This window comes from Amblyomma americanum, chromosome 2 (genome assembly GCF_052857255.1).
Source record: "Amblyomma americanum isolate KBUSLIRL-KWMA chromosome 2, ASM5285725v1, whole genome shotgun sequence".
Classification (NCBI taxonomy): Eukaryota; Metazoa; Arthropoda; class Arachnida; order Ixodida; family Ixodidae; genus Amblyomma; species Amblyomma americanum.
In genome coordinates, this window is record NC_135498.1 from 198,540,223 (window position 1) to 198,612,311 (window position 72,089).

General features: G+C 47.9%; 1 pseudogene; it reads left to right on the forward strand.

Moving 5' to 3' along the window:
- Window positions 1-17,435: 17,435 nt before the first annotated feature.
- LOC144120321 (uncharacterized) lies at window positions 17,436-18,835 on the forward strand (annotated as a pseudogene).
- The last annotated feature ends 53,254 nt before the right edge of the window (window positions 18,836-72,089 follow it).

The following is a 72,089-nucleotide window of genomic DNA, read 5'->3' on the forward strand; positions in this document are numbered from 1 at the left end:
TGTTCTGTTGGTGCTGGAGTCCACATGAAATGCTTTTTTGAGACGCCCACTAAAGTTTTTTTTATTCCTGGATGGGTGAAAGAGGTGTGCTTAGTTTGGATACCAGGCCACTGTGGTATTTTACAAAATGAAGCAGCAGACGTTTTGACAAAATAAGCTCTAAATGCACCTGTTGCCTGTAGCGTCCCTAATCTTGTTCTTTTCGGTATGACTCCATTTCAGCGCTTTCAGTTTATAACCGCCACGTGCAACGATCCCTTACTCTCTACCGTTGGCTGCCAACATCTCATGTACCCATGGAAGGCTCATGCGTGTAAAACCCGGCAGTGTGAGGTAGCGATGACACCCATGCGGTGCAGGGTTCCCCGTTTAAATCTTTACTTATGTAGATGCGGGTTCAGTCCCAGAAACCTTTGTGCGGCTTGTGGTGAAGTCGAGACATTGGAGCATTTCCTACTCTCTTGCTGGAGGTTTGCGCACCAGACGAGAGCACACCTAGAAATTCCCATTACAAAGTTGGGTCTCACTTTGTCGGTTCCCCTTCTCAACTCTTTCGGCGTGAGCGCAAGGTGTTTTGCATTGCATCAAGTTTGCGAATACCTCCACAATTATGTAACTACCGGCAGATTCCCTTGCTGATTGTTTCAAAAACTTCCGCATTCAAAAGAGCGTTTGGGTATTTTCGTATGTTTAATTATTTAATTCTCAGATATTCTCTCCCGGTATTTTGTTTCTTCCTTCTCTTTTAAATTACTCTGAAATTTCACCCAAGGCACAATCATTAGCTTGACGCCAGTTTACTTTATTCTATGGGGTCTCCCCACTGAACCCTGGCCAGTCCCCTGTCGTGGGTATGTGCCATGCCTCATGGCAACAACAACGCGAGCCGTGGTCGTCTGCGGCAGCAGCATAGTGTTCTCGTGCACAGGCCAGCGAAATTGATCTGCTTGTGCTGCCGTGGGTTTGAATCCCAGTCACGGCAATATTTTATTATTTGTTAGCCAAGGTCATCCTCAAGGTCAAGGTTCACACTAACTCTGTGAGCCTGTTAGACCTCATGTAGTACTACTTTCACACTAAAATATTAGCCCTCCTGAGCCAAAATGACAGTGACGTTTACAATTGCTGTACAGTTGATGCCTTCATAACAGTATAAAGACACTCCATAAGCACGTTTCTGACCAGCCCTGCTCGATTCAGCACCTTAAATGAGCGGCAACCAGTTCAGTTTGACATAACTCGTGTTAACAGAGGTCATCAACATGGTTTAGCAAAGCATCCGTATTTGATAGCCTCTTCTCTCTCTGTATTTTTTTACTGTAAGTGTTTTTCACCACCACTGCCTGCTCATAATGACAAATGCTTCAACTGGTTAACATGTCTTGTATGAGTAATGAGTATGAGCAAACAAACTCGAAGCATGTTATGAGTAGTTAAAGAATGGGTAATAGTGTTTGAGTTCATTGTAAATACTCACTTTTTAAAGTATTTGCAAGATACCAAGTTATCATGATAAGTACTGAATATAGAATATTCAGTCTGTGATAGAAGAAGCACCAAAAGATATTGACACAAGAACTAGGGGCTGTGCTGTTCCTGTGCCATTGTCTTGTGGTGCTGCTGTCGCCATGGAATACAAACAACTCACCAATGTGCGACCCGCGGCGGTGGCTCAGTAATGGCGCTCGGCAGCTGACCCGAAAGACGCGGGTTCGATCCCGGCCGCAGCTGCGGAATTTCTATGAAGGCGAAATTCTAGATGCCCATGTACTGTGCGATGTCAGTGCACGTTAAAGAACCCCAGGTGGTCGAAGTTCCCTTCACTACGGCGTCCCTCATAGCCTGAGTTGCTTAGGTACGTTGAACCCTAATGAACCATACCAGTGTACAATTCTTCTCTGTTGTATGTTAGTTATGTGCATGTTTATACAGAGTTTTCCATGGCCACTTTTGTTAAATCCTATCATCCAGAAATCTTGAGTCACAGTCATGACCTTGTGCTGCACTGCTATCTTCTGTTTTGTCAGCCTTAAAGGTTTGCAGAATGTGGCTCTGTAGAAAAAACTTCATTGGTGTGCTGCTGCCTTGTGCACCAGTTGCCTGGCATTACGCCAGTGAATGGAGCGTGCATGTTCCCTCAAGATTACCTTGGAAATGTTATGGGTTATGGCGCATGCATATGGGTTTTTCTGCGCACCCAATTTTCGTTCAGTTTTTCAGGATCATGCATGTCAGAAGGGCTGGTAGTTGTTATATCAGGGCAGTGTGAATGTGAAAAAACGTACTGCAGTGGGTAAATGAAAACTAAAAATACTGGTACGGTGCAAACCTGCTGAAACCGCTCACCAGTTCTTGAAACAAAGTGAACATATCACCACTAAATTAAAGCTTCTGTTTGGGCAAGTTGGTAATGATTCATTTGCTTCAGTGGTTGTGTAGCTTGTCTTCCTTTCATGTGTCCCGTCTTCTCACACTGTTTAACAATGACATCCCTACTATGCTTCACAATTTTTTACCTAATGTGTTTGTCTTGGGTGGCTTGAAAAAATGGCTCAAGCTTGCACATCTACGTCATATCAAGGCCGGCATATCAAGGTCCACGGAACGTTAAATTATGGAACAACTTGGACGGTTCTCTGCATGCATTGCTAAATAATTTCAAAAAGAACTGCCTAACCATGTTATTGGCATTGTTGTAATCAAATGCTGTGTAGCCCACCCCTGTTAAGCCTTTAACAGAAGACACAGCAGTATGTGTAAATAATAAAAGCACTCGAATGCTTCTTCCCCAAAAAATTTATGCCATGTAATGACACCATTTTTTAGACATCAACTGCTAATCCTTATCCTATGCTTTGTAGCATTTCCAGCCTTTGTAGCGTTTCCAGCCGTCAGCCTGTCTGTAAAAGACTTTTTTGTCACTGTTTAGGCGATGTAGGTGCCGATTAAACCAAAGCGCAGGATTAGTGCATGAATCTCTCAATAAGAGCAGCATGTTTTTTACTGAACAGGTTCCAGTTGACCTGCACTGAACGTGTTGAAGAAATTTAGAAGAAAGTGCTCAGCAAAAGCAGTCAACTCAGCATTTATTTCGGCAAAGTTTGCTCAGTTGTAGTAGCTGATTTGGTTTTTGCAAGTTGCTTTCTTGTGGTGCTTGAAATTAAGCTTTCCCGTGATTATAGTATGATCAGAAAGGCCTTCTAAGAGGGTAATATTGGAGCAAACGTTTACTGGTTAGGATAAGATCACGAACATTGGCAGAACAATGCGTGGGTTCAGAAATATGTTGTTGGAATAAAAAAAAACACGCAAGCCTGAGCTTCAGGATCATTAGCTGTAGCTGTTAATGAAGACCAACCAATTGCTGCAAAGTTAAGATCACCAAGTAATAGTAAGCCTGAATTAGGAAATCGAACAGTAACTTCGCTTAACATTCCACAGAATTCAATTGAAAAAAAAGTGCTCATGTCAGGAGGGCTGTAAACACCAGTAATGACATCCGTAGGACCACATTTCATACGAACCCACACTGACTCAAGGTACGATACGACCTCAATAAGCACAGCAGTAACCTCTTTTTTTAATGGCAAGAAGTACACCACCACCCCTACGGCCGACGTGGTCACAATGAAATATGTTAAATTCGGAGTCGCAGAGGAAAATGTAATTGTCAGAAATCATGTCATTTAACCAGGTCTCAGTAAGCGTGATGATAGACAAACTGCTTGAATCGATTAGTGAAGAAAGAGCCATGTATTCAGACAGAAAACCTCTTATGTTAGTGTACAGAAAACTAACATCCATATCAGTGTGACGCTGCATGTGACCGAGGGTGTGGTTTGACTACCAATTTATGAGGACTGGAAGGAATACATCACTCGTCTGACATCCGCACTGTGCAGAAAGTTGTGTGGACTCTGTTGTGCAGCTCCTTAACTTATGTTTCAGACATAAAATTCGCAGTGCCTTGGTGCGAAGCACATTGTAGGAAATGGCTTGTTTGATGAGATCGGGCCTGGTCTCGCAGCGTAAGTAATCGTAATTTTTATTTTTGGTAAAGTACACAGACAATGAATACAGAGGAAAGGATGATGCACTGCTGCTGCTTGCCATTTACTGTTCGCACTCTTACACAGACTTAAGCAGTAAAGAGTGCTAGAACTGTGAATGCATAAGAATCATCATCATGACTGCAGGTTTCTGCAGTAAAATGTCGGCAGTAGTAGACGTGCATTTTTCTCTTTTCAGACTATGAATTATTTCTGCTCAGACAATTTCTCGGGTTATCAGAAATGCTTCTTCCTGTTACAATGTGTCAAAGATAAGTTGACACCTGCATACTCTGAAATGAAGGTTGGGGAAACCACCATTCTCTGACTTTTACATTTTTGCTATGCTCGTGAAAACAATAATTTAAATGTACGCCAGTCTGTCGTTAAAGAAACCGTACCTAATACAGCGGGATCCAATGTACAAGGAATCCTGTGCACTGAACAAATGTGATGTTATATTGTTTTTTTTTCCGCATTCTATTCGTGCAAAAAATGGTTGGCCTAGTTACCTGGCATAACGATTGCGGCTCGTTTGGCTCAGAAAGCAATCACTTTTACATTGAATCGCTGTCCGATTTTCTCTTGGCTATATATATATGGCAGTTTGGTTGCTCTGAAGAGCAATGAGGAGACAGTGCCTATATTAAAGGACTGCTTCCATACAATTCAGTCCACCGTAAACTTGTGAAGACATCTTTTGAATGTCATTTTCACACCATGTTGGCATCGGGGCCTCAAAGAATTCACACTTAGCAGAAGCACAGTACCTTAACTATGTTTTGGCCAATGTTGGTGAAGGCTTCATTCATATAGTCTGCAGAGCACCTCAGCTGTTGCATAGCTTGAACAAAATCAGGCAGCGAACCAATATGTCAGTGGCTTTCTTCTGCAAAGCACTAGCCTCATCACTTTGTTGGATGGCGAGGGCAACAACTTCTGGAAAAAAAGTGTACAAAGAAATGTGTAAGGAAAAAATTCCACTGCACAATATACAGTGTATTAGATCCTGCTATCACTGGACAGGTGTTTAGAAGGTCACACTGGGGTACGTATTTTTTCACCTCCTCATGCCACAGCTTCACCTGAGGCTGCAGGATGTGAAAATGAATAAATGTTCAGATGACCACCTCCATAAGCATTTCAGCATTTTAAAGAAAAGAACGGAAGCTTCCTCAACCTTTGTTGCACCAACCTGCACCTGCAAGAAAACAAAGCCACTAAAAAAATAATGGAAACAAAGCTGTTCACTTGCAGTGTGATGACCACTCGGGAAAAAAAAGCGCACAAGAAAAAAGTTCCGATGAAAATTAAGCGGTATTTGGTCTTTTGTTCTTGAGATATGACTGCGGTTAAGCGCAGAACTGAGCTTAACAGCAGTTCAAAGCTCGAAATTTACGAGTATAAGCAGCAAGAACAATTTATTGGGTCCAACCAGTGAGTAATGAAATCGAAATTAAACTTTGGGAGTTGAACAGGTCCAATGCTTGACCTCAGCTTTGACGCACAGACTCTAGCATCGATACTGCCAGATTCGGGAACGGCTCAACTCAGCAGTGCAGTGTCTGTCAATGTGCATACATCCTGCACAAGAATTGGAATTTAGTTAGGGAACGTGCTAATGGTGCTATCATGAGTACAGAACCATATGCAAACAGATAGGTGAACCGGGGAACCTATAACTCCAGTACAAAACGTGCAAACGCACACAGACACCTGGAAAGATTCTGCATATCCAACAAAGCCCACATATACATTGGCTCACCATCGTTGTCACGGAGCAGACAAGAAATCACATTCCTCACAGGGAGGTCACAGGAAAATGAATGTGCGCATCAATGACATCCTCCTCTTGAGTCTGCAGGAATGCCTGCAGCTGATGCAGTAGACCCAGGAAGTGGTGAATAAGTGGTGAACAAGCAAGTTGTCTACAGGGCCACTGTGGATACAACAGCAAACACAGAATCGGACACCCAGTGCGAATCCTGGCATCATGTCTTTCACGGCCTATGAGGCACTTCGCACCGCCGTGCAATTTTTGCAACCGGGGAAATGTTAAGTTTCTAAGATTACAACTTAGAAAAGCATAATGTAATCCCTGTGTATATATCTGAATAAATCCGTCTTTGTTTTATTTTTCTTCCCAACTTTTATGGACAGTTTTGATGCGGGATCAAAGTACCATATTAACGAGGCATGCCTGCATAACCATGCAGTATCCAAAAAACACCACCTGGTTTTGCATGATATGCATGGCCTTCCTGAGGAACGTCCCTCATCCCTGCTATGAGAAGAAAAAAAATGCAGGAAAGGCAGAGCAGTAAGTTGAGCGCACAGAAAAGGTATTATGCAAAACTTTCTGAAGTAAACAGCAGCCAGCCAAACAAGCTTCAGTGTTCATTTTCAGAGTCCTTTCAATATTCCTGTTATGAGGAAGCCCACTAACTTTGCATGCATTTTCTAATGTTGTGGCTGCATCAAAGGACGAACAGCACGATAAACACTGCCACTATAGTGGGAGCGATGTATAGGGAGACTGTTTGAATATCAATGATGACAGGGGGGGTTACCTTTATCTCGGCCATGGAAGAAGAGATGTGGTAACTTGCAGATAGTGGCTACATACAGAGTGCTACAAGGTGGCATTTCTGGAGCGCACCCATGGCAATAAACAGTCTCGCAGTAAAGGTACTCCTGCATCATGGTCGGCTGCTGAACTGTCAAGCAAGAGTGATTTCTGCATATTTCCAAACAGTCTGCTGGCGCTTAGTGATTGCAAAGAAAATGACCACTGCTTCAAACTACATTTCTGGCCATGTGCCACTCTGTGTCAAAAAGAGGTGGCACCTTGCCCATTTTCAAATTTCACTGACACTTGACAAGGAAATGTGAGAACCAGTCAAAAAGAAAGACAATGAGCAAGCAATACGGCACTTGATGCAGAAGAATGCTCCGTTAGGCAAGTATCTAGGCAGAACACCTTAACAAAGAAAATTGCCTGTTTCTTGAATGTTTCGTCACAATTCACAGGCACCTAGGTTCACGAAACAATTTTTTTACAGTACTTTCCAGTCAATTTGAAGAATTAAATTTGGGGACAGCACAGTCATTCCATGCGAAAGGAGATGAACCAAATTCTTGGCATTTTAGATTTCGCTGAGAAAATTCATGGAAGACCAGTCCCAACAGAAGTGTAGAGACCTTCTTTCGTATAAAAAAATTTTTCTTCATATATCATGCTCTAATGTGTAAGAAATAACATTAATATGGGCATTTTGCAAAAATTATTGTTAGAAACCGGTCGTTGTCAGCAAAGTTTATCTCCGCATGTACTCTGGTATTGAAATGCCCTGTCATGTCTAAAAAAATAAACTGTGTATGATGCCATTTTGGTTTAAAATGGGAGTGCTTAACAGGAGAAAAATTTGAAGTTTTCCACATTTTTTAAACTAAACTGGGAGTCTAAATATAAACAAACTTTTTTGGGGTTTCGCTTGAAACCTTGATCTAGCACTGTTTGCATTAAACTCGAACCTTGCGTTGTTCTGTAATTTAATATAAAAGTATATAGATTTCTACAAAAATGGCCACACTGAGGACTAGAAAACGCTATGTGAGCAACAGTGCTAGACAAAAAAAAATAGCCAAATGGTCAACCCATTTAGTTTCGTATATTAAAAAAAACGAAAAATATTTTTTTGTTGGCGAGAAAAAAATTTTTATAAAGCAGTTCCAGCGATGTGGTGCCAGCACCTGTTACGGTCCGGCCTCGCTAAGCCCTAAGCAACGGCCATTAGCAGATGGCAGAAAGCAGAAGATGGCAGAATGGAGCCATTTCAGTGTTTTCAGTTATTCTTAAACAATATGTTTGGGCGGAATACTCATGGTATACAGGGGGTGCCATGTTATTCCCTGTAGTTATGACCTAAACGCAGGATTTTAAAAAGCCAGTCTGAACAGTGTGTTAAGTTTTATGGCACATAGGCAGCTAAGGCTATCATGCGCCAGGCTCACGGTATAGAATATAAGTGTCGTGCAGAATGTTTACAATCGGGATATTATTATCTATGGCGTAATGCCCTAAAATATTGTACTGCCTAGTGATAACATAGGGGAAGAAATTTGGAAAAGGCTAACTGTAGAAGCCTTAAAGTAGGTCAGGTAGCCTCAGTGGCTATCCTTGGCTGGGCAAGGATCCTGAGGCTCCCAAACAATCAAAGAAAGACCTCAGCCTTCTTTTCGGGGATGAGAAAATGGCTGAAGGTGTATCACGCATTAAAGTGAGGCAGTGGTTCAAAATTTAGTTTTTCAAGTATGCCTGCTTCTTTTAAAAGCTAAAAATAGAAGGTATGTTAACAATGACATTATCATCTAAGAGCAGTGATGGATGAAAAGGAATGCATTCATTATAAAATTGAGTGAAATCCTTTTTTCTTAGTTTTCCAGTTTCACACATGAGAATAAAATGTGGTTACCGATGAGTTCATATGCGCATTCTTGGCAAACAGGTTTGTCTTGTTTTGTTAGTAGGAAGTTGTGCGTAAGATGCGTGTGGCCTATTTCGGAGACGGCATAAGATCACTTCCCTGAAACGTTCTTGGTGCACACACGACTTCAATTCACCTAAAACTGGTTTTACCAAGTGTAGTTTATTATTTACTGCATTGTTCCAAACCAACTGCCATTTTTTCCTTAGTTTCCTTGCTACTAATTTCGTGCAATCATTATACGGTATATTTACTTTTTCCTTGCCATGAGCTTTAGCAGCACACACATCTGCTCTCTCATTGCCTTTTATTCTGACATGACTCGAGACCCAGCGCAGTTTTATATTTTGTTCTTGAGCTGCGGCAGGTACTATGTTGTCTGTGATGTAACCAAGCAGAGGGGTGCGTGCATTTTTAGAATGGAGAGCTGTAAGTACAATTAAGGAGTCTGTGTAAATAATAGCATTTTTGAGGTTCTCACTTATTTTTTCTGTTGCCACACATACTGCGTAGCACTACGCGTTGAAGATGGAAGAACACTGTGGTAGTCTATTTCCTCGGAATTCCCTCGCACCACTGCGCTTCCTACACAACTATCTGTTTTTGATCCATCAGTATAACATTCTGTAAAACTACTGTATTTTTCTTCAAAGGCACAGAATTCTTGTAATATATGTTGCTGTGGAGTTTGTTTTTTACTGAAATGTGTAAGAGTGAGGTCACGGGTTGCTAGGAAATTGTACCATGGAGGCAGTGGACCTTGTTTTCGAGCAATGCTAGGTAATGCATCCATTACACCGAGGTTTTGGCACATCTCTTCAAAATGCAGGAGAAGTGGCCTTATAGCTAATGGTTTGCTGTTGAATAGTGTTCTAGATGGGCACTTTGTGACTATTTGGTGCCAGATATGTTTATGTAGTCAACAGATTTTGCCATAGTCTGAACGTGTTAGATGGATAAGCATTTATTATTTACATTGCACTTGATTGAGTCATCAGCCTCACCGATTATTCAACTTCCAAAGCTGTGGTGTATAGCAAATTCAATGTTTAATGAACCATTTGTATTGAATTAAATGGGACACCTTGTATACGTACAAAATATGAAGGGGAATCTGCATAGTTTAGCAAAAAAAAATGGGTTATAACATCATGTGGCCTGAATTGGGAACAGCTGGGGATAAGAGATAATGGAGAACACCTGAAGAATCTGATTTGCTGATGACATTGCCTAGCTGAGTCACTCACGAGATGAATTGCAAGGCATGATCGATGATTTAGACAGGCAGAGCAAAACGGTGGGTCTAAAAATTAACATGCAGAAAACCAAAGTAATGTTCAATAGCCTAGCAAGGGAACAGCAGTTCACAATTGGAAGCGAGGTGCTGGAAGGTAAAGGGCGTCTACTTAGGGCAGGTAGTGACAGCTGATCCACATTTTGAGAGGGAAATAACTAGAAGGATAAGAATGGGGTGGAGCGCATATGGCAGGTTCTCTCAGATCATGAATGGCAGTTTACCATTATCCCTCAAAAAAAAAACAAAAGTATGCAACAGCTGTACCTTACCGGTACTAACCTACGAGGCAGAAACATGGAAGCTAACGAAAAGGGTTCAGTTTAAGTTAAGGATAGCACAGTGAGCCATGGAAAGAAAAATGATAGGTGTAGCATTAAGAGACTGGAAGCTGGCAGAGTGGATGAGGGAACAAATGCGGGTTAATGACATCCTAGGCGAATTCAAGTGGAAGAAATGAACTTTGGTAGTGCATGTAATGTGAAGGCAAGTCAACCGCTGGTCCTTAAGGGTAACGGAGTGGTTCGAAGAGAAGGCAACAGCCGCAGCGGGCGGCAGAAAGTTAGGTGGGCGAATGAGATTAGGAAGTTTACGGGGATACAGTAGCTGCAGTTTTCAAAGGACAGGGTTAATGGGAGAGACATGGGAGAGGTCTTTGCCCTGCAGTGGGCGCAGTCAGGTTGATGTTGATAATGATGAAGATAGAGGGTCTGCTCATATACTTTTGTCGGCATTCTTGGAGATATGCAAGCCTCAGTTACCTTCCTTTCAGTTTTACCTCTTGCCTTTGCAAAGAACACTGTGTTTTAAAGGGCAGGGCAGCAGCCATGCTTATTGCATTTACTACAGTTTATTGCCAAATGGGCATACTCCCACACGGTAGGCAAATCTTGGCCTGTAGTCCAATTTGTGTTCCTTTTGAAAACGTCGCTTTCAGCAACACCTGATTGGCCAAAATGCCAGAAGCAGATGTGCATCCACTTCTGCCATTTGGAGCAGTCAGGTGCCACCGAATAGAATTTTGAAAAGAGACGATGTGCAAACAAACAACACAGAAGAAATACAAATGAAACAAGTGCAACTCTGCAACTGTTTATTCACTTGGAGAGCGAGTGAATAGATCAGCAAAAGGGCAAGACCAGACTTAACAAGCTGGCTATCGTACTCTGCTCAGTTGCCAAAGCATTACTGAAAAAGGTTAAAAAAGAAAAATGTAATAACAGTGCAAAAAATGATGTTGCCAAACAGAAACCTAAACCTGTGATAATTCCTTATATTCATAAGATGGCACACAATCTGAAACATGTTGAGGCAAACTGTCTTTTTAGACATGTGCTGAGACACATTTTTTCTATAGCCATTTGTTACCTTCTTGTTTCTACTTATGCGCATGTGTGGGTCCCTATCTGCTCTTGCCATTTTGTCTATATATTCACACGCTTCCTAGGTGAATAAACAGTTGCACTAGTTTCGTCTGTCTTCCCTTTGCGTGGTCTGTTTTCCGTGTCTGTTTTCAAAACCATTACCGAATGGGATGTTTTTGAATGTGCTGCAAGTTGGAATAAAGGGCCTTGTTGATGGCAGTGAGGTACATTGTGTTTACTTATGCCTTTTTTTTAACTGTTTCATCTCCTAATCTTGGTCAACCTTGAGTACACCTCGGCAAGATTACGAGAGGAGGTCTAAAATTTCTGGCGGCTAGTTAATAGAACGAAATACAACGGTTGTATCAAAAGAGTTTATTCATTGAAACATCTCATCATATCTGCCACTGATGTCAGTGCATTTCTTGTTGTGACAGATTTATTTTTCCTAATGAGCTTTGAAATCATTCCTTTGTAGCCATTTTGAAACAGCGCAACAAAGACGGGACGTGGAGACTGAGGTGTAAAGACAAACATGCGCTGACTAACAACTGGGTTTATTGAAAAAAACACACAAAATATATACAGAGTTAGGAAAGATTAATCGCCACCATAGTCAACTCATGCCACATGTGACGCCAGATATCCAATCTCCCCTTCGGAAAGGGAGACCGATGGGCAACTAATGCACGTTGCGCCTTTCTCACGTATAAGAAAAGCTTCAAAAACTTCTCGCGTCATCTTATCACAATGGCGAAACACGATATTGGTGTTCTTATAGTCGGGGGTACATTTGCATTTCTTGCAACGGAATGCACCTTTAGTGAGAGGGTCTCCTTCTGTTTTTCTTTTTTCGTACTCTTTTTCGTGTTTGCATTTGCACCTTCTGCAGTGGACCGCCACGTGTGACAGGGGGTCTTTTTTTCTGGTGTTCTCATGTTCCATGAGTCGCTTGTTGATGCATCTTCCTGTTTGGCCAATATATGTGGCGCCACACGAGAAGGGAATTTGGTATACTACCCCTACCTCGCAAGGTACATAAGGGGAAACATGGCGCACCTGACAAGCCCTTTTGTTTCCCTCCTGCCTCTGCCTTACCTGTCTACACATTCTGCCTAATTTCTTCGGGGCAGAAAATACGACGTCAACGCCATATCTGCCTGCCACTTTTTTGAGCCCATGGGACATGCTGTGCGCATATGGAACCACTGCCGGCCTTTTATTTTTATTTTTATTTTCATTTCTTGCACTCGGCCGAGCCCCATTCTTCACGTGCCTAAGCAATTTCTCCGCTGCCCTGGAAATGAGGTGAGCCGGATAGCCATTCGCGCATAATCTGTTTGATTGGGCTGCAATGCTCTCCCCAATCATTTCATGGCAGGACTTCTTGAGTGAAGATTGGAGGCACGACAAGATAATGCCTTCTTTTATAAGCTTGGAATGACCTGACCTGAAGTTTAACAAGGGCTTAGCCGATCTTGGCCGATAACACCAGCACACGTGCTTGTCTCGGGAAAACAAAACCAAATCTAGAAACTGCAGTTCCTTGTTCGTGGGTACCTCTGTTGTAAATTTTAGCCCACGCCCGTACTCATTAAACACCTTAAGAACATCGACTAACATTCTAGGCAGGCTATCTGGCGGGGTAAACACCAAATAGTCGTCGACATAACGAAAAATACGCACCCCTAACTCCTTCGAAGCTTGCTCAATCGCCCTGTCCACAAAACTCAAAAAAATGTTAGCCAATACAGGTGCAACCCTGGAACCAATGCATACACCGGATGCTTGCACAAATGACTTGCCCTCCCACTCAACAACTGTTGCCAGTTGTTAGTCAGCGCATGTTTGTCTTTACACCTCAGTTTCCACGTCCCGTCTTTGTTGCGCTGTTTCAAAATGGATACGTACCAACTTGCCCAAATTTCTGCTTTATTCCTTTGTAGATTTTGCAATTCACTGTTCCCAGTGGCAGTGATCTCATTTCTGGAAATAAACAGTGGTCCTAGATGAATCTTCATTCGCAAGATGCAGTTGGAGTTCGACAAGTCAATAGATAGGCCTGAGACGATAGTGAAAATGGCACAGTATCGTTGTTAATTTTTGTTCCTTCAAGAATGCTGCCGTTGTCTTTGCACCATCTCCACTTTTTTCTCATACTTATAGTCAGTATGTGTATATGAAAAAGCACCATGAAGCAGTTATGCCTCTAAAACGACATAAAAACACCACTCTAAGCTTGACAAGACAGAAAATTCATGCAGCAGAATGTATTGCCAAAGTCCACAAAAATTTGGAGCTCCTCGCATAAATGGCATTCAAAAACATAGGATCACTCGTTACCTGCCTGCAGCTTTCTTGACGTGAGCAACACAATGCAGGTAAAGCATGGAACACACTCACTTCCTCTCTTCATTGCTCTTCAAATGCTGTGTGTGTGTGTAGTTCTCATTTCTCCTCCTTCCTTCCTTGCTTTTTCAGTTTTTTTTAAAGGACTATACCCACGAAATCTTTGCTTGCGTGTTTTCTTCTTTGAAACGATCCGTTAAAGATTAGTATATATGGATCACTCCGTACACATCACAGCCGCTAAACAACTTACAATCGAATTTCCTCTTGATGCTGTTTTGGTTCCAGCGGCTAGGAGATGGTTGTGATATCAAAGGTCGGTGCACGCCACATGCGGCATAAAGGAAAAACAGCAATACAACTGCTCCTTCTTTGTTTTCATGAACTGCAATGCTAAAACCAGCCCGTCTCAAGAACGAGAATGACTACAAATGAAGAAGCAGTGACCTATACTGACCTTTGATGTCATAGCCATTGTCTGGCTGTCTGAACCGATACAGCATGAGAAAATAAATTGATTTTTAAATCACATAGCAGGCCTAGCTAAATACCACGTGGTGATCCATGTATTCTAATATCTTATGCTTCACTACAGAGAAGACAAGATGTAACTAAAATTAGGTGTCATTTTCGAAAGTGAGTGACAGTATGACATTTACTGTGGCCTCCATTTATTCTTGTTTAACTATGTTCACAATACGGCAACCATTTCATGCAGTTCAGATTATAGTAACTGCACGAAGCTTATCTATGTAATAAAGTACACTACTTGTGCAATGTATGAAAGAACTCTGACTGGCACCTACAAAATGTGCCAACTTTCTTCTTCTGTCATGAGCATGTTTGCAATTCGTAACGGTTCGAGAAAGCTTAGCTAGCACCACAAGCGGCCATCTAAGTAAGAATGGAACTATAAATGACCTCACTGACACCATGCCTGGCCTCATCTTTTTTTTTAAATGCATATAATTTCATACATGTAGAATTGCAAGGGAAATTAGCACAGCTCAAAACGGGACTAAGCCTTTGCAAGTTTTTTCAGCATTACACTATGTGTATGAGCCTTTCAAATGTTGAGAACTGGAATTGATTTCCTCACTAAATTCCCTTCAGATACAGTTTCATGCACCTACATTTAGAGCAATCTATCTCGAGTCAACATACACTGAAGTTGGTGCAACACTAATGAGGTGTATATTTCAGTGTTTGCCGTTCAGAAACTGTACGCCACAGCTCTCTGGAATATGAAATTGCGCATATGAAAGATCTGTTTTTAGATGGACCAGCTTATTATTAGTCATTATACAACCTCACTTACACAGCTGTAGACCCGATATTCAAAATCAATCTTTGTACAACGTACAGTTATGAGCAGGTTTTATTGCTCTCTCAGTGCATAGCAATCGTGAACCTCATGTTAACTAAATTATTTAAGGATGAAGTGCACTTTTGAGAGTAATATTAAAGTGCTCTGAAAAATTTCAGCCCCCAAATGAATGCTGCATAACTACACACAATATAAGCTTCAGTTATGACTGGGCACAAATCAAACAAAACTTAAAAGAACATTGAGGATAAATTAAAGTTGACCTGCTACTCGACAGATTATAATATTCTAATGTCAAAGGAACTGCTGTCATTGAAAACTGAGCTTTAATAAGATGGAAAACACCTAAAGGTGAACAACAGGTGTTATCATCACCAGCTGAGATTTTGCAAGTAAACTGCGTGCGTGCGTAGACACCAAGTTTTTGGCTTATAAAAAAAGCCAGAAAATACCAGGAGGTTCTAAAACATCTGCATGATTGAACAAGATGAAAATAGCCCAAGTTTTGGCAAATTTCTAACAAAAAAAAGCGTCAGCACAGTTGTCCCAGATAAATTACTCAAAAAAAGCGTCAGCACAGTTGTCCCAGATAAATTACTCACCATCAGTTAAACTTATCCCATATATACCAAGCCTACGGCAGACATCGTTGCTTCACCGCCTCACCGGCGTTCAAATAAATTACCTGCGTTATCGATGCAAAGAATGGAAGCGAACAAAATACCCACCTTGAATTAAGCTTGTCCAAACGGCGCTCTAATAGTCTGATAGTCGCTTCATCGTTGCTGTCATTGAAAAGCACGAACACCCAAAGGCGGCAGGGCGCCGCCATTTTCAGTCACCGGCGTCGCGTCTATTTCAACGCTTTGCCATGGGAACAGCTGCTCCGCGTGCGCGTTGGCGTAGGCAACAATGGCGTGTACATAGTCGTAATGGCAACAGCTGCACCGCGCGCGCGTTGGCGTGGGCAACATTGGGCTTGTCTGCAGCGGCTAGCAAACGTAAATACGCCACCGGGGCACCTGCCGTACCAAGAAAAGAACAGGCTTTTGTGCATGCTATTCGTATGGCACCCCACGACGCGATATTGTTCTTGCGTGTAATCGCCATTGTAGGCGCGTGTCATGCTTTCATCGCGTAATGAGCGTCGGTGACGCGCGTGCGTCTGTCGCCACCGGGGCACCTGCCGTACCAAGGTAAGAACATGCTTTTGTGCGTGTTATTCCTATGGCACCCAACAACCCGATATCGTCCTTGCGTGGACTCGCCAGCGACGGCGCATGTCATACTTTAATCGTGCAATGAGCGTCGGTGACGCGCGTGTGTCTGTGGCCACTGGGGCACCTGCCGTACCAAGGAAAGAGCAAGCTTGTAGGGTTCGGCGCGCTGTCGCATCTTTTTGTACATGTGTTGCGAATATTCCGCGAGAGGGCAGTGACCTAGGCTGCGCGTCCGGTTTTGTTTTATTTTGTTTTGCTTTGGTGCACGCCGTTAGCAGGGGACTCATGCCTTTTTGGTTAGTCTCCCCATTCGTCCTTGCGGTTTGCTTCGCCGTTCCGGACGGCGGGGCTATCTGCCGGCCTCAACCTTGGACCCCTGTCCCATGCGCGGATTGCGAGACCACCTAGGGAGCAACTCGTGGGTAAGGAAAACGCTGACATCAATTCTGAGCTTTGCTATTCGTCAAAGCTGATGAGCCGCAGTTAGCAGTTTATTTTTACGCGTGGAAAGGGGCGCGGGCATCGTCGGGGTGTACCCGCGAAGGGAGCCGCGCCCGTGTGCTTTTGTCTCTAGCGGCTCCTAGCTGGCAGGCGCTCGGTCTGGCCGAGTGCGGAGGGAGTGACCGTTGAGTGCTGGTGCGAGGCACGCCAGTTTGACTGTTGGGACGCGGTGTCCCTCGCCTCTGTGCAGGCGGTCGTCTAGGCCGGTCGCTGATAGTTGTGGCCGTATACTGACTTTTGTTTGTGCCCATCTGTAAATAGCCTGTATAAAAGTTCATTTCTCACTAAATCGCTTCGCCTGCAAGTCATATCATCGAGAAGCCATCAAGCTGTGCATCCAGTTTTTGGAAATCACCGGACCAACACCACCGGCAAACCTTTACGGGCGCAGTCGACAGTACTGGTGCTCTGCAGCAGCCCCGGGGAACGGACGAAGACATCCGCGGAGAAAACGACGAAGTTCGGCATCCAAGGCGAGATACCGAAAGGACGACAGGCTACGGGGGTACGAAGGTGCGAACCGCATCTGGCGTGAAACGCCGAAGACAAGGCCTTCAACAGACATAGAGTGGTATCCCTGAGCAACGGCGGCAGTTGGAAGATTCAAACGCACACGGCCTTCAGCGGACAGAAAATGGCATCCCCGAGTAAAGGCAGCAGCTTGCGGCTTCAGTCTGCACCTGGTCCGAGGTCGCCGCCATTCCTGCCCTAAAGGAGGACCCTGAGCGCAGCTCCGAGTGAGTTCCCTGGTTCCTTCATTTTCTTAGCGGTCACTGTTTGACTAAAGCTTGCGTAGTTGATGATAACCCGATTTGGTCATCTTAACCCCGAAAAGGCATCTACGATGGACAGCGGTAGTGACAGTGGTGAGGGGGGACGGTGGAGACAGGGGCAGCAACGAGGCGTCGGGGTCATGGCATGGCCAAAACATTGAGAAAGAGTTGGAATTGTATGAAAAAAAATAAGAGCCTTAGAGCTCGAGATACAAATCATGCGTGCTCGAAGCCAGAATGCGGCGCCTTCCGAGGACGAGCGCTTGAGACAGTACGCTGAGCTACTCGCCAGCGCGTTCCCCAAATTGCCGGCAGACGGTGAAGTACCCGTCTGGTTTGAGTCAGTGGAATGCTCGCTCGTGGCTTACAACGTGCCGAAGGAACATTGGGTGTAGCTTGTGTTCCCGGCGCTGGCTGAGCGGGTAGCCTACTTATCGACACGGTTCACCGCAGAGCAGCACAGGGACTATGACAAGTTGAAGGCGGTGGTCCTAGACGAGTTGAAACTTTCAGCTGCAGAGTATCAAAGGCGATTTTTTGGGGCCACCAAGCGCCGCGAAGAAACCTGGAAGGCTTTTGTCACACGCGTCCAAAGTTACTTAAATTTTTGCTTAAATTCACGATGCGTGTCGTCTTTTGACGGATAATTGAAGCTAATGGTTGCCGACCAGCTCAAGGCGGGGCTATCAGAAGAAGCACATAAATATGTCAAGCTGCGCGAGGGTGAGAAATGGCTGAATGCGGATGAGATAGCTGCACTGCTACAGACATACGAGGAAGCCATCGGGAAGGGAAGCGCTCAGAGGAAAGCCGACAGCTTTAAAGGTTTTGACACGCCCCAAAACCGAGAACTGAAGCCCCACCTACAGAGAAGCATGGAGCAGAGCGAAGAGAGAGAATAGCCGCAGTAAGGCCAGGAGGAGAAAAGAAAAAGGTATCGCGGTGGGGTGGCTGTTTCCGATGTGGAAGCTGGAGACATGTTGTCGCGAACTGCCCATTTGATCGTGAGAACCCAGCTGACAGACGAGAGAATACACCGCGCGATGATAGGCTAACAGCACGCGTGTCCACCCATGCCTTGCAATCCACGCGTCCAACGCTCAGAGACATTAAAATCAGCGGTAGGAAAGCGGTTATTGGCGCTATTGTGAACACCGGTGCAGATGTCACCGTAGTGCGCGAAAGCCTTGTACCTGAGGAGTTCGTATCCCCACATGGCACGATCGATCTCGTCTTCGCTTTCGGAGAGAAGGTAGAGGCAAAACTGGCAGTAATTCCGTTGGCGCTGTGTCGTGGCGCTCCCCTGATCGAAAATGTGGACGATGCGACACCGGTGTTGTGTGCGCTCACCGACAAGCTCACACAAGCCGACTGTCTAATTTCCGCAGACGCATGGGAACTGCTGCACGACTCGGGCAAGACGGACAGTGAGGTTCTCGTGCAGGCGGTGGGAACTGTCGCCGCCGGCTGAAGACAGACCAGATAGATCAGGGCCAGACGTGGGCACCGAGGCCGTCCTGGTGTTTGCAGACGAAACCCTGCCCCAGCAGACAGTTGACAGTAATGAGGTCGAGCCATCGCAGGCGGGCGGCATGGCTGAGCTTAGCGGGGCACAGAAATTTCGCGCGGAGCAGCATGAGGATGAGACTCTGCGTCAGGCCTGGCAGAACACCAAGCAAGGAAAGGCGGGCATGTCTATCGTAGACGGAGTTTTGTATCATATAGACCGGGTGCTAGACCAAGGGGTACAGCAGTTAGTACTGCCAAGATTACGGCGCGAGGCCGCACTCAGCCTAGCACACGAGGCCTATTGAGGGGGGGGGGGGGGGGGACACCTGGGCTTTCGCAAGACTAAAGCTCGACTAAAGTACAGTTTCTACTGGCCGGGCATCGAGTCGGATTTTCGCAAACACTGTGAAAGCTGCCATAGCTGCCAAGGGCGTTCAGACCACCGGCGAACCGATAGGGTACAAATAACGCCTCTCACTCGCCCGAAGTTTCCTTTTCAGAAAGTGAACGTGGATATCATAGGTCCGATTGAGCCATCGTCTGGCAGAGGACATCGGTACGCGCTTTGAATAATAGATCTGTGCAAGCGTTGGCCAGAAGTATTCTGCCTAAGGTCCTTGTCCGCCAGGGCAACCTGCGACGCGCTGCTTTCGGTGTTTAGACGGACTGGGGTTCCCGAGGTGGTGTGCTCAGACTGCGGCGCCAATTTCACAGCCGCACTTATGAAGGAGTTCCTCGAAAGACTCGGCTGTACCCCGCGCTTTTCCGCTCCCAACCATCCGGAGAGCAATGGGGCGGTGGAGAGGTGGATTAGAGTCTTTAAGACCATGCTCTCACACGCAATCGAAAATGAACCGAAAGTTTGGGACAAGTTCATTCCCTTTCTTCTTTGGGCCTATCGGGAGGTGCCACACGACACCACTGGCGTGTCACCCTTCCGAATGCTTTACGGCCGAGACCCAGTACGACCACTCGGTATCCTGTAGCAAAGCTGGGCAGGAGGCATTGAGGTACCCGGGGAGCGAGCGAGTGCTCCCGCTGAGTATTTGAAAAATCTGAAAGCACAGCTCGATATCGCAGCCGACATTGCGGAGCTAACGACTAGAAAACAGCAAGAGGCGTACTCGTCGCACTACAACAAGCACGCAATTATAAAAACCTTTAGCGAAGGTGAGGCTGTCCTCGTCTTTGATAACAACAGGCCAGGGAAAATGTACCCGAAGTGGCTAGGGCCGGCGGTGGTGAAAAAAAAGGTACTGCGAGCTCTCGTACTATGTGCAGATCAGTGACGGACGCCGCATGCTAGTACATGCAAATAAGCTACGCCCTTACGTCGGGAAGGTAGGTTCAGTGAGCGTCATATTTGAGGACGACTGCGAATTTGAAGAAATCCAATGTACCCCGCACGCAAGCAACGTCCCGAAGGACCGGGTATTGCCTACGCCGGATAAAACAAGCCACTCCTTTCCCCATCTAAACTTTCCTGTATCCAGTAATTAACCGCCTGTGTCTAGGCCTCTGCCCCGTAGTGGGTATGTGCCAGCAACGTCTAAGGCCTTCCTTCCTTCCTTCCACTTAGACAGGGATGCAGCGGAGCTGGTGCACGCCACGTTCGAGCAGCACCAGGCATTATTTGCGAACGAACCGTCGATCGCGCGCGTGGGCGAGCACAGCATAAAGCTCGCGGAGGGGGCAACTCCAAGGCGAGACCTCCCTTATAGGATCCCAGAGGCTTTAAAACACGAAGTAACGAGGCAAATTGATGAGCTGTATGAAGAAAAAGGAACGCCGACCAAAAGGTTGTTACTTAAAACGAAGACGTTTCGGCTTCCATACGGAAGCCTTGATCACTGGGCGGAAAGCCCGAAGCACAAAGCTTAAGTGCGTCGCAGTAATCGCCCCAAGCATCTTGCGTACGTAGGCGGGAGATTGCCTGCGTTGTGGTTAAGTGTTTTGTCTGTTGTTTGGATTATCAGGGATTCCAGATATTGACGTGACAGCCAATTCTTTTCTCTTGCGAAGACTGATGCTTCTTCCCAAGCTATATTGTGCGTCGCGGCTTCCACGTGTTCCGCAAGTGCATTAGATGCAATCTTTTTGTTCCTGACGTCGTTCTTGTGGTCCCTCAATCGCCTTTCGAAATTCCCGCTCTCGCCGATATAGCAGTAGTCACCGTCTGCGCAGGGAATCTTATAGATGACGCCAGGAAACTTCTCTTTATTTATCTTGTCTTTGGCGGCCACCAGCTCATGCCTCAGCTTGCACGCAGGAACGTGCGCGACGTGCACACCGTAAGTGCGCAGAACGCGAGCCAAAGACTCGCTCACGCCAGGCACATATGGGATCGCGGCTCGGGCTCGGCAAGGAGGACCAACTGGTTCTGATGGGCGTGAAGACCGTTAAAGAACAGAATCCACGATGCGCTTGGGGTAGCCGCATTCACTCAATTCTCGGCGCACTTGGCGTAGGTCAGCAGCCCGATCTTCTGGCCTTGGGCAGATGTTTTTGCACGTCGGATGAGGGAAGCCACGACGGAGCGTTTGTGGCAAACCGGGTAGACAGCATTAAAATGAAGATACCGGCCTGTGTGGGTTCTTTTCTGCAAACTTTGAAAGAAAGGCGGTTTCCACGGCGTTCCACCAAAACGCCCAGAAAAGGAAGACGGCGTGCAGCCTCCTCCTCTACAGTGAATTGAATGGAATCTTTCATGCTATTGATGTGATCTGTGAAAGGACCTAACGCATTCTTTTTGATAATACAGAAATAATCGTCGGCGTAACGCACAAAAACCTTTTGGCGCGGTTCGAAGGTCGCCAGTCCGCGAGCTTCTATTGCTTCCATTTTAAGGTTTGCGGTTGTCACCGATATAGATGCGCCCATAGCAGCGCCATGAACTTGTCTACAGACTGTACCCTGGAAAACAAAATAAGTGTTCTCAAGGCACAACTGCAACAGCTTCAGAAGATCCGATGCTTCGATAGGGGTTCTTTCACACAATCCGTCGTCGTTCTTCAGCGCTGAGCGGCACACCTCCACAGCCAAATCCACGGGTACGCTGGTGAACAGCGATTTAACATCAAAGGACACTATGACCTCGTCGTCCTCCACCGTGACATCACGTACTTTTTCAATAAAATCGAAAGAGTCACGTATGAAAGTCGAGCCCTTTCCAACGAGTGGCGCAAAAACCTTGTGTAAGTAGCCCGACAAGCGGTATAAGGGCGACCGTGTAAAGTCAACTATTGGTCGATCGGGACGTTTGGCTAATGGATCTTCGGGAGACCATACGAGGCTTGAGCTGACCCATTGTGGCAGAGGAGCTTGAAATAAAGTGACTTGTGGTCCGGTGGAACAAATCGGAAGACGTCAGTCAAAAGAATCTGCAAGTGTCTTTCTACCTTGAGCGTAGGGTCCCGCTTCAGTGGAAAGTACGTACTGTCGTCCTGCAGAAGGCCAGTCATTTTCTCAACATAGTCGTTGCTGTCCAAGATGACGGTAGCGTTGCCTTTGTCAGCGGGAAGTATAATAATGTCCGTGTTTTTACGCAGGCTTCTGATGGCATCATGCTCCTCGGAAAGAAGGGGGGTCGGAGGATGTCGCGGAAGCTTGGCAAGGATGCTGACTGCACGAGTTCGGGCCTCATCTCGGCGGTTGTTATCTACTTGACCTATAGCGCGTTCGACAGCACAGACGATTTCTCTTGCGTCCGGCGCAGGTCTCGTGTTAAAGTTCAACCTGAGCTTAAGTACGGCGAGTTCTGCTCGAGTAGGCCTGTAAGAAGACAGGTTGTGGACTGTAGAAGTGGACGGGCCAGGCGCAAACACTTTTTCGCGAGGCAGCAGCCTTGATAACTTCTTTTGGTGGGAAAACTCTCGTTGGCGGGACTGGAGGCTCGCCTTGTAGTTAAGCATGTAACTGGATGCTGGCGAAGTCGTCCGGACACTGGTGCTCGAGGCGGCGACGAGCAAAGAAGTCTTCGTTCTGCAGGTGCTTGATAGAGGCTTTACAATCTAGGATCCTGGCTTGAAGCAGTTGCCGTTCCGCTCTTGATACCACGCTGTGGCCAAAGGCCGTGTCAACAGGTCGCAGCAGACGGAGGGATCACGGAATCAGGCTCCTGGCCTTGCATAGGAGGTTAAAATCCAGAGGGGCTTTGAAAGCAGAGTCGCAAGGATAGCGAAACGTACTGGCGCACTTGAGTGATGAAAGGTTGGCCATACGACCGTCGTAGCGTAATGAAATCTAAAGTCTGACGAAAACTCGTCTGGTCGGGTAGAAGATTCATGTATGAAGAAAAAGGAACGCCGACCAAAAGGTTGTTGTTTAAAGCAAAGACGTTTCGGCTTCCATACGGAAGCCTTGATCACTGGGCGGAAAGCCCAAAGCACAAAGCTTAAGTGCGTCGCAGTAATCGCCCCAAGCATCTTGCGTACGTAGGCGGAAAATTGCCTGCGTTGTGGTTAAGGGATTTGTCTGTTGTTTGGATTATCAGGGATCCCAGATATAGACGTGACAGCCAAATATTTTCTCTTGCGATGACTGATGCTTCTTCCCAAGCTATATTGTGCGTCGCGGCTTTCAGGTGTTCCGCAAGTGCATTAGATGCAATCTTTTTGTTCCTAACGTCGTTCTTGTGGTCCCTCAATCCCCTATAAAAGCACCCCCGCCACCGGCACCGTTCTGTGGGCTCGGTGACTGCACCTCAGCGCAGCCATCTAATCCGCTGATCTTTGCGATGCAGGTTAGTAAATCATATACCTTATTTGCCAAAAGGTCAAGCAATTATATTCTGGTGCAGGTCCCGAGCCCACAGTGCTGTGTTGCCATTGCCGCCGAGTGTGTCACTGTTGTTCATACTTTGCTATTGTTATCAGATGATATCGAAACTAACCCTGGTCCTAACGACAGCAGTGCAGTAGTCGCGGAACTCCAGAAACTAACCGCAGGCCAAACCCAACTAATAGCCGAAGTACAAGGTCTGAAATCCCAGCTCACTACTACGGATAAAACCATAACTGATTTAAGCAATCGTATGGCCGACCTGGAAACACACTACCAAGCACTACTTCCCCTTCGAAACGACATTGAAAAGATGCAGGCTGACACAAGCAACATGGCGCGTATAATCCAGGAACTAGAAACCCGCATAGAGACGCTGAAAACAGGTCACGCCGTAACAATCTCATCTTCTATGGTATCCCTGAAACTACTGATAGCGAAACGTGGGCAGAATCTGAAAAACTAATCATTGATGTTTGCCGTAATAACCTTCAAATAACTGTGGAACCTCACGAGATAGAAAGAGCTCATCGCCTCGGTCGTCACTCACAAGATAAAAATAGTCCCATAATCGTGAAATTCACAAGTAGCAAAACTAAAGAATCCCTCCTATCAAATGGGCGAAATCTGAAAGACACGGTTTATAGTGTTGGAGAGGACTTCTCGCATGCCGTTGTTTACGCGTGAAAACAACTTACTGCATTTGCTAATGCCAGGTCTGCCAAATTTTAGTTGCGATTTAAAACACTTCACATCGGCTTGAACCGTTATATTTATGACACTTCATCTAACACCGTCAAGCAACTCGCGTAGCAATCGTCCCTTCACCCTACACCAATAAAACGCCAGCGTGCGACACCCTCAAATGTTCCCTCAAATGTTCTAACATTCAAATGTTCTAACCTAACATCCGCAGCTTCCTCCCAAAGCGTGAACTCATATCCAATGTAATTTCGTCATCCAGGAGCAATATACTTATACTAACTGAAACTTGGTTAAACAGTAACGTGTCCGACGCCGAAGTTTTAACTGAATTACCCGAATTCAACGTCTACCGAAACAATCGAAAAAACTCACGGGGGGGGGGGGGGCGGTGTTCTTGTTGCAATTCACCGAGGTATATCATGCTCTATTGCACACGTCACATCTGATATGGAATCATTATGGCTAATTATTCGCACTCCCCCTGTAACAGTACTTCTCGGCGTTTGTTATAGGCCCCCGCAGTCAAATACAAACTTCTGTCAACATCTGAATGATACTATAAATCATCTTGTTGTTAAATACCCAAATGCGCGCATTCTCCTTTTCGGGGACTTCAATTATCCTGACATTGATTGGCAGAGTTTAGGCACTTCCTCATTAACATGCAATACAGAGGCCAAGAACTTCATTGATGTCTGTTTAAATTTTAACCTCGCACAGTTAGTCTCGGAACCTACTCGCACCACGCATGCAACCGCAAACACCCTTGACCTAATACTAATAGCCCTGAGTACCTATCATCCATTAGTTATCTTCCAGAAATCAGCGGCCATAAAATCTTACATGCTCTATTTTCATTTACCCCAGCTCAGAAGCACCCATCCAGAAAAACAATAAATCTTTACGATAAAGGGAATTACGATGCAATAACTGAAGACCTTAACATGTTTTTTCAGAGTACCAATCCACATTCGACACTCACTCTGTTCACGAAAACTGGTTTATATTCAAAAATAAGTTAAATATGCTCTCTAATATATTTATCCACAGGGTATCTTTCCAAAATAACCGCAATAAACAATGGTTTACTAAGCATCTAAAACGTCTAGAAAACAAGAAAAAACGCCTGTTTCGTACAGCCAAACACACTGATAATCAAGCCACTTGGGAAAAATACCTTGCATCTGAGAAATCATACTTACTTGCAGTTCGTAGCGCCAGGCGCTCATTTTATCACACTGACTTACCGAAGCTACTAATCAGCAATCCTAGACAATTCTGGCAGGTTTTAAATCCTAAGCACACTCATGATATTACACTGACTAACGACTTGCACGAAGCGGTTACTGACCATGAATGCGCAGAAATGTTTAATAACGCCTTTGTATTTATTTTATTTATTTATTTATTGATACTGTCAGCCGTAAGGCCTGACTCTGTAAGGCCTGACACTGTTTTCACGAGTGAATTTGACATGCCTTCACAGTTACCATCGCTCAACACAGAAGCCGTCATGCCAGCTATCACATTCTTCACAGATGGTACCGCTTCCATAATTGATAACATGAAACTCTCATCATCAGCTGGTATGGACATGATTAATACAAAACTGCTTAAAAATGTTAAATCAACATGTGCAGCCTACTTATCTTTGATCTTTTCGCAATCGCTCTCTTCAGGGATAATTCCAGATGACTGGAAAACGGGGAAGGTCGTTCCAGTCCACAAATCAGGTAACAGAGACTCCCCATGAATTATCGTCCCATTTCACTAACTAGCGTACCCTGCAAAAGCATGGAACATGTCATCTACTCTCAAATTAAAAATTTCTTAGACTCAAATGATTTCTTCTATTCTTCACAACATGGGTTTCGTAAGGGCCTCTCTTGTGAAACCCAATTAGCGTTGTTCCTTCACGACTTGCACACTAATCTTGACCGTAACAGACTGATGCCATATTCCTAGATATTGCGAAAGCTTTTGATAAAATTCCCCACCGTCGTTTACTAGTAAAACTTGCACTGCTGAACTTACATCCTAACATACTACAGTGGATTGAGCAGTTTCTCACTAATCGTTCTCAATCAGTGTTTGCTAACGGCCACCTGTCTAACAGCCTCCCGGTTACTTCGGGCGTTCCGCAAGGATCTGTACTCGGTCCATTACTCTTTTTAATATATATTAATGATTTACCTGACCACGTTTCTTGTAGTATTCGAATGTTTGCTGACGACTGTGTTATTTACCGCACTATTATTCACTCTCGTGATCAACTTAGTCTTCAAACCGATCTTAACAGCGTACTTAATTGGTGTAACAACTGGCTCATGTCCCTAAATCCTAATAAATGCAAACTCTTATCGTTCTCTCGTCGCCATAGCCCGCATCGCTTCCAATATTCCATTTCTAACACCTCGATTGATTCAGTATCATCTTATAAGTATCTAGGAGTCACCTTGTCTTATGATTTATCTTGGCGCACCCATATTGGCAACATGATTTCAGCATCGAATAAAACACTTGGTTTTCTCAAGCGCCATCACCGCCTTGCCCCTCAACACGTAAAATTACTCGCATCAAAATCGCTCATCAGACCAAAATTAGAATATGCCTCTGCCATATGGAGCCCGCACCAAACTTATTTAATTAATGCATTAGAAGCTGTCCAAAACCGTGCCACTCGATTCATCCACTCTTCATACTCATATGACGTCAGCATTTCTTCATTGAAAGCATTATAAGGACTACCACCCCTTTCGTTCCGTCGTCGCATTTCAAGTCTCACCCTTTATCACAAATTATTTCATTCTTCCCTCAATCGGTCACCGTTTATCACAACTGCCGCACGCATTTCTCACCGCACCAGTCATCCCCTACAAGTTGCCCGGCCGCCATCGCATACTGCCACCTTTTCTGCTTCATTTTTCTTTCAAGCAGCAACGGACTGGAACGCCCTACCGCGGACATCGTCAACATCGCTTCATCCTCTACTTTTCAAGAACATGTAACCGATCACCTTCAGTGCTAAATAATATTCGCTGTTTTGTTTGCTCATTTCATTAAAATCCCACCCCTTATGTAATACCCCCGATACAAGGGGGCCTTTAAGGTAAATAAACTGAAAAAAACTGAAAAGTGACCTTGATTCTTTGTAGCAGAGATTCACGTATCGCTGTTATCATCAGATACGGGTAGCCAGCGCTACCCAGTCTCAGCAGCTGTTTGTCGAAGCCGGCCTGCACACAATGATCGCAGGATTTCGAGAGAGCTGCGTGTGTGTCTTTTGCGCCTTTCAGAACTTCAATCATGAACCAACTAGCCCCAATGCAAGTTCTTCTGCACCGCTACCAGGGGCACGTTGTCGGCTCAGGCCGGCATGGCCCAGCCAAAGAGAAAATTGAGGCCATCGAAGGAATTCAAGCCCCTAAGACAAAGAAAGAATTGAGGAGCACCCTTGGGCTGTGCGGCTACTACCGTAGCTATGTTCCCAATTTTGCAGAAATCCCTCTGCCACTAACACGCCTGACAGGAAAAGGCGTACCGAACAAAATACCGTGGCTAGATGACGCGGACAAAGCATTGAAAGCCCTGAAGAAAGTTCTAAGTGAGGCGGTTTCGCTGACCACTCCGGACCCGCGAAAGCCGTATCTGCTTTTTACAGACGCGTCGGCAGTAGCAGCCGGTGCCTGTTTAGAGCAGCTTTCTGACAACGGCACTGAGGCGCCGATAGCCTTCGCCAGTCACAAGTTCACACCATCGCAGATGCGGTGGGCTGCAATCGAGAGGGAGGCATTCGGGGTAATCTGGGCATTAAAAAAGTTTGAGACGTGGGTGCTCGCCGCCACCATGACTGTCATCACTGACCACAATCCGCTCTCCTTTCTTACGAGCAGTGTGCCTCAAAGTGCAAAGCTTACGCGCTGGGCTCTTGCGCTCCAACGCTACAATGCTACCATTGAACATCGCAGAGGAACCGACCACGCTAACGCAGATGCCTTGTCTAGAATACCCAACGCTTGTTGGGATAGTGCACTGGCTGACGTCCCGCAGTGACCGCTGGGGATAGTGGACCACAGAACTGTGTGCATGGACAACAAACTGCTTTAGGCGCGTGTCATTCTTTCATCGTGTAATGAGCGTCGGTGACGCGCCTGTCTGCTGCTGCGGGGGCACCTGCCGTGCCAAGGAAAAAACAGGCTTCAGTGCATTCTATTCGTACTGCACCCCACGACCGATATCGTCCTTGCGTGTAATCGCAAGCGTAGGCTCGTGTCATGCTTTCCTCGTGTAATGAGCGTCGGTGACCCGCGTTTATCTGTGGCCACCGGGGCATTTGCCGTAACAAGAAAAGAACAGGCTTTTGTGCATGCTATCCGTATGGAACCCCAGGACCGAATATAATCCTTGCTTGGAATCGCAAGCATTCCCGCGTGTCATGCTTTCATCGAGTAATGAGCGTCGGTAACGCGCATGTGTCCGAGACCACCGGGGCGCCTGCCGTACCAAGAAAAGGACATGCATTTTTGCATGCAGTTCGTATGGCCTGCATGACCTGATATCATCCTTTCGTAGAATTGCCAGCGATTGCGCGTGTCATGCTTTCTTTGAGGAACGAAAGTCGGTGACGCGCATGACTCTGTGGCCACCGGGCACCTGCCGTGCCAAGGAAAGAACAGGCTCTTGAGCATGCTACGCGTATGGCACCCCACCACCAGATGATTCTTGCGTGGAATCACTAGCGTTTGCGCGTTTCATCCTTTTATCGTGTAATGAGCGTCGGTAACGCGCGTGTGTCTGTTGCCTCCGGGACACCTGCCGCACCAACGAAAGAACAGGCTTTTCTGCATGCTTTTGGTATGGCAACCCACGACCCGATATCGTCCTTGCGTGTAATCGCCAGCGAAGGCGCGTGTCATGCTTTCATCGTATAATGAGCGCCGGTGACGCGCGTGTGTCCGTTGGCACCGGTGCACTTGCCGTACCAAGAAGAGAACAGGCTTTTGTTCATGCTACTCGTTTGGCACCCCATGACCAGATATCGTCCTTGCGTGTAATCGCCAGCTTCTGCGCATGTCTTGCATTCATCGTGTAATGAGCGCCGGTTACGCGCGTGTGTCCGTTACTACCGGTGCACTTGCCGTACCAAGATGAGAACAGGCTTTTGAGCATGCTATTCGTATGGCACCCCACGACCAGATATCGTCCTTGCGTGTAATCGCCAGCTTCAGCGCGTGTCATGCTTTCATCGTGTAATGAGCGTCGGTGACGAGCGCGTGTCCGTTCCCACCGGTGCACTTGCAGTACAAAGAAAAGAACGGGCTTTTGAGCATTCTATTCGTACGGAAACCCACGAATCCATATCGTTCTTGCGTGTAATCGTCAGCTTCGGCGCGTCTCATGCTTTCATAGTGTTAAGAGCGTCGGTGACGAGCGTGTATCTGTGGCCACCGGGGCACCTGCCGTGCCACGGAAAGAAAAGGCTTTTGAGCATGATATTCGTAAGGTACCCCACGACATGATATCTTCCTTGCGTGTAATCGCCAGCGTAGGCACCTGTCATTATTTCATCGCGTAATGAGCGTCGCTGACGCGCATGTGTCGGCGGCCACTGGTGTGCCTGCCGTACCAAGAAAAGAAAAGGTTTTTTGCATGCTATTCGTATGGCACCCCACGAACCGATATCATCCTCGCGTGTAATCGCCAGCGTAGGCACGTGTCATGCTTTCATGGTGTAATGAGTGTCGGTGACGAGCGCTGTGTCTGTGGCCACCGGGGCACCTCCCGTACCAAGGAAAGAACAGGCTTTTGCGCATGCTATCTGTACGGCACCGCACGACCCGATATCGTCTTTGCGTGGAATCGCGAACGACGGCGCGTGTCATCCTTTCATCGTGTAATGAGCGTCAGTGACGCGCGTGTATCTGTGCCCACCGGAGCACCTGCCACACCAAGGAAAGAACAGGCTTTTGTGCATGCTATTCGTACGGCAACCCACGAATCCATATTGTCCTTGCGTGTAATCGCCAGCTTCGGCGCGTGTCAAGCTTTCATCGTGCAATGAGCGTCGGTGACGCGCGTCTATCTGTGGCCACCGGGGCACCTGCAGTGCCAAGGAAAGAAAAGGCTTTTGTGCATATAATTCGTATGGCACCCCACGACCCGATATCGTGCTTGCGTGGATACGCCAGCGTTCGCGCGTCATGCTTTCATTGCGTAACGAGCGTCGGGGACGCGCGTAAGTCTGTTGGCACCGGGGCACCTGCCGTACCAAGGAAAGAACAGGCTTTTGCGCATGCTATTCGTATGGCACCCCACAACCCGATATCGTCCTTGCGTTTCATCGCCAGGATCGGCGCGTGTCAGGTTTTCATCGTGTAATTAGAGTCGGTGACGCGCGTGTATCTGTGGCCACCGGGGCACCTGCCATACCAAGGAAAGAACAGGCTTTTGTGCATGCTATTCACATGGCACCCCACGACACGATATCGTTCTTGCGTCTAATCGCCAGCGTCGGCGCGTGTCATGCTTTCATTATGTAATGAGTGTCGGTGACGCACGTTTATCTGTGGTCACCGGGGCACCTGCCATACCAAGGAAAGAACAGGTTTTTGTGCATGCTATTCGTATGGCACCCAACGACCCGATATCGTCCCTGCGTTCAATCGCCAGCGTCAGCGAGTGTCATGATTTCATCGTGTAATGCGCGTCGGTTACGCGCGTGAGTTTGATGCCACCGGAGCACCTGCCGTATCAAGGAAAGTACAGGCTTTTGTGCATTCTATGCGGATAGCACCCCACGACAAAATGTCATCCTTGCGACGAGATCGCCAATTTAGCGCGTGTGATGCCTTCATCTTGTAATGAGCGTCGGTGACGCGCGTGGGTCTGTGGACACCGGGGAACCTGCCGCACCGGGCGAAGAACAGCACTTTGTGCATGCGAGCCGTATCGCTCCCCACGACCTAATGTCATCCTTTCGTAGAATCGTTAGCGATTTCGCCAGTCATGCTTTCTTCGAGGAACGAACATCAGTGAAGCGCGTGTATCTGTGGCCAGCGGAGCACCTGTCGTGCCAAGGAAAGAACAGGCTTTTGTGCATGGTAGCCGCATGGCTCCCCGCGAACCGATATCATCCTTGCGTGTAATCGCCAGCGTAGGCGCGTGTGATGCTTTCATCTTGTAATGAGCGTCGGTGACGCGCGTGTGTCTGTTGCCACCAGAGCGTCTGCCGTACCAAGAAAAGAACAGGCTTATGCTCATGCTATTCGTATCGCACCACACGACCCGATATCGTCCTTGTGTGTAATCGCCAGCGTTGGCGCATTTCATGCTAACATCGTGTATTGAGCGTCGGTGACGCGCGTGTATCTGTGGCCACCGAGTCACCTGCCGTACCAAGGAAACAAAAGGCTTTTCTGCATGCTATTTGTATGGCACCCCACGACCCGATATCGTCTTTGCGTGTAATCGCCAGCGTAGGCGCGCGTGATGCTTTCATCGTGTAATGAGCGTCGGTGACGCGCGTGCGTCTGTTGCCACCGGGGCGCCTGCTGTACCAAGAAAAGAACAGGCTTTTGCGCATGCTATTCGTATCGCACCACACGTCACGGCACTCGCCTGTGGGACAGCATGGCTAAACGCCTTCTGCTGATTTTGCAGGTCGTGTCGTGGTTTTCGGATGCGACAACGAACACTTCACATGGGCTACCATTGAACCTGCCGGATCATCTAGAAAGCAGCGTGACACAAGATGCAACTGCCTGCGTACTACCCGTGCACGCATTCCCGCTTGCTCATCTGGAAAACGTGACGGTGAAACTACGTTTTGCCGAGAAGAAACACCACCGGACAATTACGTCATCTACAGCGGATCTACAAAAGCGGCAGTCCTGCGCGGGCCTCTTCAGAGGGCACGGCACTCGCCTGTGGGACAGCATGGCTAAACGCCTTCTGCTGGTTTTGCAGGTCGTGTCGTGGTTTTCGGATGCGACAACGAACACTTCACATCGGCTACCATTGAACCTGCCGGATCATCTAGAAAGCAGCGTCACGCAAGATGCAACTGCCTGCCTACTACCCGTGCACGCATTCCCGCTTGCTTATCTGGAAAACGTGACGGTGGAACTACGTTTTGCCGAGAAGAAACACCACCGGACAATTACGTCATCTACAGCGGATCTACAAAAGCGGCAGTCCTGCGCGGGCCTCTTCAGAGGGCACGGCACTCGCCTGTGGGACAGCATGGCTAAACGCCTTCTGCTGGTTTTGCAGGTTAGTTCCTGGCATAATGTTCATTCTAACAGAAATGACAATAGATTTGTAGTAGTCCTGTCGTGCCCTCGCAGGTGTCGCGCAATTTTGAGTGATTTCTGGACAGTGTTGTTGTTGCTGTTGACGTCGGGCGATATTGAGGAGAATCCGGGGCCTACAACAGAGGAATACTTGCAGATGATTGTAAAGTATCAGGCAGACACGGATCGCAAATTGAAAGCTATTCAAGACGAAATCGGTGAGCTGAATGCAATAACGGAAGGGTTATCGGACTTTCTAGCGGCATTCAAGAAAATGAGCACAAGAATTGATAACCTTGAGTCTATCATCAAAGAGCAAGCTAAAAAGTTAGTGGAATTTGAAAGCCGCGGCCGGCGTAACAATCTTTTAGTTTTTGGGCTCCCTGAACAAACCACTGAGTCAGAGTTAGATCTGAGAAAAGCGGTTGTAGGCAATATTTTCCACAAGGATCTTGGTGTTCAGGTTACTTCAGTCGAAAGAATTCATCGTCTAGGAAGAAAGAAAACAGGAGCTACTAGACCAGTAATTATGAAATTCTATGATTCCAGGGAAAAAGACAGCGTTCTTAAAACTGCCACAAACTTAAAGGCACCTCTGTTAGCGTCAGCAATGACTACGCAGAAGATATTGTACAAGTTCGGAAGAATCTGTGGCAGTCTGCTGCTGTCGAACGATCTAACGGACAAAAGGTATCGCTGGTTCACGATAAACTGAAGATAGATGACCGTCTGTACTCTTGGGACGACACTCGAAACGAGCGTTTGCTCTGCCGGACCCAACGTAACGGTGCTCGAAACACCCACAATGAATCGGAGACAACAGATAACAGCCATAATGGATCACCTTCCAGAAGTGAAAGTAATTCATAGCTCAGGATAGTTCTGCTGAATGCTCGCAGCATTCTTAACAAGGTCACAGAATTGGAATTTTTATTCCTCTCAGAGGACCCGCATGTCGTTTGCATAACGGAAACATGGCTCAACAGTTATGTTTCTTCTGATTGCATTGTTCCTCCTGGCTATACAATGCTCAGATGGGATCGAGATTCCCGTGGGGGTGGTGTGGCCATTATTGTGAAGTCATCGCTCTCAGTTTCCACGATTACGAGCGAAATGCCGGAGTCAGTGTGGTGTAAAATTATGTTTTCTGGTGCTGTGTACGTCATAGGAGCAATTTACAGGCCACCGAATACTTCATCCGATTTTCTAGATAAGGTAAATGAGTTTCTTTTCAGTCATGTAACTAGGAGCACCCGCCTGGTAATGACTGGAGATTTCAACTTGCAACATATTGATTGGGGATTGACTACGCCTTGGCATACAGAAATTTCTAGCGCTGAAAAATTGCTGGATATTGCTTTCTTTTACAATTTGAGACAAGTAGTTGGACAACCTACACGGATATCGCCTCAGTCACAGTCATTACTAGACTTGATGTTCCTCTCAAATAATGTAGGAGATATTGAAACAAATGTCACCGATGGAATATCTGATCACAAAATTATTTTCGTGACAGTGCTTACTTCTGAAAACGTTCCCGCGGAACCTATGGTTCGAGTAGAAATCAAAGAGTACGGGAAGGCCGATGATACATCTATCCTGGATTACCTGGAAACTTGTTTTGATGAATTTGAAAGTGCCTCTGAAAATGCATCAGTTGAATGTTTATGGCAGCGTCTTAAAGTTATCATCAGTACGTGTGTCGACCGGTACGTTCCAACTAGAGTTAAGAAAACAAAGCAGCGCAACCCATGGGTCACCAGGGATATCATTCACGCGAAACGGAAGTTGATTGCGTAGAAAGAAGGCCGACTTCAACGACATACAGGTTTTACGTCAAAAAATAAAAATGTTGCTATCGGCTGCAAAAGAAAGATTTTTCAATCACACTCTTAGTGGTTTTCTGCGAAATTCTCCAGAGAAATTTTGGCGCTATCTTGATAAAAGAAAGGAAAGAGTAAAGCAGGTGACAGTGGGAGCCGAACTTATTGCAGATAAAACGAGTATGGCCGACCACTTCAATAAATATTTCCAATCTGTATTCGCAAGAAACACGAGGCAAAGCGACGCGCACGACGAAGCACATTCTCGTGAAACGTCTATCGATGCTATCAGCTTTACTCAGAGCGGCGTGTTTCAGCAGCTGATACAATTGGACGAAAAAAAAGCTATCGGCCCGGATGGAATACCTACATGCTTCTTGAGACGGTATGCTGAATGGATGTCCTTCTACTTGGTAATTATATTCCGAAAATCACTCGTAACTCATTATCTGCCACAAGACTGGCGCACTGCCATTGTTATACCCGTATTTAAAAGTGGCAATCGCACACTTATGAACAACTATCGGCCTGTGTCACTTACTTCAATCTGCTGTAAGGTAATGGAACATGTTATTGCGAAACCTATTATCATTTTTTTGGAAACAAACGGACTACTTTCTGAAGGTCAGCATGGCTTCCGTCGAGGGTTTTCAACGGTGACACAGTTAATTGAGACAATACATGACCTTTCTAAAGCTATAGATGACCGGGGACAGATTGATGTTATTTGTGTAGATTTTGAAAAAGCCTTTGATAAGGTTCCTCATGACAAATTACTCCTGAAAGTGCGAAGGGCTGGCATTAATGGAGACATCCTTAGATGGATAGAAGCGTACTTGGCGAAACGCAAACAGGCGGTACGTGTTGACAATTGTGAGTCTCGCTTTTTGGATGTGTATTCTGGTGTACCACAGGGTTCTGTGCTGGGGCCATTGCTATTTCTAGTTTATATCAATGACGTAGTATGTGCTGTTGGAAATTCTGTTAAACTGAAACTATTTGCGGATGATTGCCTCATTTATGCACCTGTCACATGTGAAGGAGATCAGATTAACATTAACCAAAACCTGCAGGCTTTTGTACTTTGGTGTGAGAAATGGGAAATGAAAATCAACTTCAATAAGACCACATTTACCCATATAACCAACAAACGAAATATAATTTCTTTTCAGTACAGTATTGCAGGTCACGATTTGGTTAATGTTAGTACATTCAAGTATCTGGGGGTGTCAATTTCTCACAACCTAAGTTGGCACAATCATGTCGAAAATGTTTGTGCGGTGGCACACAGAAAACTGTGTTTTCTAAGAGGAATGTTGGGGAGAGCAACGAAAGATGTCAAACTTTTAGCATACAAATCTCTCATACGGCCTTCCTTTGAATATGCATCTGTAGTATGGTCTCCTCGGCAGAAGATTCTTTCAATGGAAATAGAAAAGATTCAAAGACGTGCAGCGAGATTCATTTGTTCAAAATACAGGACAACAGATTCGGTAACGGAGATGTTAAACTTATGTAGTCTAGGAACATTAGAAAAAAGACGTAAAAAGCAGAGATTAAAAATACTTTACCAAATAATTCACGGAGAAATTAACATCAATAAAGAAAAATATCTGCAGCCTCCAGGTAGACTAAGCTCCCGCCTTAACCACCACAAAGCGATTCGGCCATACTTGACACGAACTAACGTCTTTCGCTGCTCATTCTTTCCGGATGCTATTGAGCACTGGAATAAACTGCCCGCTCACGTTGCTGAGTCTACAGGTGTAGCGGCATTCTTGAATGCACTTGGGGATTCCGTCTAGGCATGGGATTCTTGTAGATGGGCGCGTAACTGATTGTCCAATATTACTTTTTGTATAGCAAGTGGTTCTACAGTGGTGTGAACTGTGTTGCGTTTCAATGCTCTCTTGTACTGTATGCTCAAAGAAGCTTGTTCATTCATGGTTATATATGCATTTTTTTCTGTTCACTTTCCCTCCCTGTAATGACCCTCAAATGAGGGTTGACAGTATTCATAAATAAAATAAAATAAAGATATCGTCCTTGTGTGTAATCGCCAGCGTAGGCGCGTGTCATACATTCATTGAGCAATGAGCGTCGGTGACGCGCGTATGTCTGTTGCCACTGGGGCGCCTGCCATACCAAGGAAAGAAAAGGCTTTTCTGCATGCTATCTGTATGGCATCCCTCGACCCGATATCTTCCTTGCGTGTAATCGGTAATTTAGGCGCGTGTCATTATTCTTTCATCGTGTAATGAGCGTCGGTGACGCGCGTGTCTGCTGCTGCGGGGGCACCTGCCGTACCAAGGAAAGAACACGCTTTTGTGCATGTTATTCGTATGGCACCCCACGACACGATATCGTCCTTGCGTGTAATCTCCTTCGTTCGCGCGTGTCATGCTGTCATCGTGTACTGAGCGTCGGTGACGCGCGTGGGCCTGTGGCTCCGGGGAATCTGCGGCACCAGACGAAGAACAGCATTTTGTGAATGTGAGCCGTATCGCGCCCCCCGACCTAATGTCATTCTTTCGTAGAATCGCTAGCGATTGCACGTGTCATGCTTTAATCGAGGAACGAACGTCGGTGACAAGCGTGTATCTGTGGCCACCGGAGCAAGTGCAGTGCGAAGGAAAGAACAGGCTTTTGTGCATGTTAGGCGCATGGCTCCCCGCGAATCGATATCATCCTCGCGTTGAATCGCCAGCGACGGCGCGTGTCATGCTTTCATCGTGAAAGGAGCGTCGGTGACGCGCATGTTTCTGCTGCCACCGGGAAACCTGCTGTACCAAGGAAAGAACAGGGTCTTCTGCATGCTATTCGTATGACACCCCACGACCCGATATCATCCTTGCGTGGAATCGTCACCTTCGGCGCGTGTCATGCTTTCATAGTCTTTTGAGCGTCGGTGACGCGCGTGTATCTGTGGCCAACGGGGCCCCTGCCGTACTAAAGAAAAACAGGCTTTTGTGCATGCTATCCGTATGGCACCCCACGACCCGATATCATCCTTGCGTGGATTCGCCAGCGCTTGCGCGTGTCATGCTTTCATCGCGTAATGAGTGTAGTTGACGCGCGTGTGTCTGGCGAACGGGGCACCTGCCGTACCAAGAAAAGAACAGGTTTTTTTGCTCGCTAGCCGTATGGCTGCCCACGACTCGATATCGTCCGTGCGTGTAATCAGCTTCGGCGCGTGTCATGAATTCATCGTGTAATGAGCGTCGGTGACGCACATGTGTCTGCTGCCTCCGGGGCACCTGCTGTAGCAAGGAAAGAACAGGCTCTTCTGCACGCTATGCGTATGACACCCCACGACCCGATATCATCCTTGCATGGAATCGCCAGCGTTGGCGCGTGTCATGCTTTTATCGTGCTTTTAGCGTCGGTGAGGCGCGCTGTGTCTTTCGCCACCGGAGCGCCTCCCGTACAAAGGAAAGAACAGGCTTTTGTGCATGCTATCTGTACGGCACCGCACGACCCGTTATCATCTTTGCGTGTAATCGGCAGCTTAGCCGCGTGTCAAGCTTTCATCCTGTAATGAGCGTCGTTGACGAGCGTGTATCTGAGGCCACCGGGGCACCTGCCGTGCCAAGCAAACAGGCTTTTGAGCATGCTATTCGTAAGGCACCCCACGACCCGATATCTTCCTTGCGTGTCATGCTTTCATCGCGTAATGAGCGTCGCTGACGCACGTGTATCTGTTGCCGCCGGAGAACCTGCCGTACCAAAGCAAGAACAGGCTTTTGTGCATGCTATTCGTATGGCACCCCATGACCTGATATCGTTTTTGCGCGTAATCGCCATCGTAGGCGCGTGTCATGCTTTCATCGCGTAACGAGCGTCGCTGACGCGCGTGAGTCTGTTGACACTGGGGCTGCTGCTGTACCAAGGAAAGAAGAACAGGCTTTTCGGCATGCTATTGGTATGGCACCCCACGACCCGATATAGTCCTTGCGTGTAATCGCCAGCGACGGCGCGTGTCATGCTGTCATCGTGTAATGAGCATCAGTGACGCGCAGGTGTCCGAGACCACAAGGGGCGCCTGCCGTACCAAGACAAGAACAGGCTTTTGTGCATGCTATTCGTTTGGCACCCCACGATCCGATATCGTCCTTGCGTGTATTCGCCAGCTTCGGCGCGTGTCATGCTTTCATCGTGTAATGAGCATCAGTGACGCGCATGTGTCCGAGACCAGCGGGGCGCCTGTTCTACCAAGAAAATAACAGGCATTTGTGCATGCTACCCGTACGGCACCCCAAGTCCCGATATAGTCCTTCCTTTTAATCGCCAGCTTCGTCGCGTGTCATCCTTTCATCGTGTAATGAGCATCAGTGACGCGCATGTGTCCGAGACCAGCGGGGCGCCTGTTCTACCAAGAAAATAACAGGCATTTGTGCATGCTACCCGTACGGCACCCCAAGTCCCGATATAGTCCTTCCTTTTAATCGCCAGCTTCGTCGCGTGTCATGCTTTCATCGTGTAATGAGCATCAGTGACGCGCATGTGTCCGAGACCAGCGGGGCGCCTGTTCTACCAAGAAAATAACAGGCATTTGTGCATGCTACCCGTACGGCACCCCAAGTCCCGATATAGTCCTTCCTTTTAATCGCCAGCTTCGGCGCGTGTCATGCTTTCATCGTGTAATGAGCATCAGTGACGCGCATGTGTCCGAGACCAGCGGGGCGCCTGTTCTACCAAGAAAATAACAGGCATTTGTGCATGCTACCCGTACGGCACCCCAAGTCCCGATATAGTCCTTCCTTTTAATCGCCAGCTTCGGTGCGTGTCATGCTTTCATCGTGTAATGAGCATCAGTGACGCGCATGCGTCCGAGACCAGCGGGGCGCCTGTTCTACCAAGAAAATAACAGGCATTTGTGCATGCTACCCGTACGGCACCCCAAGTCCCGATATAGTCCTTCCTTTTAATCGCCAGCTTCGGCGCGTGTCATGCTTTCATCGTGTAATGAGCATCAGTGACGCGCATGTGTCCGAGAACAGCGGGGCGCCTGTTCTACCAAGAAAATAACAGGCATTTGTGCATGCTACCCGTACGGCACCCCAAGTCCCGATATAGTCCTTCCTTTTAATCGCCAGCTTCGGCGGGTGTCATGCTTTCATCGTGTAATGAGCATCAGTGACGCGCATGTGTCCGAGACCAGCGGGGCGCCTGTTCTACAAAGAAAATAACAGGCATTTGTGCATGCTACCCGTACGGCACCCCAAGTCCCGATATAGTCGTTCCTTTTAATCGCCAGCTTCGGCGCGTGTCATGCTTTCATCGTGTAATGAGCATCAGTGACGCGCATGTGTCCGAGACCAGCGGGGCGCCTGTTCTACCAAGAAAATAACAGGCATTTGTGCTTGCTACCCGTACGGCACCCCAAGTCCCGATATAGTCCTTCCTTTTAATCGCCAGCTTCGGCGCGTGTCATGCTTTCATCGTGTAATGAGCATCAGTGACGCGCATGTGTCCGAGACCAGCGGGGCGCCTGTTCTACCAAGAAAATAACAGGCATTTGTGCATGCTACCCGTATGGCACCCCATGTCCCGATATAGTCCTTCCTTTTAATCGCCAGCTTCGGCGCGTGTCATGCTTTCATCGTGTAATGAGCATCAGTGACGCGCATGTGTCCGAGACCAGCGGGGCGCCTGTTCTACCAAGAAAATAACAGGCATTTGTGCATGCTACCCGTACAGCACCCAAAGTCCCGATATAGTCCTTCCTTTTAATCGCCAGCTTCGGCGCGTGTCATGCTTTCATCGTGTAATGAGCATCAGTGACGCGCATGTGTCCGAGACCAGCGGGGCGCCTGTTCTACCAAGAAAATAACAGGCATTTGTGCATGCTACCCGTACGGCACCCCAAGTCCCGATATAGTCCTTCCTTTTATTCGCCAGCTTCGGCGCGTGTCATGCTTTCATCGTGTAATGAGCATCAGTGACGCGCATGTGTCCGAGACCAGCGGGGCGCCTGTTCTACCAAGAAAATAACAGGCATTTGTGCATGCTACCCGTACGGCACCCCAAGTCCCGATATAGTCCTTCCTTTTAATCGCCAGCTTCGGCGCGTGTCATGCTTTCATCGTGTAATGAGCATCAGTGACGCGCATGTGTCCGAGACCAGCGGGGCGCCTGTTCTACCATGAAAATAACAGGCATTTGTGCATGCTACCCGTACGGCACCCCAAGTCCCGATATAGTCCTTCCTTTTAATCGCCAGCTTCGGCGCGTGTCATGCTTTCATCGTGTAATGAGCATCAGTGACGCGCATGTGTCCGAGACCAGCGGGGCGCCTGTTCTACCAAGAAAATAACAGGCATTTGTGCATGCTACTCGTACGGCACCCCAAGTCCCGATATAGTCCTTCCTTTTAATCGCCAGCTTCGGCGCGTGTCATGCTTTCATCGTGTAATGAGCATCAGTGACGCGCATGTGTCCGAGACCAGCGGGGCGCCTGTTCTACCAAGAAAATAACAGGCATTTGTGCATGCTACCCGTACGGCACCCCAAGTCCCGATATAGTCCTTCCTTTTAATCGCCAGCTTCGGCGCGTGTCATGCTTTCATCGTGTAATGAGCATCAGTGACGCGCATGTGTCCGAGACCAGCGGGGCGCCTGTTCTACCAAGAAAATAACAGGCATTTGTGCATGCTACCCGTACGGCACCCCAAGTCCCGATATAGTCCTTCCTTTTAATCGCCAGCTTCGGCGCGTGTCATGCTTTCATCGTGTAATGAGCATCAGTGACGCGCATGTGTCCGAGACCAGCGGGGCGCCTGTTCTACCAAGAAAATAACAGGCATTTGTGCATGCTACCCGTACGGCACCCCAAGTCGCGATATAGTCCTTCCTTTTAATCGCAAGCTTCGGCGCGTGTCATGCTTTCATCGTGTAATGCGCGTCGGTGAAGCGCGTGTGCGCGTTGCCGCCGGTGCACTTACCATTCCAAGAAAAGAACAGGTTTTTGTGCATGCTATTCGTATGGCACCCCACGACCCCATATCTTCCTTTCGTGTGGTCACCAGCGTAGGCGCCTGTCATTATTTCATCGTGTAATGAGCGTCGGTGGCGCGCGTGTGTCTGTTGCCACAGGGCCGTCTGTCGTACCAAGAAAAGAACAGGCTTTTTTGTATGCTATTCGTTTGGAACCCCACGATCCGATATCGTCCTTGAGTGTATTCGCCAGCTTCGGCGCGTGTCATGCTTTCATCGTTTAATGTGCATCAGTGACGCGCATGTGTCCGAGACCAGCGGGGCGCCTGCAGTACCAAGAAAAGAACAGGCTTTTGTGCATGCTATATGTATGGCAACCCCACGACCCGATATCATCCTTGCGTGGAATCGCCAGCGTCGGCGCGTGTCATGCTTTCATCGTGTAATGAGCGTCGGTGACGCGCGTGTATCTGTGACCACTGGGCCACATGCCGTACAAAGAAAAGAACAGGCTTTTGTGCATGCTATTCGTATGGCACCCCACGACAGGATATAAACCTTGCGTGTAATCGCCAGCTTCGGCACGTGTCATGCTTTCATCGTGTAATGAGCGTCGGTGACGAGCGTGTATCTGACCACCGGGGCACTTCGCGTACCAAGGAAAGAACAGGCATTTGAGCGTGCTACCCGTACGGCACCCCTTGACCCGATATTATTCTTGCGTGGAATCGCCAGCGTTGGCGCGTGTCATGCTTCAATCGTGTAATGGGCGTCGGTGACGCGCCTCTATCTGTGGCCACCGGGGTACATGTCGTGCCAAGGAAAGAACAGGCTTTTGTGCATGCTAGCCGCATGGCTCCCCGCGAACCGATATCATCCTTGCGTTGAATAACCAGCGTAAGCGCCTGCCGTGATTTCATCGTGTAATTAGCGTCACTGATGCCCATGTGCCGGCGGCCACCAGTCCGTCTTCCGTACCAAGAAAAGAACAGGCTTTTGTGCATGCTTTTCGTAATCCACCCCACGAACAGATATCATCCTCGCGTGTAATCGCCAGCGTAGGCGCGTGTCATGCTTTCATCGTGAAATAAGCGTCGGTGACACGCGTGTTTCTGTGGCCACCGGGGCACCTGCCGTACAAAAGAAAGAACAGGCTTTTGTGCATGCTATCCGTATGAAACCCTACAACCCGATATCATCCTTGCGTTTAATCGCCAGCGTATGCGGGCGTCATTGTTTCATCGTGTAATAAGCGTCGGTGACGCCTGTGTGTCTGTTGCCACCGGGGCACCTGCCGCACCAAAGAAAAAACAGGATTTTGTGCTTGCTAATCATGTGGCACCCCACAAGCCAATATCGTCCTAGCGTGCAATGGACAGCATCGGCGAGCGTTATTCATTCATCGTGTAATGAGCTTCGGTGACGCGCGTGTGTCTGCTGCCAACGGGGCACCTGCTATACCAAGGAAAGAAAGGCTTTTGTGCATTCTATGCGTATGGCGCCCCATGACAAAATATCAATCTTGCGTCGAATCGCCAGCGTTGGCGCGTGTGATGCTTTCATCGTGCAATGAGTGTCGGGGACGCGTGTAGGTCTGTGGCCACCGGGAAACCTGCCGCACCAGACGAAGAACAGCATTTTGTGCATGCGAGCCGCATCGCTCCCCAAGACCTAATGTCATCCTTTCGTAGAATCGCCAGCGATTGCGCGAGTCATGCTTTCTTTGAGGAACGAAAGTCGGTGACGCGCATGACTCTGTGGCCACCGGGCACCTGCCGTGCCAAGGAAAGAACAGGCTCTTGAGCATGCTCCGCGTATGGCACCCCACCACCAGATGATTCTTGCGTGGAATCACTAGCGTTTGCGCGTTTCATCCTTTTATCGTGTAATGAGCGTCGGTAACGCGCGTGTGTCTGTTGCCTCCGGGACACCTGCCGCACCAACGAAAGAACAGGCTTTTCTGCATACTTTTGGTATGGCAACCCACGACCCGATATCGTCCTTGCGTGTAATCGCCAGCGAAGGCGCGTGTCATGCTTTCATCGTATAATGAGCGCCGGTGACGCGCGTGTGTCCGTTGCACCGGTGCACTTGCCGTACCAAGAAGAGAACAGGCTTTTGTTCATGCTACTCGTTTGGCACCCCATGACCAGATATCGTCCTTGCGTGTAATCGCCAGCTTCTGCGCATGTCTTGCATTCATCGTGTAATGAGCGCCGGTTACGCGCGTGTGTCCGTTGCTACCGGTGCACTTGCCGTACCAAGAAGAGAACAGGCTTTTGAGCATGCTATTCGTATGGCACCCCACGACCAGATATCGTCCTTGCGTGTAATCGCCAGCTTCAGCGCGTGTCATGCTTTCATCGTGTAATGAGCGTCGGTGACGAGCGCGTGTCCGTTCCCACCGGTGCACTTGCAGTACAAAGAAAAGAACGGGCTTTTGAGCATTCTATTCGTATATCACCCCACGACCCGATATCATCCGTGCGTGTAATCGCCAGCGTAGGCGCGTGTCATGCATTCATCGTGTAATGAGCGTCGGTGACGCGCGTGTGTCCGAGACCACCGGGGCGCCTGCCGTACCAAGGAAAGAACAGGCTTTTTGCATGCAACCCGTACGGCACCCCACCACCCGATATCATCCTTTCGTAGAATCGCCAGCGATTGCGCGTGTCATGCTTTCATCGAGGAATGCGCGCCGGTGACGCGCGGGTGACGGTGGCCATCGGGACACCTGCCGTGTAATGAGCGTCGGTGACGCGCGTGTCTGCTGCTGCGGTGGCACCTGCCGTACCAAGGAAAGAACACGCTTTTGTGCATGTTATTCGTATTGCACCCCACGACACGATATCGTCTTGGGAATATGTTTTTGCAGGCTAGTTGGTGCCTAAGCATTCTGGGTTTTTTGCGCAAAAAACACGACACAAAAGAAACGAGGTAGACAGGACAAGCGCTTACTAACAACTCAGGTGTTTATTGATGGAACGTTTGCTTAAATACAGCAGCTGCTCTTATCAAACAAGAAGAGGGAAAGAAGAGCTATCGCATACATACATATCAGATCAGCACAGGTCCCATCATCGCACGAGTGAAGGCATGTGTCGAGCTCTAATTCTGCGCAAGATAACTGATTTCTTTTTTTGAGAGTACAATTGAAGGAGTGCTGACACACGAGTTACCCGATTTTCCTATCTCATTAGCCTCAATTATCTCTCTTCCAAGTTGTGTCTTGCACCGGCGCAGTACTGACGTTTTTTCGAGCGCGGGAGTGCAGTTGCGGCAATTCCGAATATGGTCAATCATTTTGCTACCTGACTTATTCTTGACATCTCTTGCGTGCTCCGTCAGCCTTTCTTTAAAACGAGGCATTGTGAAATTGTGCCTTTCCAACGCTCTGAGCAAGTCCTGCCTGCATTTGCTTGGACGCAGCTTTGCCATCCAGATGCAGCGCCTTTCGAGCGCAGGCTGCCAGCCGGCCTTGCTGGCATCAACTGCCGAAAACCTGCTGAAGAAACCAGCCAGCTTACCCGATCAAATTGACCGGACGAAATTGGCGGTTATTCCTTACATTCACGGAATTTCGCATAATATTAAGAAGATCGGTGCTACGGCTGGTGTTAGAGTGGTTTTTAACGCTCCTGAAAAACTCTCCAGGATTTGCAAGAGAGTGAATGCGGAGGAAGCGGCCGTCGCTTGTTCGAAGCGGCACCAGCAGCGATTCGTGGCCTGTAAAAAGAGCGTTGTATACTCGATACCACTTGCCTGTGGTAAGCAGTACATTGGCCAAACTGGCAGGTGCCTTAATGAAAGGCTGAGGGAGCACGCAAGAGATGTCAAGAACAAGTCAGGTAGCAAAATGATTGACCATATTCGGAATTGCCGCAACTGCACTCCCGCGCTCGAAAAAACGTCAGTACTGCGCCGGTGCAAGACACAACTTGGAAGAGAGATATTTGAGGCTAATGAGATAGGAAAATCGGGTAACTCGTGTGTCAGCAATCCTTCAATTGTACACTCAAAAAAAGAAATCAGTTATCTTGCGCAGAATTAGAGCTCGACACATGCCTTCAATCGTGCGATGATGTATGTATGCGAAGGCTCTTCCTTCCCTCTTCTTGTTTGATAAGAGCAGCTGCTGTATTTAAGCAAATGTTCCATCAATAAACACCTGAGTTGTTAATAAGCGCTTGTCCTGTCTACCTCGTTTCTTTTGTGCCGTGTCTTTTGCGCAAAAAACCCAGAACGATATCGTCCTTGCGTGTAATCTCCAGCGTTGGCGCGTGTCATGATGTCATCGTGTAATGAGCGTCGGTGACACGCGTGTATCTGCAGCCACCGAGTCACCTGCCGTACCAAGAAAAGAACAGGCTTTTGTGCATGCTATTCGTATCGCACCACACGACCTGATATCGTCCTTGTGTGTAATCGCCAGCGTAGGCGCGTGTCATACTTTCATCGTGGAATGAGCGTCGGTGACGCGCCTATGTCTGTTGCCACTGGGGCGCCTGCCGTATCAAGAAAAGAACAGGCTTTTGTGCATGCTTTTTGTATGGCACCCAACGATCCGATATCATCCTAGCGTGTGATCGCTAGCTTCGCCGCGTGTCATGCTTTAATCGTGTAATGAGCGTAGGTGACGCGCGTGTATATGTGGCCACCGGATACCTTCCGTGCCAAGAAAAGAACAGGCTTTTTTCCATTCTAATCGTATGGCCTCCATGATCCGATATCATCCTTGCGTATAATCGCCAGCTTCGGCGCGTGCCATGCTTTCATCGTTTTAATAGCGTCAGTGACGCGCATGTGTCCGAGACCACCGGTGATTTGCCGTACCAAGGAAAATACAGGCTTTTGTGCATACTATTCGTATGGCATCCCACGACCCGATATCGTCCTAGCGTGTAATCGTCAGCGTAGGCGCACGTCATTCTTTCATCGTGTAAAGAGCGTCGGGGAAGCGCGTGTGTCTGTTGCCAACGGGACACCTGCTGTACTAAGCAAAGAACAGGCTTTTGTGCATGCTTCTGGTATGGCACCCGATGATCCGACATCGTCCTTGCGTGTATTCGCCAGCTGCCGCGCGTGTCATGCTTTCATCGTGTAATGAGCGTCGGTGACGTGCGTGTGTCCGTTGCCACCGGTGCACTTGCCGTACCAAGAAAAGAACAGGCTTTTGTGCCTGATGTTCGTATGGCACACCACGACGGGATATCATCCTTGCGTGTAATCGCCAGCTTCGGCGCGTGTCATGCTTTTATCGTTTAAGCAGCGTCAGGGACGAGCATGTGTCTGCGGCCACCCAGGCGCCTGCCGTACCAAGAAAAGAACAGGCTTTTTTGCAAGCTATCTGTATGGCAGCCCACGACGCGATATCATCCTCGCGTGTAATCGCCAGCGTTGGCGCGTGTCATGCTTTCATCGTGTAATGAGCGTTGGTTACGCGCGTGTATCTGAGGAGACCGGGTCACCTGCACGTACCAAGGAAAGAAAAGGCTTTTCTGCATGCTATTCGTATGGCACCCCACGACGCGATATCTATCTTGCGTGTAATCGCCATAGTAGGCACGTGTCCTGCATTCATCGCGTAATGAGCGTCAGTGAAGCGTGTGTATCAGAGGCCACCGGGTCAGCTGTCGTACTAAGAAAACAAAAGGATTTTGTGCATGTTATTCCTATGGCACCCCACGACCCGATATCGTCATTGCGTGGAATCGCCAGCGTCGACGCGTGTAATACTCTCAACGTACAATGAGCGTCGGTGACGTGCGTGGGTCTGTTGCCACTGGGGCGCCTGCCGCACCAATTAAAGAACAGGGTTTTGTGCATGCTATTTGTATGGCACCCCAAGACGCGATAAGTTCTTGCGTGTAATCGCCTTCGTATGCGCGTGTCCTGCTTTCATCCCGTAATGAGCGTCGGTGACGCGCGCGAGTCTGTTACCGCCGGGGCAGGAGCCGTACCAAGGAAAGAACAGCCTTTCGTGCATGCTATTCGTATGGCAACCCACGACCCGATATCGTCCTTGTGTGTATTCGCTAGCGTAGGCGCGTGTCATGGTTTCATCGTGTAATGAGCATCGGTGACGCGCTTGTGTCTGATGCCACCGGGGCACCTGCCGTTCCAAGGAAAGAACAGGCTTTTGTGCATGCTATTCGTATCGCACCACACGACCTGATATCGTCCTTGTGTGTAATCGCCAGCGTAGGCGCGTGTCATACTTTCATCGTGGAATGAGCGTCGGTGACGCGCGTATGTCTGTTGCCACTGGGGCGCCTGCCGTATCAAGAAAAGAACAGGCTTTTGTGCATGCTTTTTGTATGGCACCCAACGATCCGATATCATCCTAGCGTGTGATCGCTAGCTTCGCCGCGTGTCATGCTTTAATCGTGTAATGAGCGTAGGTGACGCGCGTGTATATGTGGCCACCGGATACCTGCCGTGCCAAGAAAAGAACAGGCTTTTTTCCATTCTAATCGTATGGCCTCCATGATCCGATATCATCCTTGCGTATAATCGCCAGCTTCGGCGCGTGCCATGCTTTCATCGTTTTAATAGCGCCAGTGACGCGCATGTGTCCGAGACCACCGGTGATTTGCCGTACCAAGGAAAATACAGGCTTTTGTGCATACTATTCGTATGGCATCCCACGACCCGATATCGTCCTAGCGTGTAATCGTCAGCGCAGGCGCACGTCATTCTTTCATCGTGTAAAGAGCGTCGGGGAAGCGCGTGTGTCTGTTGCCAACGAGACACCTGCTGTACTAAGCAAAGAACAGGCTTTTGTGCATGCTTCTGGTATGGCACCCGATGATCCGACATCGTCCTTGCGTGTATTCGCCAGCTGCCGCGCGTGTCATGCTTTCATCGTGTAATGAGCGTCGGTGACGTGCGTGTGTCCGTTGCCACCGGTGCACTTGCCGTACCAAGAAAAGAACAGGCTTTTGTGCCTGATGTTCGTATGGCACACCACGACGGGATATCATCCTTGCGTGTAATCGCCAGCTTCGGCGCGTGTCATGCTTTTATCGTTTAAGCAGCGTCAGGGACGAGCATGTGTCTGCGGCCACCCAGGCGCCTGCCGTACCAAGAAAAGAACAGGCTTTTTTGCAAGCTATCCGTATGGCAGCCCACGACGCGATATCATCCTCGCGTGTAATCGCCAGCGTTGGCGCGTGTCATGCTTTCATCGTGTAATGAGCGTTGGTTACGCGCGTGTATCTGAGGAGACCGGGTCACCTGCACGTACCAATAAAAGAAAAGGCTTTTGTGCATGCTATTCGTATGGCACCCCACGACGCGATATCTATCTTGCGTGTAATCGCATAGTAGGCACGTGTCCTGCATTCATCGCGTAATGAGCGTCAGTGAAGCGTGTGTATCAGAGGCCACCGGGTCAGCTGTCGTACTAAGAAAACAAAAGGATTTTGTGCATATTATTCCTATGGCACCCCACGACCCGATATCGTCATTGCGTGGAATCGCCAGCGTCGACGCGTGTAATACTCTCAACGTACAATGAGCGTCGGTGACGTGCGTGGGTCTGTTGCCACTGGGGCGCCTGCCGCACCAATTAAAGAACAGGGTTTTGTGCATGCTATTTGTATGGCACCCCAAGACGCGATAAGTTCTTGCGTGTAATCGCCTTCGTATGCGCGTGTCCTGATTTCATCCCGTAATGAGCGTCGGTGACGCGCGCGAGTCTGTTACCGCCGGGGCAGGAGCCGTACCAAGGAAAGAACAGCCTTTCGTGCATGCTATTCGTATGGCAACCCACGACCCTATATCGTCCTTGTGTGTATTCGCTAGCGTAGGCGCGTGTCATGGTTTCATCGTGTAATGAGCATCGGTGACGCGCTTGTGTCTGATGCCACCGGGGCACCTGCCGTTCCAAGGAAAGAACAGGCTTTTGTGCATGCTATTCGTATCGCACCACACGACCTGATATCGTCCTTGTGTGTAATCGCCAGCGTAGGCGCGTGTCATACTTTCATCGTGGAATGAGCGTCGGTGACGCGCGTATGTCTGTTGCCACTGGGGCGCCTGCCGTATCAAGAAAAGAACAGGCTTTTGTGCATGCTTTTTGTATGGCACCCAACGATCCGATATCATCCTAGCGTGTGATCGCTAGCTTCGCCGCGTGTCATGCTTTAATCGTGTAATGAGCGTAGGTGACGCGCGTGTATATGTGGCCACCGGATACCTGCCGTGCCAAGAAAAGAACAGGCTTTTTTCCATTCTAATCGTATGGCCTCCATGATCCGATATCATCCTTGCGTATAATCGCCAGCTTCGGCGCGTGCCATGCTTTCATCGTTTTAATAGCGTCAGTGACGCGCATGTGTCCGAGACCACCGGTGATTTGCCGTACCAAGGAAAATACAGGCTTTTGTGCATACTATTCGTATGGCATCCCACGACCCGATATCGTCCTAGCGTGTAATCGTCAGCGTAGGCGCACGTCATTCTTTCATCGTGTAAAGAGCGTCGGGGAAGCGCGTGTGTCTGTTGCCAACGGGACACCTGCTGTACTAAGCAAAGAACAGGCTTTTGTGCATGCTTCTGGTATGGCACCCGATGATCCGACATCGTCCTTGCGTGTATTCGCCAGCTGCCGCGCGTGTCATGCTTTCATCGTGTAATGAGCGTCGGTGACGTGCGTGTGTCCGTTGCCACCGGTGCACTTGCCGTACCAAGAAAAGAACAGGCTTTTGTGCCTGATGTTCGTATGGCACACCACGACGGGATATCATCCTTGCGTGTAATCGCCAGCTTCGGCGCGTGTCATGCTTTTATCGTTTAAGCAGCGTCAGGGACGAGCATGTGTCTGCGGCCACCCAGGCGCCTGCCGTACCAAGAAAAGAACAGGGTTTTGTGCATGCTATTTGTATGGCACCCCAAGACGCGATAAGTTCTTGCGTGTAATCGCCTTCGTATGCGCGTGTCCTGCTTTCATCCCGTAATGAGCGTCGGTGACGCGCGCGAGTCTGTTACCGCCGGGGCAGGAGCCGTACCAAGGAAAGAACAGCCTTTCGTGCATGCTATTCGTATGGCAACCCACGACCCGATATCGTCCTTGTGTGTATTCGCTAGCGTAGGCGCGTGTCATGGTTTCATCGTGTAATGAGCATCGGTGACGCGCTTGTGTCTGATGCCACCGGGGCACCTGCCGTTCCAAGGAAAGAACAGGCTTTTCTGCATGTTATTCGCATGGCATTGCACGACACGATATCGTCCTTGCGTGTATTCACCAGCGTCAGCGAGTGTCATGCTTTCATCGTGAATGACCGTCGGTGACGCGCGTGTATCTGTTGCCACCGGGGCACCTGCCGTGCCTAGGAAAGAACAGGCTTTAGTGCATGCTATTCGTATGGCACCCCACGACCCGATAGCATCCTTGAGTGGAAACTCCAGCTTCGGCGAGTGTCATGCTTTCATCGTGTAATGAGCGTCGATGACGCGCGTGTGTCCGTTGCCACCGGTGCACTTGCCATACCAAGAAAAGAATAGGATTTTGAGCATGCTATTCGTATGGCACCCCACGGCCCGAAACCATCCTTGCGTGTAGTCGCCAGCCTAGGCGCGTGTTATTCTTTAATCGTGTAATGAGCTTCGGTGAAGCGCATGTGTCCGAGACCACCGGGGCGCCTGCCGTACCAAAAAAACAACAGGCTTTTTTGCATGCTATTCGTATGGCCTCCCCGACCCGATATCATCCTGGCGTGGAATCGACAGCGTCGGCGCGCGTCATGCTTTCATCGTGTGATGAGCGACGGTGACGGGCGGTAACTGTGGCCACCAAGGCACCTGCCGCACCAAGGAAAGAACAGGCTTTTGTGCATTCTATCCGTATATCAACCCACGACAAAATATCATCCTTGCGTTGAATCGCCCTTGTTGGCGCGTGTGATGCTTTCATCGTCTAATGAGCGTCGGTGACGCGCGTGGGTCTGTGGCGCCGGGGAATCTACGGCACCAGACGAAGAACAGCATTTTGTGAATGCGAGACGTGTCGCTCCCCACAACCTAATGTCATCCTTTCGTAGAATCGCTAGCGATTGCGCGTGTCATGCTTTCATCGAGTAACCAACGTCGGTGACAAGCGTGTATCTGTGGCCACCGGACCAAGTGCAATGCGAAGGAAAGAACAGGCTCTTCTGCATGCTATTCGTATGACACCCCACGACCCGATATCATCCTTGGGTGGAATCGTCACCTTCGGCGCGTGTCATGCTTTCATAGTCTTATGAGCGTCGGTGACGAGCGTGTATCTGTGGCCACCGGGGCACCTGCCGTACTAACGAAAAAACAGGCTTTTGTGCATGCTATCCGTATGGCCCCTCACGACCCGATATCATCCTTGCGTGGATTCGCCAGCGTCAGCGCGTGTCATGCTTTCATCGCGTAATGAGTGTAGTTGACGCGCGTGTATCTGTGGCGAAAGGGGTACCTGCCGTACCAAGTAAAGAACAGGTTTTTTTGCATGCTAGCTGTATGGCTGCCAACGACCCGATATCGTCCTTGCGTGTAATCAGCTTCGGCGCGTGTCATGAATTCATCGTGTAATGAGCCTCGGTGACGCGTATGTGTTTGCGGCCTCCGGGGCACCTGCCGCACCAAGGAAAAAAACACTCTTTTGTGCATGCTATCCGTATGACACCCAACAACCCGATATCGTACTTGCGTGTTATGGCCAGCGTCGGCGCGTGTCACGCTTTCAGCGTGTAAGGAGCGTCGGTGACGCGCATGTGTCTGCTTCCTCCGGGGCACCTGCTGTACCAAGGAAAGAACAGGCTCTTCTGCACGCTATGCGTATGACACCCCAAGACCCGATATTATCCTTGCGTGGAATAGCCAGAGTTGGCGCGTGTCGTGCTTTTATCATGCTTTTAGCGTCGGTGAGGCGCGCTTTGTCTGTGGCCACCAGGGCACCTCCCGTACAAAGGAAAGAACAGGCTTTTGTGAATGCTTTCTGTACGGCACCGCACGACCCGCTATCATCTTTGCGTGTAATCGCCTGCATAGCCGCGTGTCATGCTTTCATCGTGTAATGAGCGTCGGTGACGAGCGTGTATCTGAGGCCACCGGGGCACCTGCCGTGCCAAGCAAACAGGCTTTTGAGCATGCTATTCGTAAGGCACCCCACGACCCGATATCGTCCTTGCGCGTAATCGCCATCGTAGGCGCGTGTCATGCTTTCATCGCGTAACGAGCGTCGCTGACGCGCGTGAGTCTGTTGACACTGGGGCTGCTGCCGTACCAAGGAAAGAAGAACAGGCTTTTCTGCATGCTATTGGTATGGGACCCTACGACCCGATATCGTCGTTGCGTGGAATCGCCAGCGACAGCGCATGTCATCCTTTCATCGTGTAATGAGCGTCAGTGACACGCGTGTACAGTGGCCACCGGGGCACCTGCCGTACCAAGGAAAGAAAAAGCTTTTCTGCATGTCATTCGTATGCCACTCCACCAACCAATATCGTCCTTGCGTGCAATCTCCAGCGTCGACGCGTGTCAGGTTTTCATCGTGTAATGAGTGTCGGTGACGCGCGTGTATCTTTGGCCACCGGGCCGCCTGCCGTACCAAGGAAAATACAGGCTTTTGTGCATACTATTCGTACGGCATCCGACGACCCGATATCATCCTAGGGTATAATCGTCAGCGTAGGCGCATGTCATTCATTCATCGTGAAAGAGCGTAGGTGAGGCGCGTGTGTCCGCTGGCACCGGTGCACTTGCCGTACCAAGAAAAAAACTGGCTTTTTTTGCATGCTCTTCGTATGGCACCCCACGACCGGATATCATCCTTGCGTGTAATCGCCAGCTTCGGCGCGTGTCATGCTTTCATCGTGTAATCAGCATCAGTGACGCGCAGTAGTCCGAGACCACCGGGGCGCCTGCCGTACCAAGAAGAGAACAGGCTTTTGTGCATGCTATTCGTTTGGCACCCCACGATCCGATATCGTCCTTGCGAGTATTCGCCAGCTTCGGTGCGTGTCATGCTTTCATCATGTAAAGAGCGTCGGTGACGCGCGTGTGTCCATTGCCACCAGTGCACTTGCCGTACCAAGAAAAGATTAGGCTTTTGTGCATGCTATTCGTATCACACCCCACGACCCGATATCATCCTTGCGTGGAATCGCCAGTGTTGGCGCGTCTCATGCTTTCATCGTGTAATGAGCGTCGGTGACGCGCGTGTATCTGTGACCACCGGGGCACCTGCCGTACCAAGGAAAGAACGGGCATTTGTGCATGCTACGCGTAAGGCACCACAAGACTCGATATCATCCTTTCGTAGAAACGCCAGCGATTGCGCGTGTCATGCTTTCGTCGACGAATGCGCGCCGGTGACGCGCGGTTGACTGTGGCCACCAGGGCACCTGCCATACCAAGGAAAGAACAGGCTTTTGTGGATGCTATTCGTATGGCACCCCACGATCCGATATCATCCTCGCGTGTAATCGCCAGCTTAGGCGCATGTCATGCTTTCATCGTGTAATGAGCATCGGTGACGCGCGTGTGTCTGTTGCCACCGGGGCACCTGGCGTACCAAGAAAAGAACGGGCTTTTCTGCATGCTAATCGCTTGGCACTCCACGATCCGATATAGTCCTTGCTTTTAATCGCCAGCTTCGGCGCGTGTCATGCTTTCATCGTGTAATGAGCGTCGGTGAAGCGCGTGTGTGCGTTGCCACCGGTGCACTTGCCGTTCAAAGAAAAGAACAGGCTTTTGTGCATGCTATTCGTATGGCACCCCACGACCCGATATCTTCATTTCGTGTGATCGCCAGCGTAGGCGCCTGTCATTATTTCATCGTGTAATTAGCGTCGGTGACGCGCGTGTATCTGTGACCACTGGGCCACCTGCCGTACCAAGAAAAGAACAGGTTTTTGTGCATGCTATTCGTATGTCACCCCACGACAGGATATCAACCTTGTGTGTAATCGCCAGCTTCGGCGCGTGTCATGCTTTCATCGTATAATGAGCGCCGGTGACGCGCCTGTGTCCGTTGCTACCGGTGCACTTGCCGTACCAAGAAGAGAACAGGCTTTTGAGCATGCTATTCGTATGGCACCCCACGACCAGATATCGTCCTTGCGTGTAATCGCCAGCTTCGGCGCGTGTCATGCTTTCATCGTGTAATGAGCGTCGGTGACGAGCGTGTGTCCGTTCCCACCGGTGCACTTGCCGTACAAAGAAAAGAACGGGCTTTTGACCATTCTATTCGTATATGACCCCACGACCCGATATCATCCTTGCGTGTAATCGCCAGCGTAGGCGCGTGTCATGCATTCATCGTGCAATGAGCGTCGGTGACGCGCGTGTGTCCGAGACCACCGGGGCGCCTGCCGTACCAAGGAAAGAACAGGCTTTTTGCATGCCACCCGTACGGCACCCCACCACCCGATATCAAGCTTTCGTATAATCGCCAGCGATTGCGCGTGTCATGCTTTCATCGAGGAATGCGCGCCGGTGGCGCGCGGGTGACTGTGGCCACCGGGGCACCTGCCGTACCAAGGAAAGAACAGGCTTTTGTGCATTCTGTGCGTATGGCACCCCACGACACAATATCAATCTTGCGTCGAATCGACAGCTTTGTCGCCTGCCGTGATTTCATCGTGTAATGAGCGTCACTGACGCCCATGTGTCGGCGGCAACCGGTGCGTCTTCCGTACCGAGAAAAGAACAGGATTTTGAGCATGCTTTTTGTATGGCACCCCACGAACCGATATCATCCTCGCGTGTAATTCCCAGCGCAGGCGCGTGTCATACTTTCTTCGTGAAATGAGCGTCGGTGACGCGCTTGTATCTGCAGCCACCGGGGTGCCTGCCGTACCAAGAAAAGAACAACCTATGTGCATGCTATTCGTATGGCACCCCACGACCCGATATCTTCGTTGCGTGTAATCGCCAGCGACGGCGCGTGTCATACTTTCATCGTGCAATGAGCGTCGGAGACGCGCGTTGGTCAGTGGCCACCGGGGAAAATGCCATACCATCGAAGGAGCAGGCTTTTGAGCATCCTTATCGTATGGCACCGCACGACCCGATATCTTCCTTGCGTGTGATCGCCAGCGTAGGCACCTGTCATTCTTTCCTCGTGCAATGAGCGTCGATGACGCGCGTGTGTCTTTTCCCACCGGAGCACCTGCCGTATCAAGGAAAAAATGCTTTTCTGCATGCTATTCGCATGCAACTCCACGCCCCGTTATCGTCCTAGCGTGTAATCGCCAGCTTAGGCGCGCGTTATCCTTTCATTGTGTGATGAGCGTCGGTGAGGCGCGTGTGTCTGTTGACACCGGGACACCTGCCGCAAGAGCAAAGAACAGGCTTTTGTGCATGCTTTTGGTATGGCAACCCAATCAATCAATCAATCAGGTTTATTTCACATCAAGGATGTGGGGAGCGGGGACAAAAAGCCTATAGAGGCTTGACGGAGGTCCCCGCCCCCTACAGCAACTACATTGTGCACAAAAACCCACAATCACACAACGGTGCATTATATGTTATGCCTGTGACATATTTAAAACAAAAGCACATTGCATCGAAAATAAAACACGTTCAGGGCATCAAAAAACACATAACCATCAAACATATCACGTAAAGAGGGAAGGCATAAAAGCAGGCTGAGTTAGTACACTAAAGAAAGAAACTATATGCTGTTACTCTTCAATAATTACAGTTTTTCACAAATTGTTTAAAATGGACGGGATATTATAGGACAGCATTTGTCTGCCGTAGTTAGTTCGCGTTCGCGGTAAATACCAGTTGTCTCCGATGCGCGTATTGTAGGGGCGTTCTCTGCATGTTAGTCGAGACAAATCAGCGAGAAATGCAGTTCCTTGATTAATATTTGATGTGTACTTTTTGCGGAGCATGACAGAGTACAATTGCACAATAGGTACAATGTGTAATGCCTCAAAGACAGGTTTGGTGTGTACATCATTTGGGATGTTGTTAATTGCACGAACTGCTTTTTTCTGTAGTGCATGGAGTTTTGTAATATTGGAGACAGTGGTTGTACCCCAGACTAAGAAACAATAAGTTATAACACTGGTGAACAAAGAGTCGTACGAAAGTTTTTTTATGCATTGTGGAAAGTAGTACCGAAACTTGGACAGGATACCTACTACTCTTGAAATTTTGGCAACTGTATTATGAACATGAACATCCCAAGATAAGTTCTCGTGGAATGTGACACCAAGGCTTTTAACGGAAGAGGAGACGTGTATTTTTGATGAACCGATCGATAACGTTAACTCAGAAACAGACTTATTACGGGGTCTAAAAAGCACAGCTTTTGTTTTGCTTATATTGATATTCAGCGAATTGGAAAGTGACCAGTGGTGTAGCGAACGTAGGCACCTCGTAGCATTTACTTCCAGACTCGATACACATGGTGCCCTGAAAAATAGGCTGGTTTCATCGGCGTAGATAACAAAAGTTGTGTTAGGGTCAATGTTTACAATATCATTAATGTAGAGATTAAAAATTAGCGGTCCGAGTATGCTACCCTGGGGTACGCCGGCAGCAATATGCTTGGGGTCAGATAGTGTGTTATCAATCACAACCTGCTGAAAACGGGCCTCTAAATATGATTTAATGATACTATAAAAACAACCTCGGAAGCCATATCTGTCTAGTTTTAGTAATAAGGTTTCGTGATTAACGCGATCGAACGCCTTAGAAAAATCTATAAAAATGCCTAGTGTTAGTTCTTTGTGTTCGAAAGATTCTAAAATCAGCTCCTTCTGTGTAAGAAGAGCGGTCTCAGTGGAGTGTAATTTCCTAAATCCATGCTGACTGGGTGTGATCAACTTATGCTTTTCGCAAAAACCTAGAATCCTGCTATGTAACAGCTTTTCTAAACATTTGGAAAATAACGGGAGTATAGATATCGGACGGTAATTGGATAAATTGTTGCTATTTTTGAGGCTATTAAAGCATCGCATAATCTTGTTTTGGTCTGTTGGAGCCAGGAAAGCGGTAAACGAGTTTGATTGACCAAGAGATCTCATGCAGGTAGGGTCATGAATAGTATGCGCAACAGACACAAAGAAATCGTTAAAAGAATCAGCCAGCTTTTTTCCTGATAACTTCTCATCATCTATCATGACTTCCAGTTCATTAATGCTCTTGGATGGGTTAATAATGGTATTAAGTTGTTTCCATACCTTATCACTTCGCTTCAGAACATCCTTGTTAAATAGATTATGGAAGTACTCTTTCTTTGCCTGACGCAGAGATGATGTCACCTTGTTTCTGTACGCCTTAAATATAAGAAAGTCATCAGTGCTTCTATTCTTAATGAAACAATTATAAAGGTAGTTTTTGTGTTTTATCATCTTTAAGCATTCTTTGTTTATCCATGGCTTACGAGCACTCTGTGGTTTTCTGGTGCTTCGATATGGGAAGCATTCAATATATACCGGTTTTATGATGCTTATAAATATATCATATGCTTTGTCAGGATCTGTAACCTCATAAACTGGACTCCAGTCTATTTGCTCAAGTCTAGACCGAAAGCGTGTCAAGGTATCCTTATTCACTAACTGTCGCTGTTGCGGAGTAGTTTTATTGGACTTTGTTATACGACTATCTATGAAGTAAAAAATCGGTAGGTGATCACTAACCTGGCCAGAGATAACGCCAGACACGATTGACTTGTCATGCAAATTTGTAATGAAAGCATCTATTGAAGTTGCAGTCGATGTGGACAGGCGTGTTGGATCAATGATGGCATTAATGAAACCGTTACAGTCTAACAGGTTATTTATTTGACGCTGCTGAGTTGAGGGTGTAGAAAAGTCTATGTTGATGTCGCCGCCAAGGACTAAGTAAAATCTGTTTTCTGTTATCCATGTTAAAAAAGTGTCAAGAAATGAAAGAAAGTTTGGGATGCTACCACATGGAGGTCTGTACAAAACAGAAAAAATGTTCTGCCCAGCCTTTAGAGAAAGTATTTCAAAATCTTCACATGATTTAGTAAAGTCAAGAAGAACTGAACACCGAACGGATTCCTTTGCAGCTATCATTACTCCACCGCCTTTTTTGTTTGTGCGTATTAGCACGTATGAGTTATAATGCGGCATAATAAGGGCTTCATGATCAGTTCGGTACCAGGTCTCAGGGAAAAATATTATGTCAAACTCGAAATCAAACAAGCCAAGAAATGCGATTATTTCATCCTCTTTACTGCGCAGAGATTGTGCGTTAAGATGAAAGAATGACGTTACTTTTTTGTTTTTTGCAAAAAGGCTATTGATATCTGCAGGTAGAAAGAACTGGGAAGCCATGCCTAATCAAAAGGAAAATCTCAGTAGGCGCACGAAATCTTTAGACTATCTTTTCCAGGTCATTGACGTAATCGATCCGGACCACTGACGAAGTTACATCCTTCTTAGCAAAGATGCGGCCATTCCTCGTCCACGCAAACTTCCATTGCTTATCTTTCTTACGAGCAACAGTGAGTCCCATCAGCTTCTTGAGTGAAGGGCACAGGTGCTCATTTATATAGACAGGATTTGCATCTTCATCAGGGTGCCCAAGATCGCTTGTGGTAATTCTTTGTTTTCTGGCTTTTTCAAGGAAGGCGTCGCGTTTTGAGCGTTTCTGAAACTGTAGCACTATGTTCTGGCACGAAGAGGACTTAGTAGGCACACGATGGCACACTTCAATGTCGTCGGATGTCACGGGTACATTCAAAACCTCCCCGATCCTCTCAATAACCTCAGGAAGGTTTTCCTTCTCGGTTACCGGCAGGCCAGTGATCTCTACGTTTCGGTTCCTGGAATATTGTTCCAAGCTGTTGAGCCTTAGTTCACAGTCAGACACTTGACTTTGTAGCGCATTACGGTCAGAGGTCAACGCGGCATTTTCAGCCCTTAAGGATTTGTTTTCTGCCTTCAGCGCAGCACACTCATTGACCATGTCATCGTATTGCTTGCCACAGTAATCTATACTCTGTGAAACTTCTCGCAGCTCCTTCCTCAAGTCACGTTCAAGAACGCTTCGCAATGCCGCAATGTCCTTCGCAAGTTCTTTCCTTAATTCATCCCGTAATTTCTCAAGTTCGCTAGGCATGGCTCACAGCAGATGACGAGAAAAAAAAAAAGAAAAAAGAAAACGATGCACACTTGGAAGCACCAATGAAAAATGCACTACTCTCGCGCTAAGATGGTTTACGATTGTACAAAGAAATACGTGCAGAGCATGAAACTATTTGGCAGCAGTGCAAACATGCAAAAACCACGGACAGAGTGCCTAGAAAGATTCAGCTTACCTGCAAAGTGCAGGAAACGTTATTGACTGTGTCAAGATGTACACTGCTGCCAAACTACGGTGCCGTACGACGTGCTGCAGCTATTTAACGGTGATCCAGGTGGCGGGTCAGCAGTTGGCGCAGGCGCAGGAGCTACCGATAGGTCCGCGATCCTTCAGGGCGGTGATCTGGCGCGTGTCCGGTTACGGCGAACAGCTGATCCCGGGAACTTGGGTCGATGAAATGCCGGATTTGTAGCTGCAAAGTGCAGGAAAAGTTAGTGACTGTGTCAAGATGTGCACTGCTGCCAAACTACCCGATATCGTCCCGATATCGTCCCGACCCGATATCGTCCTTGCGTGTAATCGCCAGCCTAGGCGCGTGTCATCCATTCATCGTGTAATGAGCGTCGGTGACGCGCGTGTGCCCGTTGCCACCGGTGCACTTGCCGTACCAAGCAAAGAACAGGCTTTTGTGCATGCTTTTGGTATGGCAACCCACGACCGGATATTATCCTTGCGTGCGATCGCCAGCTTCGGCGCGTGTCATGCTTTCATCGTGTAATGAGCGTCGGTGACGCGCGTGTGCCCGTTGCCACCGGTGTACCTGCCGTACCAAGAAAAGAACAGGCTTTTGTGCATGCTATTCGTATATCACCCCACGTCCCGATATCATCCTTGCGTGTAATCGCCAGCGTAGTCGCGTGTCATGCTTTCATCGTGTAATGAGCGTCAGTGACGCGCATGTGTCCGAGACCACCGGGGCGCATGCCGTACTAAGAAAAGAAGAGGTTTTTGTGCATGCTATTCGTATATCACCCCACGTCCTGATATCATACTTGCGTGAAATCGCCAGCGTAGTCGCGTGTCATGCTTTCATCGTTTTAATAGCGTCAGTGACGCGCATGTGTCCGAGACCACCGGGGCGCCTGCCGTACCCAGAAAAGAAAAGGCTTTTGTGCATGCTATTCGTATAGCACCCCACGACCCGATATCGTCCTTGCGTGTAATCGCCAACTTCGGCGCGTGTCATGCATTCATCGTGTAATGAGCTTCGGTGATGCGCGTGTGTCCGTTGCCACCGGTGCACTTGCCGTACCAAGGAAAGAACTGGCATTTGTGCATGCTACCCGTACGGCACTCAACGACCCGACATCATCCTTTCGTAGAATCGCCAGCGATTGCGCGTGTCATGCTTTCATCGAGGAATGCGCGCCAGTGACGCACCGGTGACTTAGGCCACCGGGTCACCTGCCGTACCAAGGAAAGAACAGGCATTTGTCAATTGTATGCGTATGGCACCCCACGAAAAAATATCAATCTTGTGTCGAATCGACAGCGACAGCGCGTGTCATGCTTTCATCGTGAAATGAGCGTCTGTGACGCACATGTGTCTGAGGCCACCAGGGCACCTGCCGTGCCAAGGAAAGAACAGGCTTTTGTGCATGCTATTCGTATGGCACCCCACGACACGATATCATTCTTGCTTGTAATCGCCAGCGTAGGCGCCTGGCATGATTTCATCGTGTAATGAGCGTCGGTGACGTTCGTGTATCTGTGGTCACCTGGGCACCCGCATTGCCAAGGAAAGAACAGGCTTTTGAGCATGCTATTCGTATGCCTATCCACGAACCAATATCGTCCTTGCGTACAATCGCCGCGTGTCAGGTTTTCATCGTGTAATGAGCGCCGTTGACGCGCGTGTATCTGTGGCGACCGGCGCACCTGCCGTACCAAGGAAAAAACAGGCTTTTGTGCATATTATTCTAATGGCATCCCCCCGACCCGATATCGTCCTAGCGTGTAATCGCCAGCTTATGCGGGCGTCATTTTTTCATCGTGTAATGAGTGTCGGTGACGCGCCTGTGTCTGTTGACACCGGAGCACCTGCCGCACCAAGGAAAGAACAGGCTTTTGTGCATGGTTTTCGTATGGAAACCCCCGACCGGATACCATTCTTGCGTGTAATCGCCTGCTTCGGCGCGTGTCATGCATTCATCGTGTATTGAGCGTCGGTGACGCGCATCTCTCCGTTGGCACCTGGGCACTTGCCGTACCATGGAAAGAACAGGCTTTTGTGCATTCTATTCGTATGGCACCACACGACCCGATATCTTCCTTGCGTGTGATCGCCAGCGTAGGCGCCTGTCATGATTTCATCGTGTAATGAGCGTCGCTGATCCGCATTTGTGGGCGGCCACCAGGGCGCCTGCCAAACGAAGAAAAGAACAGGCTTTTGTGCATGCTATTCGTATGGCACCCTATGAACCAATATCATCATTGCGTGCAATCGCCAGCGTCGGCGCGTGTTTGGTTTTCATCGTGTAATGAGCGTTGGTGACGCGCGTGTATCTGTGGCGACCGGGGCACCTGCCGTACCAAGGAAAAAACAGGCTTTTTTGCATACTATTCGTATGGCATCCCACGACCCGATATAGTCCTAGCGTGTAATCGCCAGCTTATGCGTGTGTCAAACATTCATCGTGAAATGAGCGTCGGTGACGCGCGTGCGTCTGTGGCCACCGGGGAACCTGCCGCACCAGGCGAAGAACAGCATTTTGTGCATTCGAGCCGTATTGCTCCCCACGACCTAATGTCACCGTTTCGAAGAATCGCCAGCGGTTGCGCGTGTCAAGATTGCATTGAGGAATGCCCGCCTGTGACGCGCGGGTGACTGTGGCCACCGGGACACCTGCCGTATCAAGGAAAGAACAGGCTTTTGAGCATTCTATACGTATGGCCTCCACGACCCGATATCATTTTTGCGTGGAATCGCGAACGTCGGCGCGTGTCATGCTTTCATCGTGTAATGAGCGTAGGTGACGCGCGTGTGTCTGTAGCCACCGGGGCACCGGCCGCACTATCCAAGACCAGAATATTGTACATGTGAGCCCTACGGCTCCCCAAAAACCGATGTCATCCTTGCGTTGAATCGCCAGCGGCGGCGCGTGTCATGCTTTCATCGTGTAATGAGCGTCGGTGACGCGCGTGCATCTGTGGCCACATGGCACCTGCTGTACCAAGGAAAGAACAGGCTTTTGTGCATGCTATTCGTATGGCACCCCACGATCCGATATCGTCCGTGTGTGTAATCGCCACCGTAGGCGCGTGTCATGCTTTCATCGTGTAATGAGCGTCGGTGACGAGCGTGTGTCTGTTGCCACCGGGGCACCTGCCGTAGCAAGGAGAGAACAGGCTTTTCTACATGATATTCGTATGGCACCCTACGACCCGATATCATCCTTGCGTGTAATCGCCAGCGTAGGCGCGTGTCATGCTTTTATCGTGTAATGAGCGTTGGTGACGCGCGTGTCTGTTGCCACCGGGGCACCTGCCGTACCAAGGAAAGAACAGGCTTTTGTGCATGCAGTTTGTACGGCTCCCTACGACACGATATCGTTCTTGCTTGTAATCGCCAGCGTAGGCGTTTGTCATGCTTTCATCGTGTAATGAGCTTCGGTGACGCGCTTGTGTCTGTTGCCATCGGGGCACCTGCCGTACCAAGAAAAGAACACGCTTTTGTGCATGCTATTCGTATGGCACCCCACGAACCAATATCGTCCTTGCGTGTAATCGCCAGCCTGGGCGCGTGTCATGCTTTCATCGTGTAATGAGCGTCGGTGACTTGCGTGTGTCTGCTGCCACCGGGACACCTGCCGTGCCAAGAAAACAACAGGCTTTTGTGCATGCTAGTTGTATGGCACCCCACGACCCGCTACCATCCTTGCGTGGAATCGCCAGCGTTGGCGCGTGTCATGCTTTCATCGTATAATAAGCAACGGTGACGAGCGTGTATCGGTTCCCACCGGGGTACCTTCCGTACCAAGGAAATAACAGGCTTTTGTGCATGCTATCCTTATGGCCCCCAACGACCCGATATCATCCTTGCGTGGAACCGCCAGTGTTGGCGCGTGTCATGGTTTCATCGTGTAATCAGCACCGGTGACGCGTGTGTGACTGTTGCCACCGGGGAACCTGCAGTACCAAGGAAAGAACAGGTTTTTCTGGATGCTATTTGCATGGCATCCCTCGACCCGATATCTTCCTTGCGTGTAATCGGAAATTTAGGCGCGTGCCGTGCTTTCATATTGTAATGAGCGTCGGTGACGCGTGTGTATCTGCTGCCACCGGGGCACCTGCCGTGCCAAGGAAAGAACAGGCTTTTGTGCATGCTATGCATACGGCACCCCTCGACCCGATATCATCCTTGCGTGTAACCGCCAGCGTTGGCGCGTGTCATGTTGTCATCGTGTAATGAGCGTCGGTGACGCGCGTGTATCTGAGGCCACCGGGTCACCTGCTGTACCAAGGAAAGAAAAGGATTTTGTGCATGTTATTTCTATGGCACCCTACGACCCGATATCGTCCTTGCGTGGAATCGCCAGCGTCAGCGCGTATCTTGCCACTCATAGTTGCAAATTGCACTTTACGGAGCACAATGCCGCACAATGCTGGCGACACTTGTGTAGTTCCGGCAGAAAAGAGCCCAAAGGTGTGCGGCCGAGGTCCTTTCTCATATGCAGAACAAAAGTTTCAGAATGGTGTCGTCGCGCTCACGGTGGTTGTCTAACATAGTACACACGAACTACGATCGATATCTGTGACAGATACGCCGTTGCACGACGACTTGTGCTAGCGATCACTGCAACCGCTGCAACAAATGCAACTCGCTGCAGAGCTCGAAGTTCATAAGTTCATTTCGTCCCGTCGCACTCACGGCAGTTCTCGAACTCAGTACTCACGCGTGCACCCGAACAAGGATCTACTGTACAGCCCCAAGTCTATTTCAGCACTCCTAAATCAAGGCGTTCGAAGTAAGCTTTTCAAATGTAATTATACTTGCAGGCGGTATCACTGACTGACGCAAAAGCGCTCGTTCCGACTGCAATCACTTTCACTACACTGACGCTTGTCACTGCGCTGTGAAGCTTGCTATATGCATAGTGAATTCTCCCTGGGGAGCTACTTCTCGCTGCTATTGGTAAAGATCGTCGCGCGATTAAAGAACGCTTGAAGCTATCACAAACGGCCCCAAATACACACATCGCGACGCCGGCACTGTTTCGTCTGGCGTACCCGCTCTGTCAACTCATCGTAGACGGCGGCAAAACAACTTAGGGGAAGCTGTCACTTGCCGCTATCCTACAAAGTGAAACTCGAAGTCGCTGTCAACACTCGTAATACTGACACGCGGCCAATATTATGTGCTTCTCGGCAGAGCTACCACAAACTAGGCCTGGTTTTTCACTCCGCTTCGCGGGCGGCCATCTTGCTGAGGAGGCGCGGCCTTGCGCCGGTGCACTGTTACGTCACGGGACAGCAGCCAATAGCGTGATGCAACCATACGCTCGTGCGGAAAAAAGTTTAAGTGGAACCAACTTGTGCGCACAGGCGGATGTGTTCATGCACTCCATTGTTCGGCCCTTGCACAACCCTTGCGCAATGTCGCAACGACGCGTGCGCATGCGGAAAAAAGTGATCATACAGCGCCCTCTAGTTTCATCGCGAACTTCACCCTAAAAAACTATCCCCAGGAGAGGTTCTGTTACAGGTCAAGTCCAAAAAGCAGATAGACACATTACTCAAACAAGAGAAACTTGCCGACCTTGTCATTACTGTAACACCTCACGGGAGCCTCAACAGCACTCAGGGAGTAATTTCTGAGCGGCTGCTAATGACAGGACACGAAAAAGAGCTCCTCGAAGATTTGCGTGACCAAGGCGTAACGTCTCTTCGCAGCATCACTGTAAGGCGTAAAGGGGAGGAAAAACACCACACATCGTGCTAATATTCGACAGCACTCATTTGCCCGAGTCTGTCTGTGCTGCATTCATCAGGTGCCCAGTGCGCTCATACATTCCTAACCCTACAAGATGTTTCAAATGCCAAAGTTATGGCCATGCAGCAAGACAGGTAGAGGCAAGGAGACCTGTGGCAAATGTGCCGAAACCGAACGCGATACAGACAACTGCCAAGCAACAGATGCAAAATGTGCAAATTGCAAAGGTCCACACGCAGCCTACTCGCCATCATGTGATGTATTCAAAAAGAATAACAAATCGTGAATCTGAAAGTACGAAAAAATATATCTTACCCTTAGACAAGAAAACGTTCAATGAAGAGACATCCAGGACATAAGTTGACGCCGTGCGCCCGGGGGCCGAACGGCGTCTGGTGACTGTGGGCACACAGTACACCATTGTTGATGTGTACCTGCCCATTCCCTGACGCGAACGGCAGTCCGGTGTCGGCACCATTGACATGCCAGAGATGCGCCTGACGACACCCTCTGGCACAACCAAAGATAATGGACCACTCCAACTTCAGGACAAGGCCCAGGCAAGCCCATTCACATCTCCGACAGGAGCAGCCAAGGCTGCTCTGCCATCTCAACAGAAAGGCTCGCTGGCCCCTGAGCCTGTAGGCCGCACGGCTTCCCTCCATGGGGAAAAGTCACAAATCCGCACTCCCGCGGGTTCCCCGCGGAAACCCATCGCCTCGCAGGAGGCGATGGATATTAGCAGTAGCCCATATCCCCATCAGCGGCGGCGTAACTCCCTTGAAAAAAAAAGGGAGGAAAAATTCCAATAACAGGCCCCGTAAAACAGGGAGCATAAGTTTTTAAACACATCTACAAAAGGCAGCATGAATGGCATTCCTAAATCACTGGAACTGTCGAGGTGTATTAAAAACTAGTCACGTAAAGGATATTCTTCCTTATATTCCCCGGTTGTTTTGTGTCTCCAGGGGACACACATGGGATCAAAACATAAAAATGTTTTAAGACAATAGTCTTTCCCCACGATCGAGAGCGCGCAATTAGGCTCTCTGGAGGTACTGCTATATTTGTTGAAAGTGGTGCGGCCACTCGTGAAGTCAAGCTTCAGGCTAGTTTTGAAACCGTTGCAGTATCTGTAGTACATTTCAAAGCAATTATAGTATGTTCTTTATATCTCCAACCACACCTGACAGTTGCACTCTATGACATAGAAGACCTTTTAAGACAGTTACCGTAGCCATATCTGTTAGTCGGCGTTTTAATGCTCATTCCAATTTGTGCGGAAACGAAAAAACGGACACTAGAGGCCGTATTTTAGAATATTTTATTCTCTTCAATATTATATGGCTGCTCAACAAGGGAAAACACACATACTGGTCTCCAAGCTCGCGGAAATGGAGCTGTAGTGATTTGTCTCTTACGTCACCTTTTGTTTTTACTGCTTTTAAAAGGAATGTCTTGGACAACCCGTATGGTAGCGATCATCTACCCGTTCTTATCAACATAAGATATTTTCCGCAAATTATTCCTACAAAACCACGACTTTGGAAGCTCAATTTGACCGACTGGGCGCTGTTTCAAGAAAATGCCAGCCTAGAAAATAATAGATATTCATAACTTAAGTACAGATGAACTTAATGAAATTGTCACAAAATTCATTATTTCCGATGCGCGCCTGGCTATGCCTCAATCTTCTGGAATGGTGAAACAAAACCACGAATCCTTGTATACAAAAGAATGTAGAGCAGCAAAAAAGAAGCAGAACTAAGCACGGGGAAAGTTTCGGAGGTACTCCTACCAGAAAAATCTCATAAACTTTAAAACAGCAAGAGCAGAAGCCCGATATAAACGCCGTAGTGCCGAAAAGACTTCGCGGAAAAGTTACGTCACTTCAATTGAAATAGCTGAACCGAATCAAAAGAAATGTGGGAGAAGGTACAAAAGCTGAGTGGTAAATACTCCCCATTCACACTTCCCCTTCTAAAAGCCCCTGGTATAAAAACATCGAAGAACAGGCAGACATTTTAGGTGAATATGTTTAGGCAGTATCCAGCTCATCATATTACACAGAATATTTTCTAAAGCACAAAAACACAGCCGAGAAACCTATTCCCCACAAGTGGATATACAAATGAACCGTAAAGCATTTTTTTTACAGTTCAAAAAATCAACACAGTCCTGTCCGCTGGTAAACAGACTACGCCCGGCTCTGACGGAATACACCATCAAATGCTGCCCCACCTTTCTGAACCTGCCGCAGAGGCGCATTTAAGTTTTTTAATAAGGTTTGCGTGTCAGTTAACTACCCGAAGCCTGGATGAACGCCATCGTCGTTCCATTTTTAAAACCCAAAATACCACCAACCTCTCCAAGTAGTTATATGCCCATAGCCTTCAGCAGCGGCCTTGCAAAATCCATTGAAAGTATCGTGAATATTAGATTAGCCTTCGTGCTAGAAGCCCTTGAGGTTCTCGATGTCCATCAGTGTGGCTTCAAATGGTATCCTCCACAACAGACCATTTAGTTCGTCTTGAAAACACTGTCATTGAAACTTTTGTACACGAACAACAATGCATTCTGTTTTTTTTTCAACTTAGAGAAAGAATATGATACAACCTGGAGGTACGAGATTCTTCACGACTTGGCTGAACTTGGCATTCGTGGCAGTATGTTGAACTGCCTTCAAGACTTCCTGTCAAACCGTTAATTTCAAGTACGCCTCGGATCAACCCTCTTCAGAAATTTCATTCAGGAAAATGGAGTGCCTCAAGGTAGTGTTTTAGCACGACCCTCTTTTTGTTAAAATGAATTCAATAATTAAAATAATTCTAAGGTTCATTATGTATTCAGTCTATGTCGACGATATTCAGATAGCTTGCACGTCCTTAAACATATCAAACATGGGCTGACCAAACTGGTTTGGTCTTTAGGAAATGTGGGCTTTCAAAATGATGCGGGTATTTCTTTGGTGAATTTTATAACTCTTAGTTTTACCTTTCCAGCACATTTGTAAATTTTCATGGCGGGATGTACGTTCAGCGCGATGGTGTGTGCATCGGATCTTGCGTCGCCCCCGCGCTAAGTGAATTGTTTTTAGCCAGTTTGGACAGACGCATTGAATCGTGTCTTGACAACAGGATTTTAAAGATATTTAGATATGTCGATGACTTTTTGGTAGTTGCAAAAACTACTCAGGATGACAAAAAGGATGTTCTAGTCGAACGAACCTTGCAAGTATTTAAGTTTCAAATAATTTATTTCAAATATTTATTCGAACATTACACCCTACAGATATAATGTCGAGAATGGCAGGCAAAAAGCCTCCTGGAGGCTTGACCGGTCCTGCATCCTGGTGTACACTTGGCAGAGCAGCGGTGGCACTCAGCTCATCAGAACACAAGAAGTGAATAAAGAAAGCCCAAAACAAAACATAGAAACATTCACAAATATGTATGAAGGAGAGACAGAGGTGCTAAAGAAATAATAAAGACAAAAATATATTACATTTTATGCAGTATAGGAACGCATGAAGGGTTTAAAGTTTGACGGGTTCATGCTTAGAATGTCGATACCCATTTCAATTAGGGAATTCAACAACCTTGGTAAATTATTCTCAAGCATCTGTTTGCTATAATTAGTTCTGTATCTCGAAACATTCCATAGTTCTGTGCGGCGTGTAGTGTAGGCAGGTACATTCTGATGCAGGTTCGCGATTTTCACTAACGTAAAATTATGTTTCCTGCTGCTATAGTAAAAATCCCGCAGAAGTCTGTATGTGTAAATGTCGTGAATCTTTCTTATATTATACTTCTTGAAGAGTGGTTCAGTGTGTTCCATAAAGAATACATTGGCAATAATACGTAGAGCCCTTTTCTGCATGATTACTATATTATTAAGATTTGATGGTGTCGTTGTACCCCATACTAAATGACCATAATTAATGTGTGAGGCAAACAAGGCATTATACAAAAGTATTTTAACAAAAGTAGGAAAAATGTGTCGATTGCGACTTAGCATACCAACCGTGCTGCTTAGCTTCTTGAGGACTGAATCTGCATGCTCGTCCCATTGTAGGCTGCTGGAGAAGGTTACACCAAGAATTTTAATTGAGTTAACAACCTCAATTTGCATAGACTCGAACATTATATTATGATACTGTGGGACTTCTTTTCCTTCAGTTCGGAAAATTACTGCTTTTGTTTTACTGCAATTAACCTGCAGGCAATTTTTTTTCGACCAAATCGAAAGTCTCCCGAGAAGTTTATTTGCCATTCTTATTAAGTCTGTGTAATTGCCGGACGATAAAAAATACTCGTGTCATCTGCGTACATTATAAATTTTGCTTCTTGATAAATCGATACTATATCATTAACATAAATGTTAAAAAGTAGCGGCCCGAGAATACTTCCCTGTGGTACACCTGAGATTATGCCCTTGGTTTGCGATTTGAATTCGCTTAATGAGACACATTGGTGCCTGTTTTTGAGGCAGTAAGATAATAAAGCGAGTGGTGTGCCCCTTACTCCGTACCATTCTAGTTTATTGAGGAGAATATTGTGGTTGATATGGTCAAACGCCTGAGTGTAATCAACAACTATACCGAGAGTTAAAAGCTTGTTTTCAAAGTTTCTTAATATGTGCTCTTTCTGATCTAAAAGCGCTAGTTCTGTGGACTTCTTGTTCTGAAATCCATACTCTGCTCGGTTATAAGCTGTTGTTTACTGCAAAATGAAGACAGCCTATTGAGGATAATTTTCTCAAGACCTTTAGAAAAAATGGGGAGAATCAATATTGGACGGTAATTTTTTATATTCTCTTTGTCGCCTTTTTTAAAAATAGGAATTACTCTTGCGGTTTTCATTCTGTCGGGAAAAACCCCGCAAGAGATACACATGTTATAAATGTACACCAGTATAGGGGCGAGTTCATGTATGGCATATTTAACAGGCCGTATCTGTAGGTCGTCTATGTCGCTGCTGTGTGAATTTTTAAGGTTGAGATAAATGGAGCACACCTCATCACTGTCAGTTGGCGCGAAAAAAATGGAATTATTGTTTCTATGTGCAGTGAGGTCATTGCTAGGACGAGCATTCTGATCAGTATCTTTTGTTACAAAGTACTGATTAAATGCATCAGCAAGCTCCCGGTCTCTCACTAAGCGTCCATTTAACGAAATCTCTTGTGGTTGTTCTCCCTTCTTCTGCCTATGGTCTTAATTTCACTTATGAGCTTTCTAAAGAGGGCAGCCTACAGTTCCCCGATGTTAGGTTTTTTTTTGACCGACACACGAGTTTGTTATATGTACCAGCCAAGGTCCAAAAAAGAACTTTTGAATTTTGATTCGGCCCATTCAAAATTAGTAAAGAGAGGTATAGCCAAGACATGCCTTAGTGCTGCCATAGATAAGTCCTGCTCACACAAGGTGATGGAGAGTGTGCACCTGCAGGCGGATCACTTGACGAAAGCAGGCTTCCCTAGGGAACTCCTGACATCTGTCACTGAAGTCTTGCAAAAAATGATAACCGTTAAGAAATCGGCAACGACGACTGAGCTACAAGCTCATGAGCGGGTTAGATACGTGGCACTGCCCTACATCCATCAGCTGACACACCGCCTAAAGAAGGTGGCGCAGAAAGGCAAGGTCCGAGTTGTGCTGACTGCACCCGATAGACTCGAAAAATTGTGTAAAGCTGTTAATGTTGCCTCAACTCAGAACAAGCCCCGTTGCCGGATAAAACATCAAAGGCCATATGTGGCCTGCAGGACTAATGTGGTATACAGAATTCCCCTGTCATGCGGGAATTGCTACATAGGCCAAACTGGCCGTTGTATCAATGTTCGGCTTATGGAGCACAAGCTGGCTGTCGAGGCATTATCAGGTCCGGGACACTTGGCGGCACATTGCAAACGATGTAAGGATAAATGTTCTCCAATATTCAATCAGACCAGGGTCATTTTTGCAAGCGCAGATCAAAAACAACGCGAAATACTAGAAGCATTCCTCATTCACATAGAACGACAGCTTTGCGTAAGCAACCAATCGGTATCACTGTCATCTAAAGAAATACATTTCCTGAACAAGAAGGTGCCGTTGCACTTGCGCTTTAGGGTGTGATCTGATGTACACGTCTGCCCATATATTCATGTGCCTGTCTGGAATAAAGCCAGTTGATGTTAGCGTTCGTGGTGTCCTTCTGTCTTTGTCCGTGTCTCTAGCACAGTTACCATGTGCATTGAATCCAAACTGGTTTCAGGTTCTCCCCACAGAAAACAGTGGCCATTCTTTTCTCACTCAAACGTGGCCTAGAGACAGATCCTAGACTACACCTGAGCGAAACCGAATTACTGGTAAATGGTGACAACATATTTCGGGGCATAATGTTTGACAAAAAACTTATCTTCTAGCCTCAAATGAAGAACTTAAAGAAGAAAGCTCCTCGATCATTAAATATTTTAAAGGTGCTTTCACGTGAACACTGGGGGTCTGATAGACCCTGCCTTTTACACATCTACCACAGCACAGTTCACTCTAGCCTAGATTATGGGTGCATAGCGTACAATTCAGCTCGACCGTCCGACCTGAAGGAATTATATCCAGTACATCACTTTAGGTCTGCGTCTTCACAGTGGGGCACACAGAACACG